Below are 60,000 nucleotides of genomic sequence, written 5' to 3'. Positions count from 1 at the left end.
CACTCAGCAGTATCTGATTGAAGACCTTAGTGCGTATGTTTTGTGGTTCATTTTCTAAAGTTTGGAATGAAGCTGACTTTCTCCATGTTGCCATCAGATGAATTCTCCATTTACACAGTCAGAAGCCATGTCCTTAAAAATGACATCATTTTGGGCTGCAAAGTTGGATGATATCAGCGATCCGTGCACTATCCTAAGTTGTAAATTTCCTGAATGCTTGAAATTTTGATCTGTTTCATGCCAAATGGTTAATGTATGGATCATCAAAGAAAAGGACAGTCATGGAATGGCGAATACTTCAGAGAAACTGTGCTTACTGGTGAAGTATTTCCTTTCCTCAAAGATCCTGAAAATGTGTTATCTGTTGAAAAAGTCACATTTTTGCATGATAAGGCACCATGTTTCAAGCTCTTCAGACACAGGGAGCTGCTTCAAAACAGTGTTATCAGATTCCTTCGTCAAGTGAATTTCAGGTAGCTCCACTGACCTTAATGTGTGAAAAACATTGGTAGTATCTTAAAGGACCGTGTTGAAGCGCATGGCAGTGAACTATGATGGTATACCAAGCCTTGACGACCTGCAAAGAAAGGTGACCAGAAGTGCTCAGGGGAAATGGAGTTTGAGTCTCAGCTTTTTGGTGATTGGCTGAAATCATACCCTCAAGAATGCAGGCTGTGGTACAGGGAGATGGAGGCCACACAAAATATTAAATACTCAGAGAGAAACTGAAATAAGTACCTGTTCTGAATTACTTTGTTTTGTCATATCAATTTTAGTTTATGCTGTGGGGGTGGGTGCCCTAATTTTGGACGCACTTTGTATGTGAGATGTTATTTCCATCTATTGTCCTTTGAACATATCTGGTTCTTAGGACCTGTTCTCGTGCCACTGTTAGCATTCCTTCTGTTTCCTTCTTGAATTCTCCCTCTGTAGCCATTTCCATGTTTCATCGCTGGCCAATTCTTTAGTCTGTCTCATGTACTGTCCATGCATTGGCTTGTTGTGCCATTCCTCTGTTCTGTTTTTCATTCTCCTGTCTGTATATTTCTGGGTCTTCGTCTACTTTTATCAGTCCTTCCCATGCACCCCTTAGCCACTCGTCTTCACTGGTTTTCAGATATCTGTATTTGCCCTTGGGTGTAGCGCTTTGTGTATTGTCATGTGCTTCCTAGTTTTTTGGCCTATGCTGCGGGGTTCAGCCTTCGTCCACTCCACTGCTCCCCGCTTATATCTGATTTTTGGCACTGCCCATGTGTTTATGGCTCTTGACATGTTTCTGGTGTTGAGTTTGACTTGAGATCGCTAAGTCCCCTGCATATATTCTTTCCTGATCGTGTGCAACATCTTTGGTGTTTTATGTCCTCTCCTTCTATTATTCCCAGGCATTTTATATCCTGTCTCATCTATGTGTTTGATGCTGTTCCCGTCTGGTAGCTTTATCCTTCAGTCCTTGTTACTTTGCCTTTGTATGTTGACCAAGGGGCATTTTCTTTTCAAATTCCATCCTGATGTCTCCAGATACAAACCTTACAGTCTGAATTAGGTACTATCTCCTTGGTGCTTTTACCATACAATGATGTCGTCCATGAACATCAGATGGTTAATTCTGTTGCCTCCTTTCTTGAGTTGGTATCCAGCATCCATCTTCTGCAGTACTTTTGTCATTGGAATCATGGGTACTACGAAGGTAGTGAAAGACAGTGAGTCCCTTTAAAGATCCTTCTCTGATGTTAACCTCTGCTAGTCTTATCCCAGAGCTTGTAAGTACTGTTTCCAGTTGCGCATTGTATTTTTAGGAAGCTGATGGTGTTTCCTCTGCCCCATATATTTTCATATACATTCTGTGCCACTTGTGCAGTATCATGTCAAAGGCTTACTTGTACTCAATCAATGTCATCGTAGCTTGGTTTTCCCTTTCTATTATTCTTTATTACATTTTGTATATCAGGATCTGGTCTTTTGCCCCTACTTCCTTCTGCAGTCTTTCTATTGGTGGGGATGGTGTTTGTATTCTCTTGGTAGTTGCATAGCCTTTCACTGATGATACCTGTTAGTAACTTCCACATTATTGGTAGGCAGATGATAGGCCTATGAATTGTGCACTATATTTCCCTTGTTCTTGTCATTCTGTACTAAGGATGTTCTCCCTGTGGTCATCCATTTGGGCGCATGGTGGTTTGTGATACAGTGCTGGGTTGTTCTGCTTTATTCGTGTTGAGTTGGGGCCTTGGTTTTTGAGCCAGTATCCATGGACTTTATCAGGACCTCAGGCTTTGTTGGGCATTTTCTTTGTTGGTGTCTAAGTATATCTTAGTTTAGCAGACCACTGGAGCTGATTAACAGCTCTCCCAGGCTGGTCGAAGGATTAGATTTATTTTACGTGGCTTAGAATCCAGTTGGTTACCAGCAATGGGACCTGCAGCTTGGTGGAATCTGAAACCACACTATAACGAGAAATGAATTTCTATCACCAGAAATAAATTCCTCTAATTCTTCATTGGCCGGTCTGAGAGTCGGACGCTGGGCCAACAGCAGTTGGTGTCTGACTGCGTCTGTCGTGATCTCGGTGAATCTTTGTTTTATTCCTCCCATTTCCTCTGCCTTGACTTCCTGGAGCCATGTTCATGTTTGTTGTGTGATACCGGATTGCTCCATGTGTTTTCCCAGAGTCTCTTACTTGGTTCGGCTTCAGGAATTTCCTGGTGGTTGTCTTCCCCTCTTGGTTGGCTGTATAGTCTTTTCTGGTTGGTTCCGAAGAGTTTGTTCTGTTGGTATCCTTTATCCCTGTTCTTGTACCGTTGGATCTAATGTGCTTTGGCTTTAAGCCTCTGTTTTATATCTTCTATTGTGTTGTTCATAGTCCCTTCTCCTGTACTTCGTGTTTCTGGTTCAGTTCCTCTCTCGTTTTCTTGATTCTTAGCCTCTTTTCTGCCATCTCTTTCAATTTACTCAAGTCAGATCTCATCGTCATGATTCATTTTTCCAGGTGTCTTTTCCAAGGCGGTTGCTGTTTTGTTTTCTGTCATTATTATTATTATTATTATTATTATTATTATTATTATTATTATTATTATTATTATTATTCAGAAGATGAACCCTATTCATATGGAACAAACCCACCAAAGGGGCCATTGACTTGAAATTCAAGCTTCCATGGAACTTGGTGTTCATTAGGAAGTAAGAGAAGGTAAAGGGAAATACTGACAAACACAATTTCTACACAAATATCATTGAGATTGTCAGTTAGATCTCCAATCTTCTTTGTGGGGCTTTTATGGAGGCCACAATCTGCGTAAGTGGGCAACCTTCCCCATGTATTTTGGGACCCCCGTAAATATAAGGTATTTCTGGGCTCTCTTCCGAAATCAACCTCCATTCCGAACTTCTGCCGTGTTCTTTTTCCCCAGTTCCTGTCAGTGCTTCCCTCGCCTTTCTATTAAAGTGACTGTGTGTCCCCCAAAACTAGTTTTTAGTTTTCTGTTAAAGAAAACTACTGTGCCGGCTTTGTCTGTCCGTCCGCACTTTTTTCTGTCCGCACTTATTCTGTCCACACTTCTTCTGTCCGCCTCCAGATCTTAAAAACTACTGAGGCTGGAGGGCTGCAAATTGGTGTGTTGATCATCCACCCACCAGTCATCAAACATACCAAATTGCAGCCCTCTAGCCTCAGTAGTTTTTATTTTATATAAGGTTATAGATACGCTGTAGCAGCTGTACAGAAAAGTGAGAAAACTCGATTGCGCCGAAGAAACTCCGGCGCATTTTTTACTTGTTTTAAGGCGTTTCTGGTACGTATTTCCATCCCCAAGCGATGCCTCCATCTTGTTAACGTCATCCCTGGTGTCCTTAACCACTACAGCACCTCCCTTATCCGCTTTTCATAGCCTAATATCTTTGTATGTACTTAACCTATCTGGAGCTGTTTTCTATCTTTGCCACAGAGGTGAACGCCGTGACCCAAAGCTTGCGCTAGAAGCAATGGCGAAGAAACAATGCTCTTGACTGTGCCCTTATGTGGCACGCGGTTCGAAAAGGGCAGAGAGAGAGAGAGAGAGAGAGAGAGAGAGGAGAGAGAGAGAGAGATCTTTATTTCTAGTATCATGCTGGTATAAAATAATTAATGATAAAAAAATGTGCATGAAAGATCACTTACCTCGTTCAGAAAGAGAGAGAGAGAGAGAGAGAGAGAGAGAGAGAGAGAGAGAGAATCTTTATTTCTAGTATCCTGCTGGTATAAAATAATTAATGATAAAAAAATGTGCATGAAAGATCAGAGACCTCGTTCAGAGAGAGAGAGAGAGAGAGAGAGAGAGAGAGAGAATCTTTATTTCTAGTATCCTGCCCGGTATAAAATAATTAATGATAAAAAAATTTGCATGAAAGATCACTTACCTCGTTCAGAAAGAGAGAGAGAGAGAGAGAGAGAGAGAGAGAATCTTTATTTCTAGTATCATGCTGGTATAAAATAATTAATGATAAAAAAATGTGTATGAAAGATCCTTACCTCGTTCAGAAAGAGAGAGAGAGAGAGAGAGAGAGAAGAGAGAGAATCTTTATTTCTAGTATCATGCTGGTATAAAATAATTAATGATAAAAAAATTTGCATGAAGATCCCTACCTCGTTCAGAAAGAAGAGAGAGAGAGAGAGAGAGAGAGAGAGAGAGAGAGAGAGAGAGAGAGAGAGAGAAAGTGATCTTTATTTCTAGTATCCTGCTGGTATAAAATAATTAATGATAAAAAAATGTCATGAAAGATCACTTACCACGTTCAGAAAGAAGAGAGAGAGAGAGAGAGAGAGAGAGAGAGAGAGGAGAGAGAGAGAGAGATCTTTGTTTCTAGTATCCTGCTGGTTATAAAATAATTAATGATAAAAAAATGTGCATGAAAGACCACTTACCTCGTTCAGAAGAAAGAGAGAGAGAAACTTTATTTGTAGTATGCTACTGGTATAGAATAATTAATGATAAAATTTTTTTCATAAAAGATCACTTACCACGCTCAGAAAGAGAGAGAGAGAGAGAGAGAGAGAGAAAGAGAGAGGTTTATTTCTAGTATCTTGGTATCAAATAATTAATGATTAAAAAAATTTGAAAGATCATTACCATTCATTCAGAATGAGAGAGAGAGAGAGAGAGAGAGAGAGAGAGAGAACTTTATTTCTAGTATCCTACTGGCATAAAATAATTAATGATTAAAAAAAATGTGCATAAAAGGTCACTTGCCACATTCAGAAGGAGAGAGTGCGAGAGAGAGAACTTTATTTCTAGTGTTCACTGGTATAAAATTAAAATTAAAAGAATTTGAAACAGATCTTCTACGTTCAGAGAGAGAGAGAGAGTCCCAGGAGTGGTATTCAATCTTAGTATCCTAAAGGCACAAACTTTCATAAAAGATAATATCCTAGCGCTAAATGATCTGTGATCTGAAATGACTTGGACTAACCCGCCTTGTGTCATTCCTATTAATAGTCAACTTCGTTTTACGTGTGACCCCCGCAAGTGTTATTCAAATGTTAAACAGAATCTCTCTCTCTCTCTCTCTCTCTCTCTCTCTCTCTCTCTCTCTCTCTCTCTCTCTCTCTCTCTCTCTCGAGCTGCCACAGCAAACAAAGCATCTAATGGCAGGTTTGTTTAGGATATTACCGGACGAGCAAATCCTTCCGGATGTGGAGGACTGTTCTTGCATCCTAATGCCTGTGTTGTTGCTCTAGTTGAGGCAGAATAATGGGGTGGAAAGTTCCTTTGTTCTAGATTTCGTTCTTGTGTGTGTGTGTGTGTGTGTGAGAGAGAGAGAGAGAGAGAGAGAGAGAGAGAGAGAGAGAGAGAGAGAGAGAGAGAAGAAACTAAAGGGAAAGAATGAGAGGAACTGGAATAGACACAGGAGAGAGAGAGAGAAAGAGAGTAAAGAAACAAAGTGAAAGAATGAAAGGAACTGGATTAGACACAGGAGAGAGAGAGAGAGAGAGAGAGAGCAAAGAATAAAGGAAAAGAATGAAATGAACTGGATTAGACACAGGAGGGGAGAGAGAGAGAGAGAGAGAGAGAGAGAGAGAGAGAGAGTGAGAGAGAGAGTAACAGCAGCAGTAATGATAACAGCAGTATGGACAAACATAACTGGGGCCTGGGACAAAGAATACAGTAATAATGACAGATTATTATAATAACGCAGCACTGAGGCTGACAAACAGACATTCTACGTATCAGGCTGATCGAACCGAACTCTGGTCATCGCAGCTTATCAGTGAAGCAGTGATGACTCACTGACAATATTCGATCACCAGTTTACAAAAAAGAGATTATGATACGACGACGAAATCCGAAGATAATAATCTTCGTTTCAGGGAGAAATTCATAATGGAACCTACAAGTTTTAGAAGTAGATCCATCAGTGAAATGTTGTCAGAAGCTTCAACACTTGCAATTAACCCAATTATAAAGTGTTTGATAAATTGTAGCTTAATGGAAAAAATTAATGAGTAAATATAAGTAAAAACAAATCCTCCTGGCCAGTCCTGTGAGAGCTGACAATCAGCTGAGTGGTCTGGTAAAACTATTTTAATAATAATAATAATAAGATAATGACCCCATGAACACAGAAACAGACAAGCAATTTACCACTTATTTTCTCTAATTTCCCTTTTTTTCGAAGTGTAAGCTTTCTTATTCTCCGCTTCTTCCGAAAGCGTTCATCAGTTCCTTTCTTTTTGTCCGCAGTTCTTTCCCCTTTTCTTTCTTATTTGTTGTCGTTTTCTTTCCGTTTTCTTCTCTTTTCCTTTTTAAATTGTCTTTTTGCTTTCGTTTTGTCCACTGTTACCCCTTTTTTCCTTCCTTCATTACAAGTTTCTTCTTTTTGTTCCTTCGTCAGATGGAGGCATTTGGTTGGAAGAAGAAGAAGAAGAAGAAGAAGAAGAAGAAGAAGAAGAAGAAGAAGAGGAGGAGGAGGAGAAAAGAGTTCAAGAGTGCTGACATGATTATTTTGACTGAAACACTTCTCTTCTGAAATTAAACGAGAAGACAGTATAATTATCAGCGTGATACGCAAATAAATACTTTAAAAACCCGCAGGGGGTTGGTGCCATTAGTGCACCTCACGCAGTGCACTGTAGGCATTATATACTTAAAGTTCTTTGCAGCGTCCCTTCGGCTCCTACCTGCAGCCCCCTTCATTCTTTTTACTGTACCTCCATTCATGTTCTTTCTTCCATCTTACTTTCCACCCTCTTCTAGCAATTGTGTCATAGTACAACTGCGAGGTTTTCCTCCTGTTACACCTTCGTAACCTTTTACTCTCAGTTTTCCTTTCAGGTGGAGGAAAACACACAATATAGTCCTGTATATCATTACAGATCCATTATACATATACATGTCCGTCTTGACATAACAGCATTACGTAAGATTATATTCAAGTACACATATGAGCATGCGTGTGCTTTTGAATGTAATAAGATCATAAGATCATCATATATGACGTCATGTTTAACCAGCTTGCTTAAGAGGACCGTCTTATTGTTGATGTTTGTAGTTTCTAAATACAGCATTTAATCAGGCACAATATAATGGATATTAATATACAGGTTCCGGTCGCTGTATAGTGAAATCACTACAGTTAAGCTCAGCATTCCTACATAGAATAATTTTTTTCTACCGCAACGACACTATTCTTCGGTTTAGTCCTTGGTTACGTATACAACCAGTAGGCCGTAGGCTGGGGTTTTCAAATCGCGGGGTTAGGGGTTTGAGATAGCCCCAGGGGGCCACCTAGGGGGTAGTGCAGCCAGTGCACCTCACGCACGGTGCACTGTGGGCATTACTGAAGGTCCTTTTCGGCGTCCCGTCGGCCTGTAGCTGCAACCCCCTTTCATTCCTTTTACTGTGCCTCCATCTTACTTTCCACCCTCTCCTAACAATTGTTCCATAGTGCAATTGCGAGGTTTTCCTCTGTTACACCCCTGTGACCTTTTGCTCCCAGTTACCGCTTCAGCGTTGAATGACCTCATAGGTTCCAGCGCTTGGCCTTCTGCCCAAATTGTATTCTATAGCCCCAGGAGTTGTCAGGACTGTTTACGATTTGTTGCATAAGCGACTTCAGTTTCACTCATATGTGATGTATTAATTTATCGTGATTATGTTAGTGACTGAGCGCATGATAAATTTGCGTCTGTTGCAACGCCTTGTTTATTATATCCTTTGTCATAGCTTTTTATTTTGACAATTCTAAAACAGCTTTCCTTGTTTTTTTTTTTATCATTTACTTACATTTTAATTTATTTATTCAGTCATTTGTCAATCTACTCTTTTTTCCCCAAAACTGATATCTTCTTTCTGTATTTCCTATTACCTTCTGTTAATAATAATAATAATAATAATAATAATAATAATAATAATAATAATAATAATGAGTCTTCAACCGTAACTGTAATTTATTCCGTGTCTGTTTAATGGCGTCACGTGTCGATATTCTGGTTAAGCTTTGAGGAAAACCTGTTCTTATCTCATTTAGATTAGACAAACATCCTGTATGTTTTATAGCCTTCTGTGTAACCACGTGCCCTCGATTCTTATCGTTATTAAAAAATAGAAAAAAAAAAGGCTTTTCTTACTCATAAATTACGACAAACCTCTTTGCACGCTTACTAAAACACACACACACACACACACACACAACAGTCTCAAATATTTTGGTTAATTGAAGTTCAAGGTAGTCTTAGTCTGCCCGTTGTATGCTCAGTCACATTTTCTTGATATTAACTGCTGTTGCTGCTGCAGGGCATTTATGCTGAAGGACACGTCCTGTGCACATTTACATGTTGGAAACACTGTTCCCAGTCATGTGCTTCAGATGGATTTACAGTCATGAATGCACACACACACACACACACACACACACATATATATATATATATATATATACATATACCTTATATATATATATATATATATATATATATATATATATATATATATATATATATATATATATATATATATATATATATATATATATATATATATATATATATATATATATATATATATATATATATGAGAGAGAGAGAGAGAGAGAGAGAGAGAGAGAGAGTCAAACTCAGTCATTCACAAGACACTTCCTGTGTGTTCTTACTAAACCTTTATTAGTTTAACTGACTTGGAGGCATTGAAAGCTAGACCTGTGATAATTATTTTGCAACTCTAAGAGAGAGAGAGAGAGAGAGAGAGAGAGAGATGGTTTTGTTGCCGAGGAAAGGGCGTTGTACAAAACATCCATCCAACGTGGATGCCACCTTGGGTAACAGCCTACATTTCTCACACTAATCATAATTCTACATCCCAGTCACGCACTGTCTGTCTGTCCGGTTTCATTCCTTTGTTCTGTCAGAATTATCAGTTAATGTTTAGGCCAAAATTATCAGTTAATGTTTAGGCCACGTAATCTTGATTGCATTCGTTGTAAAGTGTGAATTTTCCCTAATATGGGGTAGCGACAAATAATTCTTAATTATCGTTAGAATTATGTATCGTCCCCCTTGGTGTGCAGTTTCCAGAGACATGGTCGTCGCTGAGAGAGAGAGAGAGAGAGAGAGAGAAAAATTCTTCCTTATCGTTAGAAGTATCGTCCCCTTGGTGTGCATTTTCTAGTCACAAGGTCGCTGAGAGAGAGAGAGAGAGAGAGAGAGAGAGAGAGAGAGAGAGAGAGAGAGAAGAGAAAGTGAACATGCTTTGACCACAATGGCCGTTGGAGGATCTACTGATTCATCGTCTCAGGTACTGAATCGAACATCCTGTAGTGAGTCACTAACGTATATACGCCGACAGGATATACGCAGGTATAAATAGGCATTATTCACACTTCTTAACCTTCCCCGCCCATGTGAAATCTACCGTCACGAACTTATGTTTATAAAAAACACCGGAGTATTTAAATGCCCTGTGAAAAATTTACGCCGTGAAGGTCAAATTGAAAAGGAAGTTTTAATGTCAGAAATGATTGACGAAGATAAACGAGAAACCTGTTTCGCCGAACTGTTAGAAATTGCCCGTGACCTGATGGATGGGCATGTGCTTGTGAGGTTGGAAATCCACGATTGAAAGATGCCTCGAGATAGCTTTTGTTTGAAAATTTATCTTTGCATTTACTTTTCGTGTTGGATAATATTTTCTTGTCATGTCAAGGAGTTTTATTACTTTCTTAGGCAGGTTCCTTTAAATGAAAAGACGATCATACGGAAATGACACAATGCATTACTCACTTTGAAGAGGCTCGAACGCTAGTTGTGTGCATGTATAATATTACTTGTTTGCTGTAAGAGAGACAAACTATATTAGCATATAAAATAATGATAATTTAATTCATTTTAATTTAAAAATTTATGTTTTTGGTATAATCAACGTTTAACAGTAAACTCAGCAGAAATAGATTAAAGACGAAACGAGTCTATTCGCAGTTGTTTAGCCATGACGTCACTCTCATATGAAAGATTGTGTGTCTGGTAAATTATCTTCCCGTACACTGATCAAATCTCGACATGTCAACCACCGCTGAAACTGTTGGTGTTCCTCTGAAGAAGGCTTCTGATATAGACATCCTCAAGCCGCTGAAGAATTTGATAACTTCGAGATATCAGACGGCGGAGCAAGAGAGCTACATCGGTGCCATTAATGAGTTCTCGAAACTAAGGACGTCGGCCGTGTGTAGGACCCTAGATTTCCACGAGTCTTCCTTGGACACTATTTACAGGTAATGTCTTCTCGTCGTTTAAGTAATATTAGTATTAATACTATTGTACGTGTTTTAATTTTAATTGTCGTGATGGGGCAGAATCAGAGTCTTTGTTATGTTAGGCTAACGGTTGGAGGGCGTAGTCAGGGGGCCATAGGGGACGGGCTAAAGATTGTCTTAGGCCAGCCGGTTCGAGCGAAGACATATTTGATATATCGAAAGATTAGCTCCTTTTATCATACCCTTAGACTTTGATATTCATTACGGTAGGCTAGGGATATGATTTCTAGCCTACCATTGAGGCCTAGTTTCTTGTTTGATTAGCCAGTGTAGTTTATAGAAGCTTAAGTTATTCATTTTCCACATTTTGTTTACTCGTTTTATACTCTATTTCTTAAACAGTTGTTATAGTTTGTGCTTTTAATCATAAACTAATACAGGCCTAGCCTACATGGTGGTGCAATGTAATCAAGCTTGCTAATAGCAGGATTCTTTGAGTGATTGGGTAACTCTCTCTCTCTCTCTCTCTCTCTCTCTCTCTCTCTCTCTCTCTCTCTCTCTCTCTCTCTCTCTCTCTCTCTCTCTGTGCTGTTACGTGAATGTAAAATACTGTATGCATATGTACTCATGTTATAATGTTGATGGATGTTAAAAGTGGTTTGGTAGAATACATCCTTCTCATATTTTCTTTATATGGACAAGGGAGGTTAACATACAGCATTATGCCTCTCTCTGCATTTACTCCAGCAACATTCATCTGTTTCATTGGCCTACTAGGAGGTATTAGCTTCTAGAGGCTATAAAGTAGGCATCATTAGCAGATGTTTAAAGAAGTGACTAAAGTTGACAGGTATAATGCTGAGTAAGGGGTTATGAATTAATTGGGGGGGGGGAGGAATCTAGGGTCCACTTGCCCAGGTTAGGACATGGCTTCCAAGGTTAGGTTGGGTAAAGATAAGTTTGGTTAGGTCATATTCCCTCTTGAATGCCTCCTTGGCCTGCAATAGCTGTGACCCTGTAGGCTACTCAGCAGTCACTCCAAGGTGAGTCATGCATTGCTGACAATGTATAATTTTTTGTGATCATATGCCAAGAACTTGATTAATTTTCTTCTTGCGGTATTCATATTTCTCTCTCACAGTATTAGAACATATTTCTCTTATCTCAGAACATATTTCTCTTATCTCACAGTATTGGAACATATTTCTCTTATCTCACAATATTGGTACTGTACAGTACACTGGTTTGCAGATCACCATAGATCTCTAGGTAGATATGTCAGTGATTTTGCTTTAGCATCAACACCACCCCAGTCTGTTGATTATATCATAGTGTTTGGTTATTCTTCCGTGCCTGCTTCTCTCAGGCCTCTTACTAATGTTTACCATGTCCTTTACAACTTTGCCAGGGGTTTTAGAACAATTGTTTTCCAACTAGAATGTGCTTTCCATTGTTGTTATCTATATAAATTCTCTAATGGACACTAAGTGTATATTGGAGTATTATCCAGGCCAAAAAGTTTTATATATTCAGCATTTAACAACCTTCAGTTTGCATTTGGTAAATTTTGTATAAACATTGTTCAGGTAGGCTCCTTGGTGTTAGTCAAAATAAATTGGTTAAGTCTTATTTCTAGACTTGCAGGGTGTGTGCACTTACAGGGCCGGTGCATAGTATTTATTTTCAAGGGATAGGGGCTAGTTAGAGCAAGGTGAAGTTAAAGAAGTCACAGCTACTTTGGAAGACCAAAGGAAACATGAAAAGTAAAAGACAACAAGCACTGCAGGTAGGGATGAGTGGATGCTGCAAGTAAAATTTGAACTAGTCAAAGAGTTTTGTGGAAAGAGACAGGGAATGAATGACTTGTAAAAGGCCGCATCTCACAAGGGCAATGGTCGCTGGCCATAAAGCCATTGAAGCTTGTCTTGGCCCCGGTTCCTTGCATTTGCCAGTGCCCTGATATGTAATGCCATGCTTCTGCCTGGTGGCAGACAACTTAGCTATTGTGTGCCATGAAGTTTCCAGAGTGCATAGTACCCATGTAATCTTTCCTTCCCACCTTCCATTCTCAACTCAGCCACCACCAAGCTCTCCATCTGTTGTCACACCTCCGTGAATAGGCAAGATTTTGGAAGCTATTGGTAGGTAGGAATAACCATGACTCCCACTCCCATTCTCTTGGCTGACTTGCTCACCGAAGGGAGGTTGTATAGAGGAAGCATTGTTTATCCTGGTGGTTAATCCCCTTCATATACTCTTATCATTGTGATTAGCTGTTGACTGTGTTCTTACTTTACTGGACATAAGGTAGTTGTGAATACAGTAGTGACTGATGGAATCCAGTGTAAATTATGCTTTATTATACCTGTGGTAAATCACTCTTCGAGGACCATCTCCCTACCCTTTGCTTGACAACAAGAATATGACTAGCTTGTTGGTAACTTGTTCTGTGAACACCTGTGCTATCCAGCTGGTAATATTGGCAGATATTAATGAACTTTATGTCAGCTTCAGCTCTAGCCAGGCAGTGATGGAAATTATCATGAAATGAAAGGAATTCTAGTTATGAAAAGAATCAGATTGGTAAATAAACTCTATCCTGACACTGGTATTTATGCAAGAAAAGTGTAAGTTGTTTCTTGTACGATTTGTGTGTCATGTGTATTTTGTTTATGTGTTGTATAGGTGCTGTCCTGTTTCAAGTAATGTCAAGATTTTAGTTCTTTCATTGTAGATAAGTTTTGAGTGAAACATAAATAACTCATTCATAGTTTTTTTTTTTTAAATAATGGAACTGTCAGTTGCTAATAGTGCCATAATGCAGCGAGTCAAGTTTCTGGGAGAAAACCCTGAAGAATACTTTATTACAAGTGATCATTCACATATATAATATAATTAACTAATAGAAATATGTGTCCTGATGCTAATTAAAGTGCTTTGTTATTTTTTTAATGCAAAAATGTTATTCTCGGAAAAGCAGGGGGGAAAGCATGGGTAGTTGACAGTCCTGCCTAGGCAATAGATTGTTGGTACTGTATCTGTGATCTCATTTATTGTTAGTTAATAAACACATATCTACTGCTTTTCATTAGGTTGGTTGTTGATTGAATCTGAAATTGTTTTTTCTTTTCAGATACTATGACCAGATTGTTGCATTGGAGTCAAAGATCCCAGCTGCAGAAATACAAATTCCATTCAAGTGGAAAGATGCCTTTGATCGGGGCTCAATATTCGGCGGTCGCATTAGTCTCAGTAAGTTTTAAATTGCCCTGAAGACAGGGTCTGTTTTTTGCAGTTTAATGCATATTAAGACTATGACGTGTATTTTGTATTTCTGTTTGGGTATCCATTACTGTAACTTTATTTTCAAGTTGTGGTTACTATGAAAAGCTTTGTATTGTATTTTGAATATCTGCAGTAAAACTGCAGTTGTTTCGACAAGAATACGAAACTATGCTTTCATAGATGTAGTACTCAGAGCAAGGTGTGCTGAGTACCCCATCTGTGAAAGTATAAGTTAGTATCTTAGGAAAAATACAATTTTTAAATATCTAACTTCCTGGTAGTTATATATATAGCTTTATCCCTTGATTAAATGTGGCACGGCAGAAATTAAAATTGGCTATCGCGATAGATGGTCAGGTGGCCATACCTGAGCGCCCTCTACCAGGGTAATTAGAACCATTCCCAATTGTCCTCAGAAATTCCCTGCCGTCGTTCTATCAACACGTTGGAAATTCGCTCTACTTTGGTTTGCTTTACTACAATTGGTGAAGTACCCATTACTTGTTTGGTTTCGTTGATGGCTTTAGCTGATTTTGGATCTTCCTGGATTTTTCGTTTCTCATTGTTAGCCTATCTGTTCGGTTTCTGACTGTTACAATTGTTCTTTGTACTTGCTTTCAAGATGGCTGACCCTGTTGTTAGAATGTGTGTTAGGGATGCAGAACCGGCTTCCCAGGCTGCTCTTGATCCCCACAGTTTGTAAGAAATGCAGAGATCATGTGTGTGCACTTGATGATAGATGCAAGTGTGGTTGTCCCGAAAGAGAGTGGAGAGAGTATGATCGCTATGTGAGGCGATTGGAAAAGGACAGAATTAGAGAGCTAGATCTTCCAGTGTCCTTTCAGCTAGGTCTTCTGATAGTCAAGTCCTTTCTAACTTGTCTGATACTAATATTCCTGATCCAACCCTAAGGCTATAGTACCCGATCCTCCTGCGAGTCGGGAGTAAGTAATCCGTCTTTAAAGGATATAATGGCTGCTATTTCGGCCATAGGAGTTTCTGTACAATCCTTTCTTCTTGGATAGGGAAGTGATGTGGGGCAGTGCATAGTTTGCAACAAAAGTTCGGTGACAGTGTTAGTGCAGTGGAGGGTGCGTCCGTTCGTGTCTGTCACGCTCCTAGCCCTAGACCTCTTCCATGCTCCCAACCCCTGGGAGAAGGAAAACGTGCGAGGCTAAGGGAGGTGAGGCGTTGAACAACGAGCGGGCGTCCTCGGCGATCCTGTTGGCGCATCCCAGGACGCTCCCCCTCGCCGCAGGAAGAGGCGAGATGAGGGCGTGTTCGTCTTCCTCGGATGACGCAAAGACCCAGACGTGGTTGGCGTCAATCACAAGAGTCTAGACCTATCAAGAGACGAGGTCCCCTTCCCGCTCCAACAACCCTCTTGCAGCAAATGGAGCTCTCCAGAGATTCCTGTTGGAAGAAGAGCGGCGTTTCTGCGCCTAAACAGAGCGTAAGACGATAGCTCGTCGGAGGAAGAAGACGTATACATGACTTCAGTTCACGCTTCTCCCCCGCCCCAGAATGGGATGTGTCAGCAAGCTGCGTCACCACCTCTTCATCAAAAGATCCAGCTAGAGTCTCCGAAGTTGTGGAAGCTAGTACAGTGCCATCTCCAGTTGTTTCCCAGCAGCAAGTGGCACCTCAAGTAAAGTTCTTGTCGGAAGTCCAGCAGTCCCTTGCGTCTCTTTTTGACTCTTACAAGTCGCAAGGACTAAGAGAAGAAACACACAAGAAGGAATCTAAGGACGTCCAGCAGACCCAAGAAGAGAGGTAAGGCAAGAATCAGAACAACAAGGCTAACAGCCAGCAAGGCCCAACTTCGCGGCCAAGTTGCAGCGCTCATAGACGCTTCCTCGCAACAAAGCCGCACGGTGACGGAGGGAACAAAGGATCATGGCTCCCTGCGAGCAAGTTGGACGCATGCGTGGCCCACGCAAGCAGCACGATTCACGCGTTTCCCCCTCTGCGTTCGACATCGGAAATAGCGGATCCTTTGGAAGAGAGATCTCGGAAGGAAACTCAAGAAACTCTTCATGCCGCTGATCTGAAAAGACTTCTGTACTCTTTTGGCGGACTTATTTCCTAACGATTTTCATCAGGCGTACCTGGAGTCCTCCTCGCAATATTTGATGGGTAGACCCAGAAGTCTTCCTCATTCAAGAAAACTGTGTTGCCAAATCAGTGAAGAGCCTTTCCGACACTGAATGATTGGATTTTGAAGAAGAAGAACAAGGAAAACAACTTTTTCCTTTCCCCGACAAGATTGGCTTCTAGATCCAGCGTGTAGTACGAGACTGGGAAGCTCTCGGTTTGGGAGTTTCCTGCCTCCTCCCAAGGGACTTCCCAGACTCGTTGACTCTTCACGGAGAACAGCCATGACTAAAGCCAAGGTTCTGTGGTCCACTTCGAGTTGGATCATTTGCTGAAAGACGTCTTCAGAACTATTGAAGTCTTCAGCTTGATGGACTGGACTCTTGCAGCTCTTGCAGAGGTTTCAGATCAGAAGAATGACACAAAATGCTCCTTATTGCCTGTCTCGATAAAGCTGTGAGGGACGGGTCGGTCAACTTTCTGCCCCTTTTCACAGCAGGTGTTATCAAGAAACGAGCTATGTTGTGTTCGTTCGTGTCGTCTGGAGTGACTTTAGCTCAGAAATCTGAACTGTTGTATGCTCCTTATCTAAACAGCTCTTCCCTTCAGAGCTGGTTAAGGACTTATCAGCAGCCCTTGCGCAACAATCAACGCAAGATCTGATCACAAGGACTGCTAGGGAAAGTTCTTCCCGCAAACTTTTTGCCAGGAAGGACAGGAAGCTCCTCCCTCGCTGCGTCAGCCCTTTCTCGTGGGAGAGCCCGCTTTGAGAGGAAGTCAGAGAATGGCCTGGAGGACAACCCGTAAGAACCCCAAGCAGCAACCCAAATCCAAGAAATGATCACAACAACCTCCAGACACAAGTGGGAGCCAGGTTATTCCACTTTTGGCAAGAGGGAGCCAAAGGGGCGGACGTATGGACAGTCGAAGTTTTTGAAGGAAGGATACAAGATTCCCTTCTAAAAGCCCTCTTTCACAAGAACCGTTAGAGTTGACAGCTACTTACTCTGGGAGCAAAGCAGCAGCTCTTCAAGAACAGGTGACCAGATGCTATCAAAAGCAGCAATAGAAGAGGTAAAGGACCTCTCATCAGAGGGTTTTACAACAGACTTTTTTCTGGTGTTTGCCCAAGAGCTCGGGGTTGGAGACCAGTTCTGGACGTAAGTCCACTGAACAAAGTACGTAAGCAAAGTCAAGTTTTGCCATGGAGACATCTCTGCGTCCCGGTCCTAGCAGGCACCAAACAGGAAGACTGGATGGTTTCAATAGACCTACAGGGCGCAGCGTATTTCCACGTACCAATTCACCCGAACTACAGAAAATATCTGAAGTTTGTGCATCTCGGGACAACCTATCAGTTCAGAGCACTTTGTTTTGGACTAAGCCTTGGCTCATACGTTTTCTCTCGTGGCATCCAGCGTCTCACTGGTTACATCTAAAAGGGATACAGTTTCGATGTACCTGGGCGATTGGCTAATCAGAGCCAGATCAAAGCAAAGTGTCTGGAGGATCTACAAGTTACAATGAATTTGGCGCAACAATTAGGTCTGGTAGTAAATCCTAGCCAAATCGCAGCTAACGCCTTCACAGGACATCATCTACCTGGGGATGAGGATTCAGTCAGTGGTTTTTCGGGCTTTTCCAGCCCGAAACGCATTCTAGATTGCTTAGAAAAGGTGAAGCTCTTTCTGGGAGATGGACCTGTTCGAGCGGGGAGTGGATGAGTCTGCTGGGGACCCTCTCCTCGATCGAACAATTCGTCTCCCTGGGAAGACTACATCTCGTCCACTTCAGTTCCATCTGTCAAGCTATTGGAAAGAGGCCAAGATCTGGAGATCGTGGATTCCGATCCCTCTGGGAATCAAAAAACATTTGAGTTGGTGGAACGACCTCCAAAACTTCAATTAGGCCTCGAACTAGCAAAAAAGAACCCTGACCTAGTGTTGTATTCCAGGCGCATCGGACATGGGATGGGGTGCAACGCTGGGGAAGGGCGAGATCTCAGGTCTATGGGAAAACCATCAGAAGAAATGGCATATAAATGTCAAGGAACTGGTGGCCATTCATCTTGCACTAGTCCACTTTCAGGAGAAGGTCCAGAACAAGATTGTACAGGTCAACGCAGACAACACCACAGCGTTGGCCCACATCAGAAACAGGAGGTGGCACTCGTTCGTTTTTTCCCTTTGAAACAGCCAAAGATCTCCTGCTGTGGGCAAAAGCGAACAACAACTCTGATCACCCGCTTCATAGAGGAGAGGAGAACGTCAGAGCGGATCTTCTCAGCAGAGGAAGACAGGTTCTCGACAGAATGGACCTTACATCACGATGTGTGCAACAGGCTTTGGAATCTGTGGGAGAACCGTCAATAGACCTCTTTGCGACACAGAGAACGAAGAGGTTACAGTCTACTCTCCAGTCCCAGACCAGGAAGCAGTGGCGGTGGACGCCTTCCTCATGGATTGGGAGGGACTAGACATGTCGCTTTTCCTCCATTCAAGATCTAGACAGAGTCGCCATGAAGAAGTTCAGAGAGTCGAACGGCGCCCGCATGACCCTGATAGCTCCATTTTGGCCATGAGACCATGGATCACAGAGTGATGGAGTGGCTAGTAGACACCCCCAGATCGTTACCTTGTCGGAGCGATCTACTCGACAGCCACCACATAGAAGATACTCATCAAATCTCGCTCTCAACCTAACTGCCTTTCGACTATCGAAAAACTGGCAAAATGAAGGGTTTTTCAAGGAAGCTGCAAGAGCCATCGCGGGGCGGAGAACGTCCACACTCAAGGTGTACCAATCAAAGTGGGGCGTATTCAGGGAATGGTGCAGGAAAAACAACATTTCCTCTTCCAGTACCTCTCTAACTCAACTGGCAGATTTTCTTCTGCATTTGAAAACCAAGGAAACCTAGCAGTATCTACCATCAAGGATACCGCAGCATGCTTGCTTCCGTCTTCCGTCACAGAAATATTGACGTGTGGGGAGACAAGGACCTCCGCGGATCTCATAAGGTCCTTGAGACAGTTAAGAGGAAGGACAACCCTGACCCCCTCTTGCAATTTGGCCGTAGTCCTAAAATTTTAACCTCGAATAGGTTTGAACCTCTCGATAAGGCTTCATGGAAGGATCTCACTAAAGACCCTTTTCCTGGTGGCTTTGGCTGCAGCCAAGAGGTAGGGAGAACTACAAGCCTTTAGCAAGAAAGTAGGCTTCAATGGGGAAAATGCAGTCTGCTCACTTCCACTTGGTTTTCTCGCTAAAACGAGAACCCTTCTCAACCATAGCCCCAGATCTTTTTTCCATACCAGGGCTGTCATTTTAGTAGGACAGGAAAAAGAGAGAGCCCTTTGTCAATTAGGGCCTAAATTTTATCTACAAAGGACCAGAAACATGAGAGGGGTCAGACAGATCACCTCTGGTGCTCAGTGAAGAAACTGCTTACCCTTATCAAAGAATGCACTGGCGTTCTTTATCAAGGACTTAATAAATAAGCTCACCAAGAATGTGATGAGAAAAGCTTTCCAATCCTCAAAGTCAAAGCGCATTAGGTAAGAGCTGTAGCAACCGATGGCTTATAGACACAACAGGTCTAGTGAAATCGATTTTTGAAGCGACTTTTTGGCGAAACAAATCTATCTTCGCAGATTGTTACCTGAAAATTACAGACCCAATATGAGGATTGCTGTTCCTGGGTCCGTACGTTGCCTCCAAGCGCCGTAGTTGGAGAGGGTACTACCTCTACCCTATAACCTTTTTGTATTATACCTTGCCTTTCTTGATTTGAACTCGCAGGTTGTCTGTGAAGGTTGTTGCAACCACAGTCTGGGGTTACAAGTCTAGAGTTGGGTTTTATGGAGTGTGTTATTTAGTGATTTTTAGTGGGTCAGGTGGTCAGCTCTTTGTCCCATGGCTATGCCAGGATAGCAACAAGGGTGGTGGTCTAGTCATGTGGGTTGAGGACCGTGTGAGATATTTATAGAGACTTTCTACAGCCCCCTGGATGGGTCGCTGGGTCTCTCAAGGAATGCAGGCGAATGAGGCAGGATAATTGAAGCCAGCTTCCTTATCAGGTAAGAACCAGAGTATGTTTACAGCTAATATTTAGTGTTTAGTAAATTATAATGAATTCCTAATTATTTTGGGTTCTCTAACCCACCACCAATGGTGTCAATCAGCTATATATATGTAACTACCAGGGAAGTTAGATATTTAAAATGGTATTTTCATTATAAAATAAGTTTTTAAATATACTTACCTGGCAGTTACATATAAAAAAGGTCCCTCCCCTCCTCCTCTGAGAACAGGGCCATGGAATTTCTGAGGACAGTTGGGAATGGTTCTAATTACCTGGTAGAGGGCGCTCAGGTATGGCCACCTGACCATCTTTGGCGATTGCCCATGACTTTTAATTTCTGCCGTCTGTAATAATCAGGATAAAGCTATATATATAACTACCAGGTAAGTATATTTAAAAACTTATTTTATAATGAAAATACCATATTTTATTTTATAAAATTTGGTATGTGCCTATTCTTTTGTCATACATTGTTTTCTTATTGTATTCATTTAACCCCTATTTTACTTATTAGCTTCTTATGATTAAAGAAGTAATAACTATGAGTAGTAAGCATTTTCCCAATCAACATGTATTTTTTTTTTTATATATAGGGGAGCCCTTATTAGCTTCACCAGTGTACATTCATCATTGCATTTGGTCTCTTCTGCGTAGCTCTCCAATTTTTATTTTGTTAAGGATAACACACTTGAAAAATATTTTTCCAAGAGCTGCTATTTTGCTTTTTAGTGTGTCATAGTGCTGTTGGCTGTGTTCTCATTTTTGTTTGAATTCCTCACCCGAAAACGCCTTTCTATATTTTGGTCCCTTGCAGTTGTTGGAAATATAAGTTAGGGAAACATAGAAAATATGTGTTTGTCCGGTGATAGTCAGAAATAAACCCTCAGGAAAATTAAAAAGGCAATTTTTCTTGTATTTTATAACAAGTGCTGTTTTTATTTATAATAATTAACCTGTAGGGTCACCTTTGTGAGACTTAAGGGTTTTAAATCAGTTGTATGAGCAAACCATTAAATAACACAGTATTGCAGTTCTGATTTGTTTCCATTCAATATAATTCCAGCTGTGTCATCTCTTAGCTATGAGAAAGTCTGTGTGCTTTTCAACATTGCTGCTCTTCAGAGCCAGGTTGCTGCAGCACAGAGTTCTGACAATGATGAAGCCTTGAAGCTGAGCACAAAGCTATTCCAGGTGTGTATTTTTGTGTTTTACCCTATTTTGATGGTATATTAGTGAATATTTAATTCTTTGTGAGTTTGATTGCATTTTTGTTTTGCGTAGACATTAGCAGCATGACCTAATTTTTTGTAGGTTTTAAAATTTTCTGGAATTGCAACTTACATAGGAGTGCTTCATCTAATACAGACAACTGAACGCATTTTAATGCAATGCTGGGTTGTTTTTTTGTTGTTACCCATAGTTATTGATCTGATAACATTAATTGTTAAAGACTGAAGTGTTCTTAAAATTGTGGAAGAACTTGTGTAAGATTTGTTTTGCTCAGCTGCTTCATTGAATACCTGCTACAGTACTAAGACTTTATGTAGTGTATAGGTGTTAGTTGATGCTTTATATGGTGCCTAATATTATATTATTTTCAGAGTGCTGGTGGAATTTTCAATCACTTGAAAGGGATTGTTCATGGATCAGTACAACAAGAGCCAACTCCAGATCTTCAGCCAGATACTTTGGCTGCTTTAGCATCCCTTTGTCTTGCTCAAGCTCAAGAAGTAGTGACAGTCAAAGCTATCAATGGTAAGTGACTGAAATTGTTTGTATATTATAGGATGAGATCTGTCACTCAGTTGTGTGATGTTACCAGATTCTAGTAGCTAAGAATACAGGTTATGCTTTCAAAGTTACGGTTCTTAGAGGTTGTCATTCATAAATTCATCCAGTCTGTGGGGACTTGGAACCAAATGTAATGTGCAAGTAAATCCAAGGATTGCTGTGTTCTTATTTTTAACTCTTTGGCCGTGTGGATAATGTAGAGATTTTTTTTTTTTTAGTTTTGGCAAAAATTGTATAGGTCTGTATGTACAGTATCACTTAGGTCTTATTGTGCTTTCAGATCAAATGAAGGACATGGTTGTTGCTAAGCTCTGCTCACAGTGTGAAGAAATGTTTGCTGATGCCTTAAAGCATCTCCAGAGAGAAAGTTTGAAGCAGCTGTGGGACCGGGAATGGATATCCCGTGTGGCAGGAAAGCAAGCTGGTTACCATGCCCTTTCAGAATACTACCAAAGCAAGGTTTGTCAGATTATGATTATGTGCCATCATTGAATGCTATAGAGCTGTGCACATTCTTTGTTATTGCTCTCGGTATTTGGTCATTCAATTTGTAATTTAATTTGCAGACCCCAAGGGGGATGGTGCTGTCGGTGCGCCTCATGCGGTAGGCATTACTTGAGTTTCTTTGCAGCTTCCCTTCAGACCCTAGCTGCAACCCCTTACATTCCTTTTACTGAACTTCTTTTTGTATTCAATTTCTTCCCATTTTACTTTCCACCCTCTCTGAACAGTTGTTTCTTAGTGCAATTGCGAGGTTTTCCTCCTGTTACATCATTAAAACCTTTTACTCTCAATTTCCCTTTCAGCGCTGAATGACCTCATAGGTCCCAGCGCTTGGCCTTTGGCCTAAATTTTGTATTCCATTCCATTCTAATTTGCAGATGGGTAACCCATTACCCTGCTCTAACTCTTGATGTGTATGAGAGATCCTTATGTTATATTTTCAGGTTTGTAATAGTAAAAAGACAGTTGGTGAAGAGATTGCTCGTTTGCGTCATGCCATGGAGTTATTCAAGGCTGCACAGACTCGCTCAGGGGATTTGGCATTCTTTGCAGACCATCAGGGAAGAGCACAACGTTCTCTTGATGAAGCTGTTAAGGACAATGATTTTATTTACCATGAGAGAATTCCTGATGTAAGTGATTGAATTTGTAAATGACTTTTTTATTAACTCAATTTATCATGTAATAGAAATTTTGCATAATTTATTATCATAAATGATGGAAACATGCAAGTTGGTGTTTATTTTGTATTGTAAGTATTACGTTTTAGGTAAAAAATGTTGAAAACCATAATGAAAGCCCTTTGTAGACAAGCAAGTAAAGCGTTTAAGATATCTTTACTTAGAACACTGAGCAGAAGTTAATTTGAAGAACACTTAGCAGAAGTTATTTTAAATTACGACTTGTTGCTGGGGTAGGTACATTGATTTTTATTATGAATTTTACTTGGATAACAACTTATTGTTGCTAATGAATTTTACCTTGAATAAACACTTATTGTTGCTGTTGATATTTTTGAATTTTTTTTTTATTTTCTCCTTAGGTTAAATCTTTGCCAGCTATTGGTAAAGCTGCTGTTGCAAAACCGACGCCAGTACCTGAGAGATTTAGCATAAGTTTCATTGATCTCTTTGAAACTTTGGTCCCTGTTAGTGTACAGCAAGCATTAGTGTCTTACGATGTTCGCAAGCAGGAAATCGTTACTGCTGAGATTGGGAAGCTTCGTGAAAGTACACAGTTGCTCAATTCTATTCTAGCCTCCCTCAACTTACCAGCTGCAATTGAGGATGTGGGGGGAGAAAAGGTTCCTCAGTCTCTCTGTGACAAATCGACTACTGTTATGGAGGCAGGAGGTTGTGATGTAAGTGTTCTTACCACAAGCTGGATAAACTGTAGGGCTGTATTGGTTGTAAGAATATATTCAAGGAGTTTGTGTGTATATGATGACACAGATCTTAAAATCTTTTAGAATTTTAGTTTTTAATTTCAATTTTTAAATATACAACAGTAAATTATAAATATCTTCAAATTGGCATCAAAATAACCATCCTTTCACAGAAAGTAACTTTATGTAGACGGATCAAAGAAAAATATCACAGCCAAAGAACAGCATCAAAGGTAAAGAAAGTGAATTTGAAAAAATGAGCTTGGCTACTTGGGGCTGCATCATTGATGTGGTATACCTGAGTGGTCTGTGATTTAACTAACATCAACTAATTGGAAGTTTAAGATTTGGTTTCTTTGCCTTAATTTTCTTCTATTTTACTATGGATAGTCTTTGAAACTTTAATGTATTATGGTTATTGAACTTGTCCTCGTGTTATTCCCTTGTTAATCTAGTTGCTGTACTTTCTGACTCAGAAGTTTGTGGAATACATTAAATTGTACTTTATAAATTGTTTATTTCAGGCACTCAATAAGATGATTACAGAGTTGCCAGAGTTATTAACGAGAAACAAGGAACTATTGGAGGAATGTGAACGACAACTCACAGAGGAAGCAGACTCTGACAACCAATTAAGAGCACAGTTTAAGGAAAGATGGACGAGAACCCCCTCTGAAAAACTAACTGCCACTTTTCAGGCTAACGCACAGAAATACAGGTGGGTTTTATTTTGTTCATGGATGTGGCACATGATGGGATATTTTTGGTTCTTATTGGGAAGTAACATTTCATTTCAGTAAGCCATGGTTGTGCTGATTCTGTTCAATCTGTAGACGTATAGTATTAACAACCCTTCTTCATTAATGAGACACCATGACTTACCTTTATTGCCTGAATTTTTTTTTTTTGTAAATAAAGAAAATGTTACAAGGCAAACTTAGAGACATAAAGTGAAGAGATACCCAAGGAAAAGTAAAAGACAGATAACATTGAAGTTGGAACAGAAGGACTAGTGCAGAGAACTTCTAATCCCCCACATCGTGTGTCGTTCAGGGCAGGCTGTAGGCAGTAACCCCTTATGGCAGCAAGTGTTTATATTTAAAGTGATTTTAACTGTTGAGTATAGCAGAGATGACCCAGCTGTGTAGATGAAGTTGTTGCTGATTGCCTTGTTAAGTTACTAGCATTTTATACTCAACTGAGTTGTAGTAGGGACCATTTTACTTAAGTGATCGTGACTTAATATTTTTATTTTCTCTGGAGCTTTCTCCCCCTTCATCTGTTTAATCATCAGTGGGAATGTTTGTATTTTCTCAATACAGTAGTACATATTTTGTTTTTGTTATGAAGAATAGATATTAGGAAATCTGGTTATTGATACATTGATTAGTATTTGTATTTCATAGCTTTGTTCTTTGTGTAAGTTACATAGATAATAAATTAGTGGTGTTTTAAATAGGCTTTAAGCTAGAATTAACAGTTTATTGCATTATCACTATCTGTTCAAAAGTAGGTTTGTGAAAGTTCTAATTTATGTATCATAATTTATAGAGATTTTACTAAAAAATTTATAGGTTAAACATTGCCATGTAGCCTCCTTATCTCTTCACAGGTGACTCATAAAATTTAAGTTCATTTTATGCTCGTGGCTACATATCTGTTTTGTACACTATTTTTTCTTCTGATTTTTCAGAATCATTTAATCATTATGCAAAGCCAGAGTAATATCGCAATTAAGTTTAAAGTTTTTGTTTTCCAACCTCTGAGTTTACTGCTGGAGTTACAAATAATATATATGTATTGTATGCAGCCTAAGTTTACTGCGTTCCCAGTGAATTTTGTTTTAAACATTACAATAACAAAAATAGATATGTTAGCTGCAACACTATTGAAAACTGTGAACAAAGGTTTGTCTCAAAAGCAAAATAATTCAGTAGCTCATAAGCCAAGTGAATATTTAATCAACTTTCACAGCAAGTTAAGAATCCTAAAAAGTCCAAAGGTAAAATACTTTTATTCTTAAAGTTTCTTAAATGAATTGGTTCATATGTAGGATGTTGTTTCATGTTTTCTTATGTTAACTAATTGTATCTGTACAGACACCACCTGCTTACAAACGAGTTACGTTCCAGGCAGCTGTTTGTATGTTTTGTTTGTAAGTAGGTTACTGCACTGACCATGCCTATTTAAGTACAGTATGATATAAATTCAATGCAGTACTTTGTTTTTTCATCCTAAAACACAATACTGATTGTATGTAAGTTGGTTATTGTACTCTTCATGCATATTTAAGTACATTATGATATAAAATCAATACAATACTGTACGTTTTTTCATTCTAAAGCACAATTCACTGTATACATACATGGACAGAACAGGCACACAAAACAAAATGTGAACTTACGGGTGGCAAAGGGGAGTGCTCTGAACACAATTTTAATTTGCGATCCCATTTGTTTGTATCTGAATGTTTGTAAGTTGAATGTAGGGTGGTGTCTGTAATTGATTATGAGAAAACATCAATTCTTATTAATGACCAGAGCTTAAACTATTTGCAAAGGACACAGAAGTTAAGATCTTCAATCTTTTTCAGATACATACTGAAAATGAAAATGGTTTGTTTATATATGTAACTTACCAAGTAATTACATAGCATATGTTTCTAACTCGCACGGCAGCCAAAAATTTGAAATTCGTGGTAGTATTCGATTCTTTTAGTGTAGGTGACAAGGTCCCACCTGCTATCGGGGGAAGAAAGGTACAACACCGCTGAATAGCGCCAGTCCATTTCTGCCGGTTAATGGCTGTAGTTCAGTTGTCACAGCAGCTATTATTTTGAGACTTGTTGCTGGGTGGTTGCTCTTTGTCTGTTTGGTGATGTATTTCCAACTTTTGGTAGCATTGAAGCTATTTTCAGGTAGCCTAGGATTCATAGACCCAGTACAGGTACATGTATTGGTGTATTACTTCCCAATTTTGACTTTTCACAATGATGTCTGACACTAGCTCTTCTAGTATCCAGTTTTGCAGCAAAGGCTGCAAAACTAAACTTATGAAAGAATCTTATGACTCCTCCACAGTATGTACTAATTGTACGGGACAAACTTGCTTTATTGAACTGACGTGTATCGAGCGTAGGGACTGGGATCAAGGTAGGTGGAAAACTTTAAAGTATCACGTAAATAAGTTAGAACGAGACAGGAAGAGGAAAGCTGCTTGGGAAGAGGAAAGCTGCTCTTATGGCAGAGGCTAGGAATGTAGCTAATGTAGGATGTTCTTCTAAATCGGCAATTACAGATTTACCTGTTCTGTCTCCCTCTCCTACTCTTATTTCCCCTTTAACCAGTCCTCTACCTGTCCAACCTATCAGAGATGGCTCGTCAGAACTCTTGACTTTGTGCGCCTTCGGAGCTCTTTAGAAGAGAGAACTTTGGTGCTCCTTCACCACCAGAGGAGTCATGTCTTCACAGAGGTCCACCTTGTTCTCTCTGTTGGATTCTTCCCACCTCTTCCCCAATCGATCGTAGGAGAGATAGGTTCTCACCTTCAGAAGAAATCTACCCAAGATCTCCTTGCACAATCTTCTCAAAGCCCCAAGAGCTCCTCTTCTGTGTTGTTCATCCCCAAGATGATCTCTCTGCTACAACAATATCCCGTTCATGGGAATAAGCCCAAGTCACAAGTTAGACCTCGCTTCAATCTCCGTTTCCACTCAAGACCTTTTAAGAAGAACTCCTCCTCCAAGCTGCCTTCCAAGAAGTGAACCTGAAGTCCTTTGTGCCCCGGTAGGGGCCAGACTTATCTTTTTTTTTGGGAGAAGTTGGAGCATAGGGGAGCAGAACAATGGATTGTCAAGGTGTTAAAGGAGGGCTACTGCATCCTGTTCTCGGAGAACCCTTCTTTAGTTTCCTCTCCCATCGCCGTGACGGCCTTCTCAAGAGACTCAGAGAAACATTTGGCCCTTTCGAAGGAGGTATCCTCTCTCCTTTTAAAGAGAGCTACAGAAGATGTTGAGGATGTTCACTTCCTGGGTTTCTACAATCGTCTGTTTGTAGTTCCCAAGGCGTCGGGGTTGGAGACTGGTCCTGGACGCAAGCGCCCTCAATCTCTTCATCAGGATGATGAAGTTCAAGATGGAGACGAACCAGTCAGTCATGGCCTCCATTCACCCGGCCGATTTGATGATCACCCTAGATATCCAATTTCCAGGAAGTATCTCAGGTTTTTCTTCCAGGGAAAAGTCTTTCAGTTTCGGTCCCTCTGCTGTGGCTTCTCCACGGCCCCTCAAGTTTTCTCCTGAGTTCTCTCCCTTCTTGCCAAATAGTTTTGTCTAGTCAGCATAAACATCAGCCTTTACCTGGATGACTGGCTTCTCCATTCCCCTTCGAAGGAGAAGTACATGAAGGGTTTCAGACAACTCTTCAACTTTCTCAGGATCTAGGAATTCTTTTAAATCTCCAGAAATCCCAGTTAGCCCCTGCACAGGAGTTTCTTTATTTGGGTATGATTCTCAACTCTCAGACTTTCAAGGTTTTTCCATCCCCCAAGAGAAGCACAAACTGCCTCAAGACCATTCACAGTTTCCTCGCCCTACCGTCATGTTCAGCCTGGAAGTGGATGAGCCTTCTAGGGACTCTGTCGCCCATCGAGACTTTCGCTGGCTGGGCAGATTGCACGCGAGAGTTCTCCACCCTACCTCAAAGCCAACTGGGACAGGAACACTCAACCAGACTCTGTCGTCTCTTCCCATCACTCCAGGAGATAAAATTGACCTTTCATGCAGGCTGGCCAAAGGAAGACTTTCTCAGGAAAAATCTCTCCACCCCCTCCGAGCCCTGACCTAGACTCCCTACTCAGATGCTTTGGATCGAGAGGTGGGGAGCCCTTCTAGGGGAATCATAGTTTCAGGACGTGGTCCTGGAGGAAATCAATCTTCATATCAACATAAAAGAACTGAAGGCCATTCATCTAGGTCTCCATCATTTTGCAACTTCAATTCGCAACAAGACAGTGGTTGTTCATGCGGACAACACCACTGTTCTGCCATATATCAAGAAACAAGGAGGCACTCGTTCTTTTTCCATCTGTCAGACTGCAAAGGACCTTCTACTGTGGGCACACCAGAATCAAGTGATGCTAGTCACTCGTTTCATTCAGGAAAATTAAACGTCTTGGCGAACAAGTTGAGCTGTTGGAAAGGTCCTCCCTACTGAGTGGACCCTGGATCACAGGATCTGTGTCAACCTTTGGAGATTGTGGGGCAAACCGTCCAAAGACCCATTTGCTACCTCGAGAAACAGTCACCTTCCTCTATTCTGCCCCCAGCCCCGGATCCCCTGGCATGGGCGACGGATGCCGTGCTCATAGACTGGTTGGGTCTGGATCTTTACACCTTTCCGCCCTTGAGCTTTGTGAGGCAAGTCCTCAACAAGTTTGTGTTACACTGCAATGTTTCTAAGACTCTCGTAGCGCCGTTCTGGCCCACGAAGGAGAGGTTCCCAGACCTTTCTGCATCTTTTGGTAGACTTCCCAAGGCTGCTTACCCAAAGACCTTGGCTACTCAAACAACCTCACTTCAAGAGATACCACCAAGGGTTGTCCACTCTTGCTCTGACAGGCCGCAGACTGTCAAGAAACTCGTCAGAGCGAAAGGTTTTTCAAGAGCAACTGCTGAAGCTATTGCAAAGTGCAGACGACAATCTACATGCAATGTCTGCCCATCAGAGTGGACTGTTTTTTCAGTTGTGCAACAGACATCACATTTCTTCTTCTGAAACATCTTTAACCCAGATTGCAGAGACTTTCTCCTTTACCTGAGGACCTCTGGAAGTCTTTCCTCGTCCACCATCAAAGGATACCGACCGATGCTTACCTCGAGTGTTTAAACACACAGGTATGGATCTTTCTTTTAACTAAGATGCTTCCAAGCAGAAGAAGTCTAATTTAGTGTCTTGGAACCTGGATGTTGTCCTTAAGTGGCTTACGAGGCCCCCTTTCGAGCCACTCAGTCCTGCTTGCTGCAAGAACCTTACACGGAAGACCCTTTTTGTATTACCCCTGGCTATGGCCAAACGTGTTAGTGAGCTGCACACGATCGACAAGAGAGTAGGCTTCTCCCAAGGAGATGCAGTGTGCTCTTTTACCTTAGACTTCTTAGCCAAGAATGAGGAACTTTCTAAGCCTTGGCCTTGCTCCTTCCATACAGTATAAAGAATTTAATGGATATCCTGGGCCCAGATGGAGAAGAGGAGGTTCTTTGCCCAGTCAGAGCCCTGAGGTACTATCTACATAGGACTGAGAAGATCAGAAGACCTGTTAGCAACCTCTGGTGTTCTGTCAAGAATCCTTCTCGTCCCCTTTCAAAGAATGACCTTTTGTTCTTTATCAGAGACCTGATCTCTGAAGTGCATTCCTGGATTCAGGAAGCTTGTTTCCCTTGTTTAAAGTTGAAGCTCATGAAGTTAGAGCAGTGGCTACTTCTCTCGTCTATTCTTCAGTCGACCTTTTGGAGGTGCAAGTCAATTTTTGCATCTCATTATTTGAAAGAAGTGGAGACAGTTTTTGAAAATTGCAGTACCCTTGGACCTTAGCAGTGGCTGGCATGGTGTTGGGGGAAGAAGCATAGGAGAGATCCTGTCTCTCTTCTGTCTCTTCGCCTTGATGTAGGATGTCAAGTTTTTTGGGGAGCCGGGGGTTACTTTGTACCTGGAGTACTCACCAGTTCTTTGGATGGGTAGTGGTTTGTCCTGTCAGGGCAGGTGACGGTGAATTCTGGTTGTTGATTTGTGGTACTGTGCCCAGGGCAAGGGCAACCTTTTTTTCCTGCATACGTCTTGTCAGCGATCAGGCACATCCTCTGTTGCAAGACTTCACTGATGTAGAGGTGACTCTCGGTTCCTTGTCACGCCACTACTGGTTAAGGCCACCACCAACAGAGGCAGTATTCTCCTGCTGTAGCACTCTTACCAGGTAAGGAAGGCAACAAGCATTGTTTCAATGGTAGCCACTCTTTTCTGTCTGCCATTACCTTTAATGTTTTTATTAGATTGAAGTCCATTCATCCCACTCTCATGCAATGTGGGATCTGTTGAGTAATTACTTGGTAAGTTACTGATATAAAATGATAGCTTTATACTAAAATTTAGTGTTATATGTACTTACCAAGTAATTACTGAACAGAGTCCGCCTCCTCTCCCTTTTTTTCATGGACCAAAGCAATAAAATAGAATGACACCACTGGCGTGTTAGTCGCCCTACACCCCTACTTGTAGGGCGACCTGTCCCCCCCTTTGCAACTGGCTGCATTGCAATTTGAATTTAGTACCTGTATTCCATGTGAGCGTAATTGTTAGCTAAGTAATTACTTGGTGAGTAGGTAAGTACATATAAAATTTAATTTTGTTATAAAAATGTTTTTATAATAAAATAGTTTTATATATACTTACCAAGTAATTACTGAATCAGAACCCTCCCTCCTCCCCTCTCACAGCCATTGAAGGCACACACAGACAGACGCTATTCAGCGGTTTTGTACCTTTCCTCCCCCGATAGTGGGCGGGACCCAGTCACCTACACTAAAACAATCAAATGCTACCGCGAATTTCTAATTTTTAGCTGCCTACGAGTCAGAAACATAGGCTGTGTACAGTAATTACTTGGTAAGTATATATAGAACTTTATTTTATTATAAAAATGTAATTTTTTGCAACATATTAAAAGCTTGAGAGCAAATGATGGAAATGAACAGTTGTTCAGTTGAAGAGATAGATACTGTAGTTTCATCTGCAACAGTTTACAGTACGCAGATATTTTTATCTGCAACAGTTCAAAATACTATGCAGATAGTTTCATCTGCAAAAGTTCACAATATGCAGTTAGGAAGAGGAAGTTGTAATCTATGTTAAATAAAATGGTTTTACCCAGTTCTGTGTGTTAACATGTCACATGAAATCCTTGAGGGTTGTGAGGGTCTTGTTTAAAGTCATTAATATTCAATTCATCCATTCAGGAAGGTGATAGAAACCGCCATGAATGCAGACAGTACCATTCGCGAGAAGTATGATGCACACAAGGAAGGAATGGAGCTTCTCTCAGGTGGTCCCACGAGTCTTGCGGCTGCTTTACCTTCAGCTGGGTCTAATAATAATGGCAGTAACCCAGCCATACAAAAGCTCAAACAACTCATGGAAGATGTAGAAACACAGCTGCAACTCCTCTCTCTCTCTCTCTCTCTCTCTCTCTCAGAACTGTTGTAATACAGTATTGTTTGAGGTATAGAATATTTTCCCCTCAGTAAATTGAAACAGGGTTTACGTAAGCTAGTGTTGAAAAACAGGAGGGCTTTATTCATTGACTAGAATTCATTCACATATGGTTGAATTTACTTATAGTCATGAAATGCTGAAAATTTTCTCCTCACATCGTTTTTGTCAGGGAGGAAAAACAATATTGCAAGTATGCTCACTCATTTTCAAGTTGTATTTTTGAAACATGAAATTGGAATCTTTGGAAATGTGTATAATTGTCTACAAAACTCAGTTTCCTTCTTCGTTGGCCAGTTATTCCTCACTATGGTGATTATATTGCAGTGTTTTTGTAATCTTGTTTTTAATGTTACCAGCCCATGCTGTTTCTTAGCATGTCAGCAATAACTGAGAATACCCAACCAGTAGTTAAGTTTTTACATTATAATTTTATACATCCTATTGAAACTTTGATATTGAGTTTTGTGTGTTTGTGCATAAAGGTTTTTGTGTACTTGCAAAAGTCATTAAGTTTACTATTTGGTTTCATGCAGGCTGAGAGAGATGCTATTGAGTGTGAATTGAAGAGCGCAACTGTAGATATGAAGGAAGTTTTCCTCTCTGCTTTGGCTCAAGAAGGAGCCATCAATGAGGCTGCCATATCAACAGAAAGTTTGGGACGTGTCTTTGGGCCTCTTCAGAAGCAGGTGAGCTACGCCTCTCCTTTTGTGTCAGACTTTTGATATTGTACAGTAGTATTTGTCAGTTGGCTTTTTACTTTACAAATAATAATAACAATAACAACAATAATGATAATTTGTTCCCACGGGGATATGAACCTTCGCTGTCATAAATGGAGTATTTCAATGCATCTCATGTTTCATCTGTTACTGACTATAAAAACAAATCCCTATTAGGTAGGCCTATGAAAAGCCTGACTCTGTTACCTGTATTTATATTTTTTGCCATGCTTAGAATATAGTCCTTCCTAGGATATGGAAAGAGGATCCAAAATGCAAACCGTCCTAGCTAGGGGAAACAGAATTGGAGAATTATTGTATGTGTGTTTTGACATGGAACTGTCAGTAGCTTAAGGGCCCATTAACATCTATAGGAAATTGGGAAATAGTTCAGTGAATTTGTCACCTTGAATTGGAGGAGTATGTAGGAAGTCTGCTGTGTATGCAGCTTGGTCCCAAATTAGGGCAATTGTTTCATGTATATTGTAAATTTTGAAATCAGTTAAAATGAAAGCAAAGATAACATGAAAAACAACCATCTTTGACAGTCCTTGTTTAATTCTATTTTGTTTTTTCTTTTTGAAAAGAGAGACCTTCTCTTTTTGATGCAAGGTTTTGTTCAGTAATATTTACAACAAACTTTAACTACTGGTAGATTACTAAACAAGATTTGTTTTCAGTTAAAATGTTCAATTAAGCTAATTATAAGCTAACCCATGAAAATACTAATAAATATCACTTTAATAGTCTGTTGGAAGACTACTAAAGTGATAAATATTAGAACTGCAGATTCTCCTCTCAGTTTCCTCACTATTAAAAAACAAAGTTCTGTGGACTAACCTACTCTTCCCACAGACATCACATATGGAAGGTAAATGAAATCCACTTATTTGTTTAGTGTTTAATTTTAGTGTATTATACATAGCTTATTACATTTATTTCAGATAGAAATATTCAGCTGATCTCTTGGGAACATGGAAACCACTTGGTTATTACCAGAAAAACCACCTGACGAACCTTCTCATGATTTACATTCAGACGGCAGACACACTAAAGAAAAACCTTCAGTTTTCCAAAAATAAAACTACTTCTATGGCTAAACCATTCATTTGTTAGGAAAAGTGAGCTGGAGGAGTATAGCCGGATGGCAGGTGGATAGGCAAAGAGTTACTGTATCATGTAGTACTTGTAAGGGAATGTTCTATATTGAGATTAGTTTCTTTTGAGACAGCAGTTATCTTTTGTTTTTTCTTTACAGGTAAAAGAAAGTGTAGAACGTCAAGAGAGTTTGGTTGGTAGCATTCAGGAAGCTCATCAAGAATTCAGCCAAGCCTCATCTGGTGTTGGTGGGGAGCGAGAAGAAATGCTCAAGAAATTGGCGTCTGCCTACGATAATTTCAATGAGTTGCGTAGTAACCTCACTGAGGGTGCCAAGTTCTACAATGATTTGACTCAATTGTTAGTTAATTTCCAGAGTAAGATAAATGACTTCTGTTTTGCTCGTCGCACAGAGAAGGAAGAACTGATGAAAGACTTAACTCAGGGACTAGCCAATCAAAATGTAGGTTCAGCACCTAATCCACCTGCGCACCATCAAGAATCCGCCCAAACCACACCAAAAATCCCACCCCAACGTCCACCTCCACCTGCTGTTAATCCTTACCAGGGTGCTCCTCAGACTCCACCACAATCAGCACCACCAGCAGCGCAGGCTCCTCCGGCATCAGCAGCTCCAGGAGCACCACCTGCATATGGAGCACCCCAGCCTGGAGCACTTCCTTACCCCATTAACCCAACTTCAATGCCAACTCCACAGGGATATGTTTACCAGAGTTATCCTGTGTATACACCTATGCCACAAGGATATAACCCATACTTCCAGCAACCACAGCAGCCTGGTGCGTATCCAGGCGGCTATGCTGCCCCTCCTTATCCTCAGCAACCATATTCTTCTTACCCCTACCCCCCTCAAGTTCCTCAGCAGCAACAGTGGCCTCGTCAGTAAAGGTACAGATTGCTCTTGAAGCTTTAGTTGCAGAAGTACTTTTATTACAATTATTGCCAGTTGTATAGACCATGTAGTTGAATACTTTGTCATTTATCCAGAAGTAATGCTGGAGGAAGAATGAGGGTGCTCTTTATTTTTCTCTTTTTCCTTGCTAATATGATGTATTGTAGCCCACATCATGGTTTTACTCGTTGCTGTTTATAGTACATTTTATTATTTAGCCATTTTTATACAGTTTTGCATTTCCAGTGTGTTTTGCAAAATGCCATAATGTGTTTGTATGAGCATGCTTGTGATTATATGACATTAGATCATAATTAGATAATTATTCTCCTTCTGTATTCTGAATGAAAGATTATTACTAGCTTTAGGAGGTACATAGTATGAATTTCTTATGCACTTCAGAGTCATACATAGATATCCTGTATAAAAGACTGCACAAGTTGCTAAAGGTGTCAAGCCTCGTAACTTTCCTGTAGCTTAGGGTAGCTTTTGGTTCTCATTTTCAACAAAATCTGTCCAGGTCTTAGGCAAAGATCGTGAACTAATAGTTGATACATGGTATATCCAGTGATATCTGCTTCTAGCTGTTGGATATTGGTAATGATTGATTTTTTAATAATTGGAGAACTTTTTCTCTTGTTTGTACTGTGGTGTTCCAGCTTTGAAGAATATGCATACTTTGAATTTTACCTTGGCCATTTGAGGGTTTTCATATTTAGTTTATAAAATTCATTGTTAAGCCAGTAAAGGGACTTATGAATTGCAAAGTTGGTTTTTTTGCAGTGAAGCCTTAGTTTTTAAAGGCATTAAGAAGGGTATTCTCAAGTAGCTCCTAAAGTTTTGCCTTATAACAATAAAAGCTTAATATTAATAACTGTGGGAGATATGCACAGATACTGACCATTGCACTAAGGCAATCATTCATATGTAAGATTTGGGATGTAAATTTGTAGAGTTTCTCCTGGGTAGATTCTGTAAAGTTGGAAGTTGAATGAATATGTCATGAGCTTGAGTTTGAGATGAAAGTTTGTTGGATTTGTCTTGCATTAAGTACAGATTTGAGAAATGAAGTCTCATTAGTGAAACTATTCTTTTATTACCAATATGTATTGTAGCCAAACATTATTTTTTAACACAAGGTGGAACTGTTGGCTGAGCCAATTATGCTAGTGTATCCTCTGATCAGGTTTTGATTTAATATACATTGATTTGCATTTTTTTTTCTTTATTTTGAGTAAACCATAGCAGTGTACTGTACAGAGTGGGTAAATAGTACTGAAGATCTTGAAACATTCTTGCTAGGTTTTAAGGGTTGGCAGAGTTACCTTTTTAAAAATATATTACACAATTTGGAAAGAGGATGACTTCTTTTACATGTAACAAACTTAGGCTTTAGTTATGAAACTTTTTATTGCTCTAAAATATTTTTCAATTGATGATCAGTTTGTAATTGCTATTATTACAATATTTAAAGGACCATAGTATTTAATTACAACTGGAGGTTTGAATGGGTGTCCCAAAACAATCTACTTGCGTTTCAGTTTAATAATACATAAACAAATGTATATGATTGTAATATATATTACAGGCTGCCTTATTTTTTGAAATCTGTGTCTTGTTAATGTATATGCAGTACAGTATTGGCAATCTTTTTCCTTGCCCTAGTGATTTAAGAAATGGAATTTTATTCCCCTTGTGCAAATTTTATATGTTATATGCAGAAAGCAACTGTAGTCTTGATACAGGTAAATGATATATCATATCAGAGAACTTTATTGAATTACAGTATATTTTCTTTTGTTCATAAATGGTAGAGTTGAAATATTAGGAGTTAATAACATGAAAAATGTATGAAAATATGTTAGTGTTAAGAATGACATGTTGATGATGAAAATATTCAATGAGGATCATGGCACATTTTTCTTTACACAAATTTACCAACGTGATATAGTAGTGTAATAGTGTCTGTGATGTTTCCTCACAAAATCCTGTTGTCTGTGACAAGAAATGAATTAATTTTTCAATAAATAAATCATAAAATACATTGCATAACTTCTTTTCTATACATTTTGTGTATTGTTTTAAAAGATATGGTTAAAATGTTCCGATTCTTCCCATTTATCTTTTGGCTGAAACAGAATCTTCAAATATGATACTGTAAATAACGGCTAAGAGAAATTGTTTAATAGTACGAATATAGATTTCAGTCGCAAGGAAATTTTTAATTTATTTAACTTGCTTAATGTAATGGGCTTATGTACTTTTACAGTATTTTCAAGCATAATTTTACTTTTTTACTTTGATTCAAAGTATCAGAGGTAAAACCTAATCTCACAGTAATGAATTCATTAGTATACATTGGCCATTATCTAATTAAGTTTTCAGAGCTAACTTGGAAAGGAATTTGCTAACACTAGAATCCACTAATAAACTATAGGGTTTTTTAAACAGTTTTGGAGATAAAAACTTGCAAGTGCAGTTTTTTGTTGATAAGAAAAGCTGCATACTGCATAAATCAGAAGAAAGGCTATAGGATACTTGAAGAATGTTCAAGCTGATCTTAAAGGGTATTTTTGTATGCAACACTCATAAAGGATGTAGAGTATCAAGTGGTTGGGTTCATTTGTAGAGCATGAAACCCTATTTTCACAGTACAGTTGCGGTGATTCACTCGTTAGCTTAGGCTTCATTGTGGCTCATTGCTGACAAGATGAAAAGTGATCCCAGAAAGTGCATCGTACAAAAAGTTACCGTGAAATACTTGGAAAACACATTACGTAATAAATTATTTTACTTCTCTCAGCATACTAGAAGCACCCACTCTCAACTTTAATCACTTTTTCACTGCTACTTGGCACCTGCTCATGAATATCATATTTACTTTATTTTCTCTTCCCTAAGACATATTTGTCTTCATGTCTCTCACGAACAGATCAGATACTCATTCCTGTGAGTGGCTTAAAAGTGGCAGACAGTAGAAGAATCAATCTAAAGCTGCAGTAGCATTAAAACAAATTACGTACACCCAACTTTTGAGTTGTGGGTTTGTGCACTTAAAAGAGCAAATGTTTAAGTAATTGTGTCTTACATTTGAGTTGGTTGTATTTATTTATCCTGTGGGTATTTAATGAATTCCTCACACAAACCAAATCGTGAAATGCAGAAAATGTAATATTTACACTAGATGAACACTCAAACATTATTTGTCTCTATTGATGTTAGCCAACCACAAGTGACAAGTTTTGACATTTCCTAGAAGGAAATTTTGTCAATCCTCAACATTTTGAATTTATGAAGTCATTAGATCTATAGAGTTTTATTTTTTTGACATACTATATTTTGTTTGACAGTATACAGTACCTTTATTCAGACTAATCTCTTTTGTGTCAGGGGATTCATTAAACTGCACGATGAAAACAGTTCCAGTTAAGAAATGTTCCATTTGTGATATTAAGCTACTTGACATTATTTGTGACTCCTCTTATTGACTTGGAAACTTAATAACAATGACAAAGCAGTATTGTTATCAAAGTTTTAAATATTACTGTTGTCCACTGCATAACATTATTTGCTTTTAATTTGTAGAATTACTGTGTTCTTAGAAAATAATTTAACTTCAGGTGTTAGGGAAATTTACTACTAAGAAAGACAGCTTTCTATTTTCTAACATTTTACTCTTAAACAGTGCTTAGAAAGTATTGTCTGGATACATGCATTTTTTACATCATGCAAATTTTATGTCAACTTTGCCCTTCACTTCTTATTGAACATATTCCAGATAAACTGACCTTTTAGCTGTACTCCTGGAAGTTCTGCCATGAGTGAAAAAGTATTTGTGTGTGGTCAGTCTGTTTTAATTTTGAGCATAGATGGTCAATCAAACCGTTTTTGCTTACTGGAGGTAAACATCATTATTACTGTTATATTGTTAGATAGTTAAATTAAATAAAAAAAATTAAAATACTTGACTCCAATAGGGCTGGGCCAAAGAGGTTGGCTGTAATAGTAAAAAATTTGATCTAATAACTTGCAGTTGAAGGTATTGTTCTCAAAGATTTAAAGTATGCTTGCAGATAATGCAAAATTCTGGTTACAGTGTTAACATGGTCTTGTGTGAAGTTTTTTGTGTGTTTTCTTGGTATAAGTGTTGTTTCGATTATGTATACCACATACCTTATAAGTGTTTTGATAACTTTTCTGATGCCTTTTAATTTATTTAGCAGAAATAAATATAAGTAGGTGGTAGTCTATGGTGCTGGTGACTGGAGAAACTTTGGCTAGAGGAGATGAGTGAATCTTTTCTCAACTGACAGTTTCGGACTGACTACTGTCTTTATACTATACCCAACATTATTGATCTTCATTCAGGATCTAAGTCAGGTCAGACTTTTGTTTTCCAGGGAGCTATTTTCAGCTTTTCTTGATCATATTTGTTGGTAATAGAGATTGCTATAGTGCTCTGTTTGCTTATTTTAATGTAATAATTTTTCCTTTCTGTCCTGCTCTTGGCTTTTTATGTATGACTTCATATGTCATCTTGTGTGTCTTTCTAGTACTTCTTTTAAAGTGTTCTTCCTTTCTCTTGTCTATGTTTTGAAGGTTGCTGCCATTTTTGCTTGACTTTGTGACCAGCTGTAAATGTGGATCTAAATTGCTTGTGATGATGGTCTTAGTTTGTGCATTGTTGTTAGTTTCTTGTTATGAAAAGCCAACAGAAATTCAGCTGTACATGCTTCATTGTGTATGGTTAATGTTAAGTGCATTGTCATGGAGAGGGTATCATGAGGGGAACTATTTTTAGACTTGAGGCTGTTCCTGCAACTATTTCATATGAAGTGTTGACTCCTAGGAGTATTTTTGGGAATCATTTCATTTGTTATATCACCGATATAACTTTCATTGTAATGGGAAGTTAATCTGCTATGTTATATACCATGTATATTGGCTCTTAACTAAGTAGATTTTACATGAGATATTCATACCTTGTTCGTGAAAAAATTACTATTCAGTTTGACATTTTGAGATAGGCTTAACGTCTTGATAACAACTACTATAAAACAAGTTCAAGGATAAGTGTAGAAGCAGGATTCACAAACAATTTCAGGGTATCTTGTCTGCTCCTCATTGTGGTAGAAGGAGACAAGATGCCCAAAACTATATGTGAACTAAACTTGGGGCTCTATTGTGTTATCGTTATTTGATATTTAGCATTTGACAGTTAGCTGGTTTTACAGCAAACCTCAAATAACAAAAAATTCTTAAGTATTTTTTGTTATGGTAATATGCTCAAGTTATAGTAATGGATATACATTAGTTCCCAGCCCCATACTTATGCAATCTGAAAACATTGTCTGTATGTACATATTTGGGAGGAAATAGGGGCCAAAAGCTTTAAGGGGAAGTTCATGGGGTAAAGTCTCGTAGTTATACACCATTTTTTGATAATGGGAATGTTTTTATTTCTTTGGTAAGACATGGTTCTAATTGTGCACCAGTAAACCTAAAGTCAAACTGCTCCATTTATGGATGGTAGCCAGTATTAGAATGACTATTAGAAAAGGTCATGCCTATCTGAGCAAGTTGGTAGGGTTTGGGATATGTATCACAGTAGTGTAAAAACCTTTACTGCCCCATACATTTTAGACTCAGTCACTATTGTGAGAAAAATTGCATACTATAATGCATGTTGATGACATGTAGAGAAAAACCCCACATCCTTATAGTAATACAATGAAATGTGAACCGAAGATTTGAAGAGCGAATGGTGCTGTATATTGTTTCCTGCTTGAATGTCTTTTTCCTTTTACTCCTGTGATTCATATTCTTATGTTAATGTGCAGGTCTTTTTTTTTTTTTTTTTTTCCTAACAAACTCATTAATTTTACAGTAGTCCCCATTTCATTTGTCATGGAATGTTCACAGACAAAGATTCTCTGGAGGCAGGAGAGCAGGAGGAGGTGAGTAGATCATATGCTAAGTAAGGTCCAAGCTGTCAAGTTTGTGCTGGCATGTTCCCAGACTGTTCTGGCAGTAGTACCATTAAGTTTTATCATTTGCTACTTCCTCTCTTATCTTTAGTGTGGCTAATTGACAGAGTTAATTTTTCCATGGATTTTAGTGATTTATTTTTACAGAGTGTGGTTATTTTGTTAAATTTTAGTTTTAGTGTGGGCATTGAATTTGAAAAAAGCATTTTTACTGCTCACTGTTAAGTAAAAGGATAACAGTAATACAGCTGGGCTGAACAAATGCTTTAAAGAACCTTTAGTGCCATCTAGTATGGTAGTGAATGCCAAGTACAGTATATGAGACAAAATAGTTAAAGCCATTTCGTCAGCATCTTCATTTTTTATTTGCCCATTATCACATTTTTAATCATGCTGTTTATTAAATGAGGTTTAATTTTCAATATTAAGCCCTTTTGGCCAACCTTGGTGGCACTCCCTTACTGGCTTAATGTCCACATAGATGCCATGGATTGATAGCCTATCTACACATAAGAAATAGTCCCTTATACACTGTATACAAGAGATATTGCAGTGAAACTAATAGGTTTGGTTTTTAATGATCAGAAATAGAACAGATCTATCCCTCGTCATGAAACCAACTGTCAAAACATTGTAATGGTAATGAAAATTGTTAAAGGGATAAACATTCAGGAGGGGGCGAATTTGAGGCATTAAATACATTAGATAGAAACAATTTTTGACATTCTAAATTATTTGACTACAGTATTAGGCAAGCATTTTAGTGTAGTTAGTAATACAACAATTAAAGTGACAACTTGAATTGCATTAATTGGAAAAAAATATGAATTGTAATAAAACAGACTATTGAAAACATAGAACATACCTTTCCTCAGTTGTTAATTCATCAGCAGGAAAATATGGGGTCTTGTTTAAGATATTAAGGCACATGGCAGCTTTAGCAAAATTATGTAACAATTAAGCTATCATCCCTGATTCAGTAGCAAAAAAATTATGGTGATAATGCTGTGATTGGTTCGGTTGTTAAGCGTAGAAAATTTCCAAGAAAGAATAATAGTTGAAGTGAAATTTTCAGTATAATTGTTTATGGTTTTCATGTGCATTACCAATTTGAAAAGTGATTAGATGATAAGTCTTGAGTGTATGCAGCATAACAGTAAAACATTTTTTGATGACACTGTTCTAATTCCATCTACCAGAGAATATTGAGTCTTGTGCAAAAACCCCTTGTCATGAGTCTTCAGCATTTTCAGTTTGTCATGAATTTTGCCGAATTCATGTATTAAATCCATGTACAGTATATTAGACCTCTATAAATAAGAGCAAAGCATTTGTGTCAGTACAATGAAAGAGAAGAATGTTGACCTTGTGACGAGAGTAAAAATAAGTAACAGTAATGAATAATATTGCTCAGGCAGGTGGCAGCCTTTGTCTACATTTCTCGTAAGTCCATCATATCAAGAACCTTTAATATAACTAAAAAAATATTTGTTTCTGTCATTAATAGGTTTTAGGTATCCCATTATTGACAAAAGTAATTATTTTTAAACTAACTGGGACAATTCATGTTGAGCTTGGCCTCCTCTCTTGGTTTAACCTTTTGCTTACACTTCCAGGAATATTTTAATACTCTAGCAATAATTTTGAATATGAATGAAACATGTGGTGGCTGTTAAGATGAAATACCCCTGTCATATGTATATGTGATTAAGGACTAAAAATGTACAGAGCACAGGGAAAAGATGCTTTGTGACGTGTGGTTGTGCCGTGGTAGGAGAATGGGGTAGGGTAATTTGATCTGAGGTATACAGTAACAGAAAGTCTAAGGAAGAAGGACACACTTGCAATGAATGAAGTGACAGTGTGTGGTAAAAGTGGCATAGTGAATAGGCCTCAATATCCAGGGAGCTTTGAAGAATGGGGACCAAGTGAACTGTAGTTGTAAGATTACTTAATGTGGTGTAGACAGGAATTCCTAGTAGGTGTAATAGATGGTAGTGGCAAGTCTTACTTCATCTGAAGGCACACCAGTTTACAAGAGACTCCTTTTTTATGAAAAAAATCTACTGACTACAAATCCATAAGTCATGACAATCCCAACTTGGAAGTCTCTGGTAATAGCAGCAACTATGATGATGGTGTGATAGTAGAACAAACATGATACCAGAATTTTAGCTCCAATTTGGATGCTGTCTATTGCATTACCTTCTATGAGAGTAACTGTGATTCATTTTTCAGACATTCATGCGTTAATGAGAGACCATTAGTTTTGTAAGATGAAATATAAACAGTACAGAATTTTCATATATTTCTACTGTTCACTTGGAATGATATCATGTAGTATGCAAAAGCAGACAAGCTTCTGTTACATTTGAAACTGGAAATTATTTGTGTGGTAATCAGTGACCTGTCACAGGCATGCATTGATGAAATCCCTCATTTTCTATTTTTACTTGAAAAATATTTGCTTTTTCCCTTGCTGTATTTCCTTTGCCAAGTACAGTACTTTGCAGTATACTTAAGAATATTATTTCTCAACCATGCACTATGTTTCTAACATTACTATTTCCAAACACGTTGCACTAGACTCTATTCTCATTTACTCCATGAGTGCCATACCTACCATCAATTTCATCTCTCTCTCTCTCTCTCTCTCTCTATGACATTTAAATCACCCAGCACATAGACATTATTCACACACTATATATAGTACAATATGCATATTAATATCAAATCACTTTTACATGTGACAAACACATCACAGCTGCTGTATTCACATATCACAAATAATTTGATATTGACAAAGGTTACAGACTGATTGTAGAAAGGTCTACAAACGATACTTACTGTGGTTTCTGTAGCATTATATTATAATATAATTATATAATATATAATATATATATATATATATATATATATATATATATATATATATATATATATATATATATATATATCACTAAGTCGACGTCAGAAGGTGAGTGAAAACCGGGACTTTGAATAAGTACTTTTGTAGTTTATTCTACATTTTCAAGTTCACACTGAACACAAAAGAAGTTGACAGAGATTTATATACAAAAACAGAAGGGGTGGGGGCGCGGTTACACTTTGTTAATCTGGGCAGCATGTTCTTTAAACAAAAAAGACAGGGACAAAGGATCAAGGGATAACCCAAGGTGGAGATTAACAGAGATTTATATACAAAAACAGAAGGGGGGTGGGGTTACAGTTTGTTAATCTGGACAGCATGTTCTTTAAATAAAAAACAGGGACAAAGGATCAAGGGATAATCCAGGGTGGAGATTAACATTCCTGGTGGAAGTAGTTTCAATGAAGACAGTCTCTATCAGATTTCTTTTCTGATGGTCGTTGACCTTGTAGATAATCGTTGACTTATCCCAGTTCATCATATGGCCTGTCTTAAGCCAGTGATCCACAATGCCATTATTTAACAAGCCTCTTGAAATGGCATATTTGTGTTGGGAGCTTCTTACTTTTAGTCACAAATATGAAACTACTTTCACCAGGAATGTTAATCTCAACCCTGGATTATCCCTTGATCCTTTGTCCCTGTTTTTTGTTTAAAGAACATGCTACCCAGATTAACAAACCGTAACCCCACCCCCTTCTGTTTTTGTATATAAATCTCTGTCAACTTCTTTTGTATTCAGTGTGAACTTGAAAATGTAGAATAAACTATAGGGAAAGTACTTGTTCAAAGTCCTGTTTTCACTCACCTTCCTGACGGACTTAGTGATATTCTCAAGCACGCGTTTCTTCGCGCTGTATTGGATATATATATACATATATATATATATATATATATATATATATATATATGTGTGTGTGTGTGTGTGTGTGTGTATGTATATGTATGTATGTGTGTGTGTGTGTGTGCGCGCGCTCGTGTTTGTGTGTCCAATTGCAGTTACAGTATTACTCACCATCAACTATTATCATGCCAGTGGTCCGGTAGTGTTTCATTATATCCGGTGGTGATGTTAAAGATTACACCATTTTGAAAAGTATTAGGGTTATAATTTTATAATGTGTGCTTATAATTATCGTTTATCGTTTCAATATGTGTTGTGTTTTTTCCAATTAGAAATTATTTTTCCCTCGGTAATTAACATGTAATGCACTGTACATTGATCTGCCAAAATTTTAAAAAAACTATGTAATTCATAATATATCATATTGCCGATGTATATTGAAGCCTAAGAACCCATGTACGTACGTCAATTATGTACCGACTGTAATTTCATTAAACAGAAGCCCGTGGCAGGGAACATCACGTAATCATGTCATGTATTTGTTGACATTCCTCGCCCCGTGTTTCGGTCAGAGTTTTTCGTGCCCGGGGAACCAATCGGGAAGCGTCTTACAATCGAGCAGCCAGTCAAAAGGCTGCTACCTCAGCCCTTGGCGACCGGTTGCCATGACAACGCGTGGCGAGTGAGCGATGCTAAAGGTAAAGTGTGAGAGAGAAATAGTTTAGTGCAGGTGGTTAGGTGTGCGCCCAAACGCGGCTTATTTACCGGTAACTTTTTTTGTCGCTGTGCTTCGGGAATGTTTGTTGTTGTGAAAGTGTAGTGCTTGATGCCTCCTGAGGAATTAGCTTCGTTGTTTTTCGGAGTTTTTCGAGGGCGAGAAGTGTCAGACGTTTCGGAGAAGTGTGGGGTTCTTTGACGGGTCCTCCTCCACCACCTCGTACTCCTCCTGTCAAGAACAGCTGATTATATTTCCTACATTCACCTGAACAGTAAGTCATTTTAAATCACTTAGGTTGTTTTTCCAATCATTAAAAACCTACCCGTCGTCGTCGTCCTCCTCCTCCCCTACGCTTCCACCTCCTACTCTTACTCCACCACCACCTCGACCTTCTCCTCCACCTCCCGTCGCGAAACAGCTGATTAAATTTCCTGCCCTCACCCTAACAGTGAGAGACGTTTGAAGTGGTAAATGTTATTTTTCCAACTCTTTAAAAGGTATCCGACCTCCTCCCCCACCTACCCCTATCACTCCTACTCGTACCCCACATCTAAACCTCCTCCCACTGCTGTCACGAACAGTCGATTATATTTTATACCTTCACCTGAAAAGTCATGTCCGAGATTAACAGGATTAGTTAGTACAGCTTAACCTGTAAGGTTAGGCCAGTTAGGCCAGTCCTATGTCAGCTTATGCTCTTTAGCCTATAGGGGCTAAGCTGGCTTAGCTTTCATAGGGTTATAGAAGCTTAAACTGTTTAGTGAATAAAAAGCTTAAGCTAGGGCAGTGCCATTATGGCCCACGTAGACTTTTTGTAATCTTGCCTACCTTCGCATAGGCCCTAGGCTAGACCAGTGTTAGACATAGGCCTACGATTATTTCAGACCCAGGTCTAGACTGTAGCCCACAACAAGACAAACAAACGATTTTATCAACATAAAAAAATTGAAGTTTTACTATTACTAATGAGATGCATACTCAAATTACCCTTTTCAAGGCCTTTCAAACTGGCGTACGTAAAGAAGTGTAGGCTAGGCTATGGCCGACAGCGCAAAATTCCTTGGTTTCTTCGTCAACATGTATGTAACTGTTTTGAACCGAAATAAGGATTTAATGACAAAATTTGCCTATAAAACTCTTTATATGCTATAGGTATTAGTTTCATGATAGAAATACTATGAAAATTAAGAGACCCCAGAATAACCTGACCTAACCTAACACGATGCTTGCAACAACTTGTAATCTCACCATCATATTTGTTTTTTTAACTGAAATATGCTTCAGCTGAGCTTTTTGTATACAGCAGTGATATATTATTCAGATTTCTGTGTGTTCTATAGGTTTTATTGACCTAAGGTATGTTGCTTAGGTTAGCTAAGTATTTTGGGGTAGTCTAGCATAGGCTAAGCATATTACCATATTTTATTTGTATTTTTCAGGATTCCACATCCTCCTGGACCTATTATTATTATTGTTATGATTCTGAAGATGAACCCAATTCATATGGAAAAAGCCCACTGGGGCCATTGACCTGAAATTCAGTTTTCCAAAGAATATGGCGTTCATTTGAAAGAAGTAACATAATGTTATGGGAAATACAGAAAGAAGAGATCAATTATTAGAAAAGAAAATTAAAAAAATAAGTAAATTATTGAAATACAAGGAGAATCATTTTAGGGTAGTAATGCATTGCATCTTTGCTTGAACTTTCAAAGAAGAGAGGTTACTGTAGTAGTTACCAGTCAGGTACAGCATACAGTAACCAGGAAATCTTGTAAAGGTTAATTAGTGGCTCTTTTTCCAGAGGGTTTTGTATATCAGTCTGTGCAGTACATAAATGCAGTGTAATACAAGTGGGGGAAGAAGGAATTTGATGTTAGCTGATTTTTCTTGCATAAATGTAATTTTTTTCAGAAAATTTTAAAATTATTAACTTGTCACTGACCATAGTCTCGAGAAAATTTGTCTTATGCTGTATATCACTATAAAAATTTTCTAGCACATTTTAAGGGATCTTGATATATTGTTTCCAGACTAAGGTTGCTGCATCTTGGTGGTGTGTGGATGTTTGGAAGGTTTGGTGGTATCATGGCTTGAGTAGGCTAGACATCACCTTAAATCAATTATCAGATCATGTACCACTGTATTTGAAACCATATAGCCTACACTGCATGATAATCAAGTTTGCTGTATTAAAAAGTCAGTTATATTCTTTGGAGATTACACACACATGCTTAGATGTATTATAAATGCCAAATGTTTTTTTCATTTGCAGGTACTAATTAAGCATCTGTTTTCTCAGGAAGTATATTATCATTAATGGATGGCTGTGGGGTGCTGTATTTGTTTGGCTGTTAGTGTTTACATGTTGGTATGCTAATGAGTTTATGATGTATTTTATACTTACCGTTTAGTTTTGTGACTGTACTTGATGCTGTGTGAGGACACTGAAATTTCCCTTTTGATACATAATTGTTAGCTGCAGGCTGTTAAGGTAGAAATGGCAAATATTGTTTGAGAGATGAATGCTGAAAATATGATTAGAATTATGCTGTACTGGCAATCCATGTACAAATGGAAGCATTTAACTCTTGTGCAGAATTTACAGAAAAGCCTTTGTTCAGAAAATGTTTGCTTTTTGTGAAAATAAGATAGCAGAAAAAATTAGGATTATAAGTAACTTATGCATATTCAACTTTCAAATCTAACTGCTATACATGGCTCCTTCAAACATGTTCAACTTTTAAATCTAAAACTGCCTATACATGGCTCCCTCAAACATATTCAACTTTTAAAATTAACTGCCTATACATGGCTCCTTCAAACTTTTGACCACATACTCAGTAATTAATGTGGTTGATAAGTTCTAAATTAACACTTTTGGAGGTTTCTATTGATTTGGGGAAAAATATTGTAATTTACAAAGTTCTAACTCTAGCTAACTGTTTCCTGCAGAATTTTTGTTTGAAATGTGTAAATTTTTTAGGAGGATTACTTATCCTAATCGGATTTGATTGATTGGTAGATTTCCGCAGATTGTGCCACAACAACTGTGGTCTTTCATGCTGGTAACCAGATTCTATTTAAAAGACAGTTGGAAAGAAGACAAGTGCTTTGCATCCAAGTTCTTTCTTCTCAAGTTTGGCTGTAGCTTGGTACTTTTATCTTTACCTGATCTTTTGCAGAATGTGTAAATGCAGTGATAGCCACTATATCACTAACTTGGTCTTAAAAGTGTTATGCCTTGTATGCATTTAGATTTGCATATGTTTAGTATCCATCGTTTTTCACTGTTGACATTAGTGCTTTTGCTTCAGTCTTTTCCATCAGGCCTTTGGGGTTAGATGTGAGGTTAGTTCCCATCACTGTTGTGTTCCTCAAGCCCTTATGCTTTTTTTCTGTGATTTTTTGGACTTACTGTTGGTATGTGTTGTGCTACTACTTTATTTCTTTGCTGACTAAAATTTTGTCCCTCCTTTTCATATGCTGTAATGCCTAGACCTTTATCTTTGAGATTTTAATGTGTTTTTCAGCTGCTGGGCACAACACCTCTGCAACTTCATTTGCAAGGTCGATCTTTCAATCAGTCAATTTTTTTGTGACCCCAGTGGGAGTAGAGGGCCTTGATAAATTCTTGTTGAAAATGTCTGTCCAACAATCCTCTTTGACCTCCCCCTTCATAGTTCTCAGCCTTGTCTCTCCTGCGATTAGTTTTCCTTGTCTCCTGTAAATATATGCAATCCATTTCCATCCATGAGTCATGTAATTTTATTGTCCTTAAGGTGAAAGAACCCTTCATCTGTTGTAACTGAGCTCTATTGTAGTTTGTGTTCTCATATGAAAATAAGTTTGTTAATTATAGAATTAATTCTTTTAATGAAACAATATATTATTCCAAACAGGTTTGAGCATTCCAGCTGTCAGTCCAGTTTTTCTCATGAGTTCATATTTAAATGATCCATCTTGTGAGGCAATCATACTTGAATATATAAGCCTCTTAACCCCTCTTTTTACTCTATCTGCAACAATGAATTCCTTGGGAATCTTCTTATTTATTATTTCGTTTTTTATGGTTAAAACTGCTTTTCTGACTGTTTTCTATTATCAGTGGCATTGTCTCAGAAAATGTTCATGTCATTACATTGTCGTCAACATAATCAAGATATACAGTATTAACCTTCTGTTCTCTTTCCAGTTAATACACATTTGTTTCAGCAACAACTGCAATACAGTATATTATCATTAGTTACTTTGCAGAGATTACCTTCAGTTTTACATCATAACTTGCTTTACAGAGGTTGCCTTCATGAAGATTCAAAATAACATCTACAGACTTATAAAAAAAACCTGTGAAATCTCACAATCATCCATAAAGCATGTGAAATGATTGTCAAATGCTTTTTATTTAAATCTACACAACACTAAGGGTGGAACGTATATCCCATTGGCTTATTGCATTAAATGTCTAACAACTACTGTATCTGATCATTACTACTTTTTCCTTAACTGAAATCAGCCTGTTCATATCTCAGCAAAGTGTTAACTGCTGATTCGAATCTCTTTGAAATAATTTTACAGGATATTTCAAAACAACCCGTAGGAAAATGGCAACCCTCAAAATTACCACACTGTAAGATCACCCCAATTTGGCATTGTTATTATGTTATTTATCAGTCCCTAAGACCTATGCTGGACCCCCCCACTTTGATGTTGAATATTTTGGATATCAGATCATCTTAAGGGGCTGTCCGAGTGCTGGATTAACCTCGTCCTATGTCATTGCTCTGTTTCACGCTCTTAGACCCTTTGACAGGTCCAATGGTTTTATCAAACCATATCAGAATTGCTCCTGTGTTGTTGTTGTGGTTCCCCAGACTCTGTTATGCCAGGAAGCCTGCACCGCGCAAGAAGGACACCACGCTTACTGGATCTGACCATAACTGTGTGGTAGTGTGGATGTTGTGTTGTTGCCTAAGGGCTGCCAAGTTAAGGCAATCTACTAAGAGATGTGTAATTGTGTGGGGACTAACTTGGCAGAGTGGACATATGTCTGTTTGGGTGTTGTCTATGCGGTGTTTGTAGGTGTTTAGTGATTGGTGATGACCACAGCGAAGTTGAGTCAGGTGTACTCTCTCCAATCTCGAGAGCTGTGTTTCAGTGCTGCTTATGTTGGGTGGGGGGGTGCCGAGTATTTTGTTGTTGGGAAGGTTATTAAGTGCTTGTCTGGTGAGGTGAGTATGGATGTGCTTTTTGTTTTGTGTGATGTTTGTGGGTGTTCCTTATATCTTTACAAGTATCTTACGGTAAAAAATTTTCACTTTTAATAGCTCTTGCCTCACGGCTATAGTAATAGCAAACTGATATATAATTGTGGAATTCACCATATACAGTAGTCCTTGTTTTGGGGATGCTTCAGTGTTCATATATAGTTCCACCAATCATAAAAACATTTATCATGGAAAAAACTGCTAGATTTCTTTCCATTCTCCTACATCAAATAAATACCATTCCTAGCCACAGTCTTCAGGACCATTGCTGCTGCTACTTACCATAACATTGAAGTCACTCCAGCAAATCAAAATGAAATGCCTAGCAGTATTCTTAGGTGCATTTTGTAGTTTCTTATAAAAATCTGGAGCTTCATTTTTTGCATGTACCATACTAATTTTTCCATGAATCGACTTGAACTGATAGAGTAGTCATGCTTGATAGGTTGCAACTCAGAGCTCTACTGACACTTACTCAGCATCAATCCCAGACCCTGATAAAGATTCTTTGCTGCCAGAAATCAGCTGTGTTTTTCCATCCTCCAAATACATTTTTTCCGCTCATGTTATCTGGGGTTTGTAATGACACAGCTAGGCTATATCCTGTTCATAATGGTTATTCATCCCTTGACGTATTGCTAGTTATCACGTCTGTACAGTGCTTTTCACATTAGGATTTCATTTCTTCATGCACAAGGCAGGTGTTGAAAATATCTTGTCACATAATATTTTTGAAACCTAATAATAAAACATTGCAGCCAAAATTTAATCTCTTACACTCATCTTTTCAGTATTCGGTGAAAACTGCTGATATTGATTTTCTTTCATTTTCACTCTGGCTGTTAAGAGAGGAACAAAATCCCAAGGGATGTTAGAGTCAGCCAGAAAATTTATAAATGTCGGGGAGAGTTACTGCCATTCTTTTATAACTTCCACAGAATTTCTGGCATGGAGTATTGCTGGATTACGCCCGCCATAATGTGTTGAGAGGTTGATGAAGTTCATTTGTGGAGAGCTCTTAATAAACGTGTATAAGGGGTTGAGGTTTGGACTAAACTTTTTCTAATGGACAATTTAAGTAAAACTAAAATAATATATTTTAAATATTTATTATTTTAACCTTCATATGCAATTACCAAAATGACAATTATGAACACTCGAAATGTTGGTTGATATGGACAGGTGTGCTTTCAGGGAGGCAAACCACCTTGCCAGCGATTAACACTAGTCACTGAAAAGGTGATGTTGAGCCTCCCTAGTCCATTACCTAATAGTCCCTCCCGCCCTTGGAATTCCGAAATTTTTAAAAGCACCGTTGAAAACACTTTTCGGATATGAGTTTATACAAGGCATCAAGCTTTAAATATTAGTGTCAAAGATCCGAATGATCAAGCCAAATCAGTATTAAATCGCCAAGTGAAATATATTAATGTAGACTTTCCGAAATTAATGCCACATCAAAACAGTTGAACAATAACCGTCTTAAGTACAGCCTGCGTCAGAACCATCAAATTTTAATCTTAGTGACGGGAGATAAATTCCAACACCAATAGTCAACATAAACCCATCACTCCTAATACCTGACTGATTAATGAACTTTTAAACATAAAGGAAATTTGGCAGATAACCTCATAAATGTAAGTTACATCTATCCAAGGGTTATTTTAGTAGGTCGAGGGCAAAATGGAACCTTCTGAATGATTACAGTTTACGTAAATGTGACTTAAATCAAGATTTAAAAACCGCATCTGCCATTGAGGGTGGCATACCTCAAGCACATCCGTTCCAATGAGTTCTTGCGAAGGAGGAGGAGGATCGCAGTGTTGATGGTGGCTAGCGATAACGAAGAAGTCGGTTGGTTAATCCAGCCGAGAGCCGTCTGCAGGCTGTAGTTTTCTTATGCAGTCATATCAAAAGACCTTACGTCCATGCGAACAGTTATAGGGCAAGGGAGGGAGAATACCCTCAATATACGTCCTCAGATACGGTGGTAATGGGTGGAAGCTTCGTCGTGCTTGGACTGGAACTATATACTCTTCGGTTTTCGACTGCTGCCTTCCGGAATTCTTCTTGAGAAACGTATAAGCAGTAGTACGGTTGTTTAAAGCAAACAGTCAGTTTCCAGTGAGAAACCGGAAATGTCACCCGAATTTATGGGCATTTAGTCTCTAATGAAATAAAGGTTCATCATGGGAAAAAATCCAGTGAGTCAAAATATGCCAGATTGTACAAAAATAAATGCGAAAATAATTTTTTTACATGGTTACAATGACTGATATTGCATACATTTATTAAAGGCATTAAGAGGCATAAATTGTATTTATGAAGGGAAGATCTACTTTTTACTGACACGAGGTCGGGCAAATTTGTATAGTTTCGATAGACACCAGAAATATAACAAATGAGAATAAGTGGGTCTTAGTGATTGAATGGGTATTCCAGTAGGTTAGGCAAGACTTGGCTTATTAAGATTAATCTGATTAAGCTCTCGACTCCCTCACCTGTCTAGCTGTGGATGTCGGGGTAACCAGCTACTAAATGTAATCCTCCTTATTTAGCCAAAGCCTGAACAAAACAAGGTTAAGGTCTGACCGAAGGAAGTGTTAAGAGACCGACCTCTTATTTAAGAAAGAAAGGTCACAATAGTCAAACAGGGGAATTCCATTCCAAAGCTTGAAGTAAATGGAAAGAAACAAGTCACCGAACTATGCCATGCGAGGATTCATGATTTCCAGTCTAAATTGGGCCAGAAAGAGTCTGAAGTATGCGTGTGTGTTTGTAAGTTGGGGCGGCGACATTTATGTATTGACGACTCTACGTCGTTATTGATGTATTCCCGTACCTCTTGGCATTTGCTTCTGTTCCGTTAGACTCCTCAAGGTCACTTGCTAGAGAGAGAGAGAGAGACGAATGTCTATGAATAATATGATTTCCGAGGACAGGTGATTTTTTAATTATATATTTTTCGTGGTTTTTCTTGTGAAAGTTTTCTTAGAAGTATTTCCCAGTCATTGTAATGTTCTGTAAAAGAAAACTATTGTGCCGGCTTTGTCTGTCCGTCCGCATTTTTTTGTATGCCCTTAGGTCTTAAAACCACTGAGGCTAGAGGGCTGCAAATTGGAATGTTGATCATCCACTCTCAAATCGTCAAACATACCAAATTACAGCCCTCTAGCCTCAGTAGTTTTTATTTTATTTAAGGTTAAAGTTAGCCATAACCGTGCGTCTGGCAACGATATAGCACAGGGCACCATCGGGCCGTGGTTAAAGTTTCATGGGCCGCGGCTCATACAGCATTATACCGAGACCACTGAAAGATAGATCTATTTTCTGTGGCCTTGATTATACGCTGTACAGAAAACTCGATTGCGTCGAGGAAACTTCTGTGCATATTTTACTTGTTTATTATTTTTCACGGTATTATGATGCTCAGGTTTTGTTTAATTAGGCCTATGTGGTCAGCTGCACGTGGATAATAGTTTATGTTTCTTTTGCATATACATAGGAAGTGCCGATAGCGTCATATTCAGCATTAGGGTACAGTGAATGATTTATTGTGATTATTGTTCTTTTCGTTTTGAGTCTTAGGTAAACGAGTTTTGAGTCTTAGGTATGTTGACCGACCTTGCTATTGAGCACCAGGGCGAAATGTTCGATTTAGCTTACGTCAGGCGTCTTTTACTGGCAATTGCTGAGGAGAGTTGCTCAGACAACGAAAGATATCCTTTGGAATTATCTGCAACGCATTATAACCATCATTTGAAATTCTCTCTCACAGCTTCATTAATGCAGAGCGTGGAGACCTGGTGAGTTTGTAAGGTAAGTCACCACCGAACATGAGTCGTATATTTTCCTTCATTGTGTTGGGAGATTGGTTCGTGCTTTGCTGTGATAAGGGTGGGTCGGGTCAGCGAATGGAACTGATAAACCTTCCGTTATCATTTTCTTTTCTTGAAGAGCGAGGTCGGTGAGGCACATGAATACCCTTTAACGTTTTGCGTGTATGTTTGTAACAGGTTTATGTATAGAATATATAATACGATATAATATAACATATTACCTTGGCAGAACATATCCAGGTCTCCCTATATCTAGGCCTATGTGAGTTTCGATTCCAGTTTCGCTTCATAGTGAGCCTAGTTTTCAACCTCTCTCTCTCTCTCTCTCTCTCTCTCTCTCTCTCTCTCTCTCTCTCTCTCTCTCTCTCTCTCTCTCTCTGTATATATATATATGGAATAATTTTGGATGTTGATTTTTTGAAGAGACCGAATGTCATTTGGCACCTACTGGACTTCAGTGTCTCTCATTGTGCTTATAGGAAACTAACCGAAAAATTTGCGGCGTTTTATTTCAAAATTCTAAGGCCGGTTAGAGCTAAATCAGCAAAACTAAATCAGCCAATACGGAGTCGTCTTCAGACAGTAATTGCTTCGATGGTGTTGACAGAAGGCAGGGCGACACACCCCCTTTGGACAGGAGCAAACTAATTAGAGGCACCCGGATGTGTGGTTCTTTGATAACGTTAGCCGCAGGAGATTGTGTGCGTGCGCGCGCGTTTATCCAGAGGGCTTCAAGATCAGGTTCACTAAAGGATTTTCGCAATGTACTGATGAAATGGAGTATTTTGTTTCAAAGAATTACTTTTTTGACTCATAAATGACTTGATCATTTACGCTTATTTGCTAATTGGCCGATGTTGAACGCAGGACCGTTGATGCTTGGGGTTTACAGTGATGCACAGCGGGAACCATTGCAAAGGTAGATCTCTCTTCCTTCTACTACTGCTACGACTACTTGTGGTAAACATAAGCAAAAGAAGTGTGGAGGCGTATGTACACATGCCATGCGAGTTTACGATTTTACAGTGCGAGGTCTGATATAGAAACGTTCACGGTCTCAAAATGATTGCACTTTATATCCTTATCCTTTTTATGTGATAGGCAATAGCAGCGAGTTCGGGTCGTTTCGGCCGTAAGTCATTTAGGCCGTAAGCACGTTTACGTGCAAAATGGACGCCGTGTTTAGTACCAGCCCCTTGGGGATGTACGTAAAACTTAAAATAATAACGGTAAATACCATAAACATAACGGTAAATACCATAAACGTATAAGGTCTTACGTTGTTTTGGATGTTACGGCCTAAGTAACTTACGGCCGAAACGACCAGGACCGGTAGCAGCAAGGGTGTTGAAATAGAAAGTGGAACCTCAGGTATCTTTACCAGTGGCCTAGGAATTGTAGCTAGAGATTCCCCCCTCCCCCATTGCTTTAGATGAAAGAGTTTATCCCTCGAATGGAAAGAGTTGATAAATGTTGATAAATATTTTGGATGTCATTTCTTTCGTTACTGACTACACCGCAAGAGTATAGTCAGTGGCAAAAGGCGAGTTATTTATGTTACCCTCGAATATCCTGTTGAAGACGACGCTGATTATTGTTAATATGTAAATGAAAAACTAGCCTTATAAACTAATAATAATAATAATAATAATAATAATAATAATAATAATAATAATAATAATAATAGGAAGGAAACACCATGAAGTGTCCTAAATGTTAAAGTAAAGGAATGTGATGTGAAAAGGTCCCGAGGGGCTACAGAAAATATACATCTGTAAATCGCTGAATTTCTATACCCAAGTAATATTAATAGTAATATGATGGTATCATTATTATTGACGATGTTGTTATAAATTATCATCAGGTAGCGTTGGATAACCAGTCCAATCTGATCATTATTTAAACTAGCTGGATTAACGAAGCAAAAGTGATCTTAATTGTTAAATTTCTGGAATTACAATAAACTATGAAGATCTTGTATAGTTTTAAACGTCAGGACAGTCTCTCTCTCTCTCTCTCTCTCTCTCTCTCTCTCTCTCTCTCTCTCTCTCTCTCTCTCTCATTGCTTTGGAGGTCATCCTCATGTTTGAAAAGTCTTAGCGGATGCTACAATCCCCAAAGCTCGCACAATTCCACATGTTTCTCTGAAGTCTTCAAGTATCTGTGACGACTTTATCTGGGTAATCAAGACTTTGCGCAAGGGAGAGAGAGAGAGAGAGAGAGAGAGAGAGAGAGAGAGAGAAGAGAGAGAGGAGAGAGAGAGAGAAACGTGGGTTTATACACACACACACACACATATATATATATATATATATATATATATATATATATATATATATATATATATATATAGTATATATAAACACATTATATATATCTTTTCCTTGTTCTTACTTGAGAGGTTTTGTCTTAAATCATTTTTTATTTGTATTTAAATATACAGCGCATCCCTACATTTCGTTGCTTTTCTTTCATCTCCCCTCTCTCTCTAGTGCTCTCTTTACGTGTGTGTGTGTGTGTATGTGCGTATATATATGTATGTGTGAATAAATTTTTTTATCATGCAGCTTCCATTCAATGTTCTCTGTCTTACGCTTATACCTATTCACAGTTTGATCGAAACTGTGAAGTCCGCTCTACGTTTTAGTTCTTATGTTACACCTTGTCCAACTCTTATCACCCCCCCCCCTCTCTCTCTCTCTCTCTCTCTCTCTCTCTCTCTCTCTCTCTGCTTTCTCTTGCTTTGGTTTGTGTGTTTGTGGCGAAGCTTCGTTGGACTAATAAGCTTTATTTTCCTCCAGTAATGAGAAATGCAGAAACTCTGACAATGCACTTTGCATTAGCCTTGTTAGAACGTTCATATGTTCTCTATTAAAATCACTTTCTTCCGGTTTGAAAGTTATATCGAAGCAGTAAGTGGGACAGCCAAATTCACACACGCACACATAAGTTCATACAGTGATAGTATTACTTGAGGTTCTCTGCAGCATACCTTCGGCCCCTAGCTGCAACCCCTTTCTTTTCTTTTATTGTACCTCCGTTCATATTCTCTCTTCCATCATAAACTTTCCACCCTCTCCTGATTCAAAGTGCACCTGCGAGGTTTTCCTCCTGTTACACATTTCAAACCTTTTTACTGTCGGTTTCTTTTTTCAGCGCTGAATAACCTCATAGGTCCCAGCGCGCTTGGCCTTTGGGCTAAATTCTGTATTCTGTTCCATTCTATACATTGATAGGTGTGTTTGTGGACATTCATAGAAAGTAATGATTCTTTTGGAGTGTATTTTGTGTATTACGAGTCATTGTAAAGTATGATTATAGGCTATTTATATCTGTTCGTATTCTTATTGTTATTGTTATTGACATTATTCATTACGTGAATAGATCAGCATCACGAAGAAGTATGAATTTTGTCCTTGATCCTTTGGTCGATGAGGTTAAATTTTTCATCACTATATGGATAGTGAAAGTAAATTAATAATATATATTTATAAGAATGGATAGTGAAAGTAAACTAGTAAAATATTTTTATAGGAATGGATAGTGAAAGTAGATTAATATATTTTTATAGGAATGGATAGTGAACGCAAACTATTAATATATTTTTATAGGAATGATTAATGAAAGTAAATGAGCAATATATATTTACAGGAATGGATAGTGAAAGTAAATATGTTTTTATAGGAATGAATAGTGCAAGTAAATTATATATTTTTATAGGAATGGATAGTGAAAGTAAACTAGTAATATATTTTTATAGGAATGGATAGTGAAAGTAAATTAGTAAAATATTTTTATACGAATGGATAGTGAAAGTAAATTAAGAATACATTTTTATATGAATTTAGTGCACAAGGAGAATTTGCCATCTTTTCGTCATAACAGAATGTAGGTAGCCGCAGTGCAAGCGATAGTATTAGTGTCAGACGTATCGTTTCCTTGACTGAGTCCCATTTATCATGGATTGGCAGTGACCTAGATGTCTGAAGAAATGTGGGTTGGGAGTTGCCGTTCTAGGTTGCTCATTCATTATGTGTATTTTCGTGTGTTTGTGTGTATGTTTGTATGTATGTATGTATGTGTTTTTTTTTTCAACGAGCTATTACATCGTCTTTGAAAATATGATCTGTTTGTTTTACATTAAATTTGTTTCCGTAGGGGGTTAGTGCCGTCAGTGCCCCTCACACGGTGCACTGTAGGCCTTGCTTAAGGTTCGTTACAGTGTCCCTTCGGCCTCAAGTTGCAACTCTTTTCATTCCTTTTACTATACCTTCGTTCATATTCTCTTTCTTCCATCTTACTTTCCCAGCCTTCTCCTAACAATCGTTTCAAAATTATTCTCAGCGTTGAATGACCTCATTGTTGCACATTGTGGATATTGCTAGTTTGCGTTATTCAGTTTCGTATATATCTTAGTGAGCAGATTCAGTCTGGTAGTTACAGTTACACTTTTTTTTTTTCACATCTTAATGTCTTTGCCTCCACAGAAGTGGTTGACCTAGAAGTCTTAGCTATTAATTTGGCAAGGGGTATCTCCATCATCCCCTGGCTTTGGCCCACTAAAGTTCAAACAGAACGAGGACTTGATAATTCTGACCTTGTACCTTATCCACTCCTTACACCTAGAGAGGCAAAATATGCTTCAGCAGAATGTTCAAATTACGAAGACCCCGTTCTGTTTGAACTTTAAACTTTCGGGCGGGCAAGTTGGGTGGTACCTTTACGCATGTGTGCCGTGTATGTATTATGCATTCTGACGTTGTATTGATTAATTGATTGATTTATTTATTTATATATTTAACTTCGTGTCTCTTGTTTTTTTTTTTTTTGTTTTAGTTTAAGCTCGCCTTATGCCAGCACGGGCTCTTGCTCTTGGGCAGCCTGTACCCTCCTCTCTCTCTCTCTCTCTCTCTCTCTCTCTCTCTCTCTCTTATACATACATATATAGACTACACATATATATAGTATATATAGGCCTATATATATATACAGTATATATATATATGTATACACGTATATATATATATTATATATATATATACATGTGTGTGTGTGTTTGTACGCGTTTGTGTGTATTTGTGTACCTGTTTGTTTGCGTGGTCTCCACCATGAGGAAAATTCCTTTTTGAACTTGATATATTTGCGCTGACGTGTTGCTCGTCGCGAGGAATATTTGGGCCAAATATTGATTTCCCAAATCCCTCTGCTTTTGCTCTGTTGCTGGTCATACCATGTCGCACGATGGTTGCGGATGTATTTAATATTTGTAAGCTTTGCCTACGAATTCCATATATATACAGATATATATATATATATATATATATATATATATATATATATATATATATTTTATACACATATATTTATATATGTATTTATACGTGTGTGTGTGTATGTGTGTGTGTGTGTTTTGTTCATGTGTCGTATGCGCTCCTACAAATATCATTCAGAACAGGCGACTGGTCTGTAATTTGTTCTGTAACATGTTCATGGTCATCAAGTATTGTGACTTTTCACCGGTAGGTGTACCTTTCACCCGTGCAAGGAAGTATAACTCTGGACCTAGT

General features: G+C 38.6%; 2 protein-coding genes across 8 annotated transcripts in view; both read left to right on the top strand.

Moving 5' to 3' along the window:
- The first annotated feature begins 10,391 nt into the window (after nt 1-10,391).
- Nucleotides 10,392-36,893, top strand: ALiX (programmed cell death 6-interacting protein-like protein AliX). The gene is made up of 11 exons (XM_067096901.1): nt 10,392-10,734; nt 13,850-13,968; nt 21,240-21,367; nt 21,778-21,931; nt 22,248-22,426; nt 22,915-23,103; nt 23,514-23,831; nt 24,380-24,573; nt 31,864-32,057; nt 32,648-32,805; nt 34,097-36,893. The coding sequence occupies exons 1-11, from the start codon at nt 10,523-10,525 to the stop codon at nt 34,841-34,843; spliced, it is 2,592 nt and encodes an 863-aa protein (XP_066953002.1). The 5' UTR covers nt 10,392-10,522; the 3' UTR covers nt 34,844-36,893.
- An 8,310-nt stretch (nt 36,894-45,203) lies between these two features.
- ktub (Tub domain-containing protein ktub) overlaps nt 45,204-60,000 on the top strand; it is a 506,836-nt gene continuing 492,039 nt past the window's right edge. The window contains exon 1 of one of the 7 annotated variants that reach the window (XM_067096900.1): nt 45,204-45,598. The gene's annotated coding sequence lies outside the window, so the exon portion shown is untranslated. Of the gene's footprint in view, nt 45,599-54,455; nt 54,558-60,000 lie in introns of those variants that run through there. The other 6 variants (XM_067096899.1, XM_067096897.1, XM_067096893.1 and 3 more) reach the window with 6 other exon arrangements.

This window comes from Macrobrachium rosenbergii, chromosome 53, assembly GCF_040412425.1.
Source record: "Macrobrachium rosenbergii isolate ZJJX-2024 chromosome 53, ASM4041242v1, whole genome shotgun sequence".
Taxonomy (NCBI): Eukaryota; Metazoa; Arthropoda; class Malacostraca; order Decapoda; family Palaemonidae; genus Macrobrachium; species Macrobrachium rosenbergii.
This window is presented reverse-complemented; position numbering and strand designations above follow the sequence as displayed.

Coding starts and splice junctions, on each gene's coding strand:
- ALiX (XM_067096901.1), top strand. CDS start 10,523: ATGTCAACCACCGCTGAAACTGTTGGTGTTCCTCTGAAGAAGGCTTCT. Junction 23,104..23,513: donor ACCATGAGAGAATTCCTGAT/GTAAGTGATTGA, acceptor TTTTCTCCTTAG/GTTAAATCTTTGCCAGCTAT. Junction 24,574..31,863: donor GCTAACGCACAGAAATACAG/GTGGGTTTTATT, acceptor TCATCCATTCAG/GAAGGTGATAGAAACCGCCA.